This window comes from Vigna unguiculata, chromosome 8, assembly GCF_037176805.1.
Source record: "Vigna unguiculata cultivar grain cowpea cultivar isolate G323 ecotype 2 chromosome 8, ASM3717680v1, whole genome shotgun sequence".
NCBI lineage: Eukaryota > Viridiplantae > Streptophyta > Magnoliopsida > Fabales > Fabaceae > Vigna > Vigna unguiculata.
Genome location: NC_140799.1, coordinates 29,817,427 through 29,889,515, shown reverse-complemented (window position 1 = coordinate 29,889,515; position 72,089 = coordinate 29,817,427). Strand labels below are relative to the sequence as shown.

General features: G+C 32.2%; 4 protein-coding genes across 4 annotated transcripts in view; 2 read left to right on the top strand and 2 right to left on the bottom strand.

Moving 5' to 3' along the window:
• Positions 1–8,000, bottom strand: part of LOC114193065 (O-fucosyltransferase family protein) — a 9,180-nt gene extending 1,180 nt beyond the window's left edge. Inside the window, exons 1-9 of the mRNA XM_028082764.2 lie at positions 7,534–8,000; positions 7,010–7,084; positions 6,369–6,468; positions 1,408–1,475; positions 1,117–1,205; positions 840–1,020; positions 609–737; positions 361–494; positions 56–269 (exon numbers count right to left, since the gene is read on the bottom strand). Of these exons, the coding sequence (XP_027938565.1) occupies positions 56–269; positions 361–494; positions 609–737; positions 840–1,020; positions 1,117–1,205; positions 1,408–1,475; positions 6,369–6,468; positions 7,010–7,084; positions 7,534–7,683 (1,140 nt within the window). The 5' untranslated portion in view covers positions 7,684–8,000. The remainder of the gene's footprint in view (positions 1–55; positions 270–360; positions 495–608; positions 738–839; positions 1,021–1,116; positions 1,206–1,407; positions 1,476–6,368; positions 6,469–7,009; positions 7,085–7,533) is intronic.
• A 16,731-nt stretch (positions 8,001–24,731) lies between these two features.
• TL29 (ascorbate peroxidase 4) lies at positions 24,732–30,579 on the top strand. Its single transcript, XM_028083367.2, has 11 exons — positions 24,732–24,954; positions 25,190–25,294; positions 27,537–27,621; positions 27,706–27,740; positions 27,889–27,954; positions 28,042–28,082; positions 28,549–28,679; positions 28,859–28,965; positions 29,116–29,253; positions 30,067–30,201; positions 30,323–30,579. The coding sequence occupies exons 1-11, from the start codon at positions 24,865–24,867 to the stop codon at positions 30,431–30,433; spliced, it is 1,044 nt and encodes a 347-aa protein (XP_027939168.2). The 5' UTR covers positions 24,732–24,864; the 3' UTR covers positions 30,434–30,579.
• A 3,967-nt stretch (positions 30,580–34,546) lies between these two features.
• Positions 34,547–39,282, bottom strand: LOC114195513 (uncharacterized). The gene is made up of 5 exons (XM_028086012.2): positions 39,097–39,282; positions 37,695–37,967; positions 37,509–37,591; positions 37,327–37,408; positions 34,547–34,816 (listed from the first exon to the last, which is right to left on the bottom strand). The coding sequence occupies exons 1-5, from the start codon at positions 39,136–39,138 to the stop codon at positions 34,763–34,765; spliced, it is 534 nt and encodes a 177-aa protein (XP_027941813.1). The 5' UTR covers positions 39,139–39,282; the 3' UTR covers positions 34,547–34,762.
• Positions 39,283–59,262: 19,980 nt separating this feature from the next.
• Positions 59,263–60,119, top strand: LOC114195251 (VQ motif-containing protein 9-like). The gene has a single exon (XM_028085652.2). The coding sequence runs from the start codon at positions 59,380–59,382 to the stop codon at positions 59,905–59,907; it is 528 nt and encodes a 175-aa protein (XP_027941453.1). The 5' UTR covers positions 59,263–59,379; the 3' UTR covers positions 59,908–60,119.
• The last annotated feature ends 11,970 nt before the right edge of the window (positions 60,120–72,089 follow it).

Genomic DNA, 72,089 nt, shown 5'->3' with positions numbered 1-72,089 from the left:
TGAGAAAAGTAGGTTATATACAAACATATTGAAACACAGTATTGCAATTCCTTACCTTGCTCATCAACAATGGATACCGGGAACGCAATTCAGCCATGTGGGACTCGCCCCCATATATCTCTCCAGCAGCAATATATATAGGAGTTGTTGATGGGTATCCAAGAGCAGTAAGAAAAATCCCAACTTCCTTTGGAGTTAAGGGGCAAAACCCTTTGGACCTCTGTTCTATTGGATCAATCTCCTTTATTTTCCAATAGGAAATGTTCTCCCTACATGTTGGCACGTGATAATTTCCAACCACTATATATGAGAGAAGACATGAGATTCAATTAAGCGAGTTGAAGTGTCATAGTTCCGTACCTGATCATTCGTAGTTCTTCAGCTTCAACAAGAGATAAATCATGGGTGCAGCCACTAAATGCAAGCATATCCTTCTCGTAACGCAAGTGCAGCGCAATGTAAGGACCAAATGACCTCATCCTCTCCACCAACAACTACAAGGATATAGAAAACATTAAAGAATGATAAGAAAAAAATATTAGAGTACAAGCTCAATGAGGAGACTAAAAAACAAAGAAACCAACAAGAGTTCAGATCTCTTTATATACTTTTCCCAGTTGTTCAATGCGAGGAGAGAAGCGAAGTGCTTCGTAACAAGCCCGGCATCGAAGCTTCTGAATGTCGGGAGGTAGATTGTTGTTTGCTAATCGTGAATCAGATTTGGAAGCTCGAATAACCTTAAGGTGTTGCAAATAATTAGATGATTCCACAATATTAGAAAGAAGGAAAATAAACAGAATACAAAACTGTATAAAACAATAGACTTCCAACATACATACTTGGTATTCTTCCCACAAGCTAGCAATCTCATTCTCGTAGTAATCCATGCCAGACCAGCTTATGAATTGTTTGACCACTTTGGTTTCGTTAACCAGATCGTTGGGGAGTTTTTTAATGATTTTTACATCATTAGCTAGAGAATTCATAAAATGCTCTTCATCAAAAACATCAGAGAAATTGCTGAAAGAAAATTATAAAATTCAATTAAGTGAAAATCCAATACAGAGAGAGAAGGCACAAAAGAAAAATAATTGTAAATCGCAGAATTGAAAATACCTAGTATCTTGCCAAAATGATCTTTTATCAAGTTCTGGAATTACAAGAGTGGCATTTATTATACGAGCCACTGCTACCATATCACATATCTGCAGCAAAGGAACAAATCTTCAGGTACAAAATACAACGGAAAAGGGCATTCAAAATTAACAATTTTGACATTCCATGGTCCTCATTGATTGCCATCCATCATAGCAATCAATTATGCAAGTCAAAATTTCAACAAATAACTTTGCAATAATACTATTAGTATGAACATGGGAGAAACTTAGTGAGAGACAGAGGTCTGACCCCAGAACGCATTTGGTTGAGCCCACCATTTGTGTGTACTAAAAGATATCCTCGCGACTCTGCAGGAGCTGAATAAACATTTATTACTTTTAGTACTGTAGTGAAAGTTAGGATTCTGACCTACTCAAAATAAGGCTTATCACATAAGACTAAATTAGGAATATAATAACACGAATATTAAAAAATAAATGAGAATATATCTTTGTTATATGAATATAGAAAGATTTTATCACAATTAAACAGGACTAAATACCTAATCTGGAACAAATCTGTCAAACAATATAACAAATTCTAATACAAGTAGGACCAAATAATTGACAAAACAAGGAAATAAAGGATAAGTGCAAGGCAAAAAATTAGGGAGATGGATCTCAATTTTAGCATAAAAATTACAAGCCCCAAAGGATATTCAAATGTGAAAAGAGCTAATAATGACCTAGAAAAGACAACACACACCGAGTGCTCTAGCAAAGGGGATCATCATCTCTCTTGGCTAGAACATTTTTGCATCCACTATGGGGTAGGTAAAATTATTCCTGAACCACAAGATAGTAAGATGAGGGGAACAAGGAGTGTGGTGGCATCGGAGGGAGAGCCAGAAAGCCAAGCAATACAAAATGTCATGATTGTTGAGATTTTTCCAAGAAGGTTCATTAGAGAGAGATTATATATATCTGACATCAGTCCAACCCACATAAATGATTGACACCACTTTTAACCCAAAACCTCGAGGCATTGGGTTTTTGGGTTTTTTTTTCTTATATGGTGTTTAACTTTGTTATTTCTACCCAATGTGGAACTTAGACTCACACTTGGATTATTCCCAAAATTATGGTAGAGGAATTATAGAGACAGGGGTTGGAAGCTAGGCAGCAAGCGATGGAAGCCTAACGAGCCCTGGAGGAATTTTCAAAGGATGGGGGAGGAGTATCGACGTTTAGTAGAGGCATCCTTAAAAGAGCAAGAGGAGTTGAGGAGGAGAAATGACGAGATTAATTTGAAAACAGGAAGGAGGACAACAAGAGTTGGATGAAACAGAGGATTTTAAGCTTTTTTCGATGGACATACTAGGAGAGCCCATACCTCCACATTATGTCACACCAAAGGTGAACACCTTCCCATGAACATGAAATTGTAGCTCATGTGAAGGTGTTCAGAGCACAAATGCTGATTAGTGGAGGACACAAATGGGGTAAGGTGTAAGATGTTCGTAAGAATACTCATTAGTAATTTGGCAAAGGATTCTCTTAGTAGAACACAAGATCTTATCAAAGATTGAAATCTTTGTTGCGAATCTTCATTGACTCATCAATTTGTTAGATTGTGGCGTCTCCATTCTTGTCTTTCTTTCTACGTTCTTCTTTGATTATTTTTGTTTATGCTACGAAGGATCATATAATCTGGATTGGAGTTTTAGGGTTTTCTCTCTCCATGGCTTCTTCCGCTGCCTCTTTTGATAGCATATCCCAATCTATTCTTTTCAATTAATTTCTCAAATGGCATGAGGATTGTCAGAACTCTAATTCCACGGCTTATGTTGCACACACATGTATATCTTTTGTTGGCCTAACTCGATCTTCTTCTCTTGGACCTTGGGTTTTTGTGGTGCCACATATCACATTACTGGTAACAAATCTTTGTTTTCTTCTTTATCCTCTCTGGATAATTTACCTACAATTACAATGGCTGATGGGTCTAGGGTCTTATCTCATGATGTTGGTACTATTAATCTTTTTCCATTTTTAACCATTGATAATGATCTTTATGTCCCTGGGTCCCCCTTTAACTTATTATCCATTAGTTGTCTAACCCCATTCTCTTGATTGTGTTATTTCTTTCACCAAAGATTCTGTTTGTTTACCGGACTGGAGTTCGGACAAATAATTGACACTGGATGTGAGTCTCATGGCTTTTATCATCTCTACCCTTCTACACATGTTGGCACAGTTATGGAGTCTCCATCTCTTCTTCTTGCTCAGTTAGGTCATCCCAGTCTTGCCAAATTGCAACAGTTTGTTCCCAGTTTGTCCAATTTATCTAATTTGTTGTGAATCATGTCAATTAGGAAACATAGTCGTAGTTCTTTTCCTCTAGGTCTCACAACGTGCTTTGTTCTCTTTATCTTAGTTCATTTTAACATTTGGAGACCTAGTCGTGTTAAGTTTAATTTAGGTTTTTCAGTATTTTGTTACTTTTATTGATGATTGTTCCAGATGCACTTGGTTTTTTTAGTGAAAAATCGTTTTGAGTTATTTTCTATATTTCAATCCTTTTATAATGAAATTAAAACTCAGTTTGGGAATAGACATCCTCGCACACTTTTAATTATGAAGAGGTTCCTCAAGATTTTTGGGGTGATGTTATTCTTACTACATGTTATCTTATTAACCGCATGTCATCTTTGGTTTTAAATAACAAAATTTCTCATTCTATTTTATTTCCTCATGCACCTCTACACCCCTTACCTAGTAGAGTTTTTGGATCTACATGTTTTGTGCATAATTTTAGTCCTAGTCTTGATAAGTTATCTCCTAGATCACACAAATGTGTTTTTCTAGGATTTACTCGATCACAAAAAGTATGTAAGTGTTTCTCTCCTTCTCTTAACTGTTATTTTACTTCCGCAGAAGTCACCTTAAATGAGTCTTCTTTTTACTTTAAGGGTTCTTCTTTTGATGTATCTCTGTCTACAACAGTTAATATTGTCTATGATCCTCCAATTATGCCTAGTCCACCTTCAAATTCTCCTCCTCCACCACCACTTCAGGTTTCTAGTAGAAGACATCATTCCCAACAACCAACAAGTAACTCATTTCAAGTTCCAACTATTTTGTCTCCTTTGGCTCCAACAACTAAGTCTGACCTTCCAATTGTTCTTCATAAAGGTATATGTTCTACTTGTAATCCCTCTCCACATTATATTACTTTAAATTACCATAGATTATTTTCACCATTTTATACTTGTCTTTAGTTTATTTCTTTTGTGTTCATTCCTAAATTTGTTAGTGATACCTTAGCCCATCCTAGTTAGGTGAGGCATGCTAGATGAACTAAGTGCTCTTCAAAATATGAAACTTGGGAGCTCGTCCCATTACCATCAGGGAAATCTGTTTGCAGGTAAGCTTTTGCTATCAAAGTTGGATTTGATATATGTCACTCAAATGACACTTATATGTGACAATCAGGCTTCTTTTCATATCAGTTTTAATTTTGTCTTTCAAGAGAGGACCAAACACATTGAGATTGTCTGACATTTCATTCGAGAGAAGATTGTATCTAGAGACACCAACACTGAGTTTGTAATTCAAATGATCAGTTAGCATATATTTTCACTAAGTCTTTACGGGGACCAAGAATTGATTATATTTGTAACAAGCTTAGTAGGAATGATTTATATGGACCAGCTTGAGAGGAAGTGTTAGATATATTGTGTTTCATGTTATTAGGGAAACATAGTCCCTATGTTAATTATGTTATTTTTTACATATTCATTTGTATTTGGGCTTAGCCCACATTCTCATTATTGTAAATACATTACCCTATGTGTATTTTCTAAACAAGGGAGATTAATCCTTGAAGTCCAATACAATGGAAAACCATCTAACAAATCAGTATTATTGTTTGGGGCACGAATCTTCAAAAATTTGCCTTTGAAGGATTTATGTGGACTGGAATAGGGTTAGAAGACCTTTACCACTAACACCATTCACAAAGGCCAACAAAGTTCTAACAAACAATTTAAACCCAAAAAGAAAATAAAAGAAAGTGTTCGCCATTGGGACAAAGCTTAAGTGTGGGCATAGAAAATGAAAGGCTCGTTAAAAGGACCAACTGTTGGAATGCAGAGCAACATTCATCTCATTCAAGGGGAACAATGAAGAACCTCTACATCCTTCTCATCACCAAAATGACTTAGTGCTTGGACATGGCAAAAAGAGTGAACATTTTTGGTTGCTGTGTATGAAGTAGTTTCCTTAAGAATATCAAGCTTGGCCCATGGATACATTGCATAATAATCCATGGAGAAGAAAAATGGAATAAGCCATTGAGACTTTGAATGAGCAAGGGAAAAAAAAGAAAGAAAAGAGAAGCGTAGCATACCTGGGAAGACGAAAAGTGAAGAATTGAGGGAATGTTAAGGAAGGAAAACATAAGAAAAGTGTAACAACAAAATTTGAAGCATTTCAAATGTCCACCAATCAAGAAAAACACGTGGAAAGTACCCGGAAAGTGAAAAGACAAATGGCATGTAGGTGTAGGTCCTATCTCTTAAAGGCATAAGTCTTATAACTTAGACTTGGGGTTGTGGAGTGATAGGTAGGATTCCAATCTACCTTAAAATAAGTCTTAATGCTGAAAGATTTGGTGAGACTGTGTAGTGATAGGTAGGATTCCGACCTACCTAAAAATAAGTCTATTCACTCAGACTTGGGGTTGGGGTTGTGTAGTGATAGGTAGGATTCCGACCAACCTAAAAATAAGTCTTATTGCTCAAACTTTGGGGTTGTGTAGTGATTGGTAGGATTTCAACCTACTCATAATAAGGCTTATCAAATAAGACTAAATTAGGAATATAATAACATAAATATTAACAAATAAATAAGAATATATTTGTTATATGAATATAGAAATATTTTATCACAATTAAACAGGAATAAATACGTAATTTGAAACAAAATTGTCAAAGAATATCGCAAATTCTAATAATTATGATCAAATAATCACCAAAATAAGAAAATAAACAATAAATGCAAGGCATAAAATTAGGGATATGGATCTTAATTTTAGCACAAAAATTACAAATCCCGAAGGCTATTTAGATGTAAAGAGAGTTGATAATGACCCAGAAAACACAACACACACTGAGTTCTTTGGTAAAGGGGATCATCATTTCTCTTGGCTAGAACAAGTACCAATACAATACATAATTACAACCTGATAGGAAAATTTAAGTTCCTTACTAGTGTAATTAGGAGTGGGCTTTGTACAGGGCAAAAACCCACGATTTGATGGAGGCTTCCACAACTTCTGGTAATCTAAGTACCCTCTTGTACCATTCAACTGTCAAATTAAGAGGAGTGAAAACATGAATGCACATAAGTGCTTTTATAATTTAAATATATCTTCCTATGAACATGATAGACACCAACATCTCTAGGCATGTGCTAAAACTAAATCAAACAAGTTTAAAGTCACATAATTACACATCAGATGAGATGCATAAACATTAACAATGAGAAGAACCAACAGAAACAAAAATGATAATGGCACACAAAATGTTCCCCACCTGGTTAGCGGGTATCAGAGAGCAAATAAATAAAGGGAAAAAAAGAACATACACCTAAATTCTCTTCTATTTCTTTTTCCACCTTATTTTCTTCCTGTCTCTATCTATATTTTCCTTCACATCAAATCTTCAATCCTTTCTATCCACACCATTTGAGGATGCAGTTTTCATCATATCTCATAATAAATGAATAAAAATGTATGCTTGATATGAAGCTATTGTACATGATTTTGTTTCTCTATCACATTTTCTGAGCTTTCAAACACAAGAGACCACCAAATAAGTCACTTGACAGTGTTCACATGAAGCTCAAACCTTGGGAGTAGAAACCGGAGCTTTGGACAAATGTGGCGGTGCGAGCTCTCGCGTCCAGCTGTGCAGATCCTGAGCCTGTCAAAATTTGAAAAACAACATCAGATTAGCCAAGAAATCACTAACATTATTAAGGTATCAATCGACACCACCAAAAACAAAATTCCCGAAATAAAATCCAATTCACTATAAAAAGTACAGAAAGCATAACCAAAGAGCTATTTTCAGATTGGTTACTCTTAATGCAAGTCTTCAAGTCAACAAAGTACTGAAAAAAATAAAAAAAAAAACAAAAACAAAACAAAACAGTGACAACAGGAAAACCCTAAAACAATCCTAAATTATATCCACAAAATTAACAATTGTTTACTCTGCATCATTGAAAAGGGTCAAGGAACTCGCTAAACAAAATCAAAGTACCTCGTATAGCCGTACAGCAATACGCCCTAAACATTTATTTTAATTTAACAATGGAATTGAATAACAACATAGTAACCAAAACAAACAAAGAAAAAGACGAAACAAACCGTGGAGATCTTGTCGTTGAACCTGTGATCCTTAGAGGAAGGAACAATGTGTATGCGCACAGAGAAGAGAGCCACAAACGCTATGCAGCATATGGCTGAAATGAGCAACTTTCTCAGCAGCGCCAACGGAATCCACTTGCGCTTCTGCATTCCACTCCTCTCTCCCTATTGGGTCACCGATTTAACCCAAAGATAAAGCCTTTGTCGATTAAAAATAATAACGAAGTAGAAGAGTGTCGGCACTCAGTTGGGGAAAGAAGAGAAGAAAACATGAAATTGAGACTGAGAAGAAGTATTGTTTGTGTGAATCTATGTAGTGAAACTTGTTGTGGGTGTGAGAGACAGTGAAGAGAGTGTGATGGTGAATTGAAATGGAAGAGTGTGACAACAAAAGTGAACGGTGTATTTGGTTTGGTTTCTGGTTTTTGGCCTTTCTTAAGGTTGTACAGTGACTGTCTTTTTCCTTAGGATTATGAGATTCGGAGTGTTCTTTGTTAATATTAAGCACAGAATTTAGCCACCGTAATATGCGTCACTTTGTTATTTTTAAATTAAATGTTTACTTACTTCGCATTAGATTAACTAATTATTTAGTGATGTAAGAGATTAAAATAACATCATAAAGACTAACAGAATGCTTTAAGTTCAAGAATTAAAAAATGTTGCAGTTACAAAAATAAATTCGAAATTAAACAAATTAAAATAAAAGCTTTATAGCAGTAAATCTCACAATTTATAGTTAACAATAAATAAATAGTATTGAAAAGCCAACTTCAATTAATGATGTGAAATATATAATAGTATTAAAACATTAAAACAACTGAATAAATAAGTAATTAAATCAAAATTAAAATTACACATTTATTACAGTAACGGTCGTAAATAATAGTTAATCCATACTATTAGAAGTCAACTTAAATGAAATTTTAAAACAATTATAAAATAATATTTAAAGTTTAATTGATCTTCAAAGTATTACTCACTCTGTCCTACTTAATCTCTAAATATAAAATAACAATACTTTTTTATATTAATTTCAAACCCTTAAATATTATGTTCACATCTATACTATTCTATTAATTATATAAGATGAGAAAAACAAAATTATTAATTATATAACATGAGAAAAACAAAATGTACCAAAAGTGTATCACAAATCTATTAATTATACAAGACGAGAAAAACAAAATGTATCACAAATAAAAGCATCCATACATGTCACTTGAGCATATTATTTTGTTGGTTTCATTACTTAAATGATATCCACTTTGGTAGGAGTGTGTCAATTTGGTACATGCAGATAAAAGAGTATCAATTGTGTTCCCACTTTTGAAAAAATTGCCTCAATTAGGTTCCTTTCAGAAAAAAAAAATAATTAACAGCGTTAACGGCATGCCACATGTCACTCTTCGGTTTTTTTAATTATTTTTAATCTTTTTTTTTATTTTTAAATTTTTTTGCAAAATTTTTTTGTTGCCACGTGTCAATTCTATGTTGTGTCACATGGTAATGTTAGTGCCATGTGGCAAGATAATGTCACGTGTAACAAATGTCATTGTACTGATTTGAATTTAGTATTCATATATACCTCATTATTTCAATTTAGTCCACACTTTTGTGTCTTTTGGTTCAATTTTGTCCCAATTTTTTTTAATAATTTAAGTATATTTTTTAATTCACTTTTTTTATAAGATTAAAAGTAATTAAGTATAAATATTTTTACAAAATTAAGTACTAATATTTACATTAAAATTTAGTGGTAAAAAAAATGTTATATTAATAGAACAATATAGTCACCCACTTTTGTTTTCAAAATAGAGGAATATTGTCTCTCTTCAATTCAAGACCAAATCTATTATTTATATAAATGTTATACTAATATTTTTTATTAAAAATGACTTTTTAGCATATTACATTATTTTATATTATTAACTCATATTTTGTCAATGTATTCTTTGACCACTAAATTTTAATATAAATATAAGTACCTAATTTTGTAAAAATATTTATACTTAATTAGTTTTAATCTTATAAAAACATAAATTAAAAAATATTTCAATTATTAAAAAAAATTGGGATAAAATTAAATCAAAGACACAAAATTGTGAACTAAATTGAAACAATGAGATATATATGGGTATTAAATTGAAATCAGTACAATGACATTTGTCACACGTGACATTGTCTTGCCATGTGCCATGCGCCATTTGTAAGTCTTAGGGAAAAGCAAGGGAAAGGCCTTTTCCAAGAGGCGTTATTATGCAAGAAAGGTAGAGTGGTTGGTTATGAGAGAATGGCATACCGTTGGATATTATTTGGTGGTAATATGTTGTTGATTGCATGTTTTGGGTTTTGGGAACATGTTTCTGGTTGTTATCTTTGATGAGTGATGCATATGTTGGAATCAGGCGAGGTGAGTTTTATGTGTGGGTAATATAATGTTGCATGATATCACAATATGGTTATTTTTCTATATGAGATTATTTGTCTTAAAGGTATGTAAAAATTTCATGTTATTTGGTGGTTGTTTTGTTTTGATAAAGTTAAATAACGATATGGATTCTGCATAATTTTTTTTTATTACGAATTATAATTTTATTTAAAAATATTGTGAAAATGCATAAGGTATAAAGGTATGTGTGGAAAGAAAAGAAAGGTTGTATGTTAGGTTATTTTTTTTAATAATATTTTACTTATGTTAATTCATGGAGGATTTTGTTTCTTGGGGTAAGAATATTTTTTAAGAACTATGAGATTTTATTTTATATTTGTAGTGAATGTCTTATGTGTACAAATTGATTTGGTATGACTTTTATTTCATCATGCAAGTGCGCAAAATTTTAGGTATTTATGATGTTTTATTTTTTTAAGTAGACAATTTTCGAGGACGTAAATTTTTTAAGTTGGGGAGAATGTAAGACCCAGGAAAAAATTAGACTAAAGGGAAACTCATGAAAAAAAATTAATGACTTGATTAATATTGTTGATTTATTTAATTTAATTAGGTTATTAAATTATGAAATATGAAATAATTATTATTTGAGTGATTTAAGTTATTGTTGTATTTATAATAATTATTTAAGTGATGTAAGTTATTGTTTTATTTATTTTAAATTTTAATATTATATTTAATGTTGCGGATATGTGTATATAATTAAGTGATGTGTATTGTACTATGAGAAAGTAATTGGCTTGTTGGTTGGAGAGTGAATTTGTGTGTGCAGGTACGTGGGTTTGAATTAGGCTACCCTCATGTAGTGGTTTTAATTATTTTATTTTTATTATTCAATTAAAGCATGTGCAACTTATTTGTAACATCCCTAGAGAATATTACTTAAAAATAAATAATAAAAGAAAATAATTATATTAATAGTCGTCTCGATAAAAATCCAAACGCAGGAATATTTAATTTCATGAAAACACGTGCCAAAACTTATATCATATCCTCACATGTCAACACCATCCATGAACCTACCCGCTCATGGCACAGCATCTCCCGATCCAAGCAAGGCATCATTGTCAGTTAAAACAACACACACAATTCGTGACCTGGTGCACGACCGCCTGGCGAAACAGGCCCAGACCGCCTGGCGGTTCATGCCCGCCACCAGGCGCCAGTGCTCTTCCAGCGCCACTGTTTTTCCAACACCGCCTAGCGGAGCACATCCTTGCCGCCAGGCGCCATACGGTGCAGGGACATCTGACGCTAGTCCAATCGCCTGGCGCACTCGCTCGTGTCGCTAGGCGCTACACCAGTGGTCTGCATATTGTCAATTTTCTCACGCGGTTTGAGTACATGGACTTATACCATTAATAATACCAAGAAACTCATGATCTCTTATTCCTCACCCTCAACTTGGTGTAATCTTGTCACACTACACATGATCCATGATCTTTAATTCACTTCCTAAGTGGCCCTAGTCATAACTTGGCCTTTAGCATCCATAATGTCACCCTCTCTAAAGATTTGTTTAGCTTAACATCACCATTGCTCCAACCAGCATCTTCACTACACCATAAATTTGGTATTTCTATACAATGTTACATAATCCAACATCATCCATCACCCACTTAAGTCACGCATGATACCTAACCAATAAGTCCTAATCACAATTATCCAACCATATATGCAAAAATATACTCCCAGAATCCAAATTGTTAAATACCATTACTCTTCCCTCTTCTTTCCATAAACATTCCTACCAACATACCATATCATATTCCCTTTGCGTAAATTTTACCCTTCTCCCAAAAGTACCCTTAGCTCATCAATCTTTCTCTCTTCACTCACCAACAGTTATGTATAATTCAAATACCACAACTCCCTCACGACCAACCACACACTGCACTTAAACTGGAACTGCTCAAGTCCTCGCATGGCGGCTAGCAAGGAGCCGCCAGGCGCTACACCAGAACCAGACCACGTTGTACGCGTTCTTGCATCTCCCGTGAACCCCACTCACTCTACTTCTTCTCAGTGATTAGCACACACTATAAATTCAGTAATAACATGATTCCTTGATACTAATCCATTCTAAAACAATATACTGATTTAATTAAGGCATCCCTAACCTCCAAATTCCAAGGGTTTGAATCACACCCTTGCGTAATTGAACTCTTAAGGGTTATAATCACAATCTAATTTATAACATCACAACGAAATCATTCAAGTACAATTATACATTCAAATAGGATAAATGTCCCAATGGAACCTCAACACAAGGTAAAAGTCACGAAATCACGACAACCAGAACGCACCGCCTGGCGGAATTCAACCCACCGCCAAGCAACTCATAACAAAACCCAGAAATAGGGTTACACTGATGTGCCACCTGGCAGCACATACATGCCCGCCAGGCGGTTTCTGGGCGAGGACCCAGAATTTTCGTGGAACAGCGTCAGATTGAAAGGGAAACTCATGCTTTCAAACAAACATCACATAACCAATCGAACACAAAGTAAAAACATAATAAGCAGCTCCCCTAACTTGGAATTTCTTGCTAGACCACGAATTCTTGATGTATCTCAAATCCAAAAAGCTTCCTTAACCTTCTCTTGCGCGTCTCCAATGTTTTCCAGCCACTCCACCCTCTTACAATCAGTTTCTCTCTTCTGAAAACCTAGTATTCGACCCTTACACCCACTGTGGTACTCTTTGCCTCTCCCACTAGCTCGTTCTCTCTCTCTTATTACCCAAATTAAAGGTGCTAAATGCTAAAACGAAAATACCTTAAGTATCCTTGCTAATGACTACTCATGAACCATTATTGAACGGTTTCTTACCCATTGGACTGCCTTCGCTAGGGTCTCTACGTCCCTTCAATACCATGCAACCCAAAATTGCCAAAATGAAAATTAGTTTTGTTCTTAGCAAGGATTGAACCCACAACCAATCAATTTATAATTTAAGTATATAACCACTCAACCAATTCATATTTCATGATAAGTCCTACAATTTTAAGAGTTTATCACTACACTACGCATTCAATATATCAACACACAAAAACACATAATTTAAATAACATCCAAGTGACACACATAGGACTCGAACCCAAGTCCTCACACACCATAAAGTACTCTCAACCACCTGAGCTAATACTTTTCCACGTCATAGCTCCTCACATTTATTGCTTTAAAATGTTCTCATTACCCGTCCTAATTAATTTATTAATTAAATAACTATTTAATTTTCCCGGGTCTTACATTATTCGTTTATAAATTATTGGTGCGTAATCTGGTAGTGGTTGATGTAAATATATGGTGTAACATGGTGCATGAGTTCGAATCCTGTTTAAAATTGGGTTTGTTTTTACTTTCTCTGTTCTCCTTTATTCTCTTTTGGACTGGGGCCCATATATAACTTATATTTCTGTCTCTTTTTTCATATGCAATTCTAATGTTCTTTGCTTTCATTTAAGATTTTGGTTTGTTTTTATTTTTAGTTTTTTAAAATCTTAATTGAAAAGATTTAATTTTAGAATATTAATATAAAAGATTAAAGATGATAATTATAGACTAAAAAAGATAAGATTTTAGGAGAGAAGATAAAACACTTTAGGGTTTCTAAATTGTACAAAAAGAGGTGAGGAGAGAAGATGACTGGAGTTTTTTAACAATGGAAAGAACTTGTGAAGAATGAAGGAGGCTGTGAGAGAAACTGTATTGGAAAAAGTAATCTAGGTAGGGGAAGCCAATCTTGTTTTCTTCTTTTCTTGTTGCTTGATGAATGAAGTTGATCCTGAATTCTGTTTTAGTTCTTTATACTTGTTTTCATTCATAAAACCCTATTGCACGCATTCTATTATGAAACCCATGGTCTGCAATTAGATTTCTAGATTTGACCTTGTTTCATTCTCGTTTTTTTTATAGACCCGTGTTTTTGTTCCTATTCATTTTAACAACATACAGGCATAGCTATTGTTGTGTTTCTTTTTCGCATGCAACTTAAAGGGGTTGTAGTCTTGTAATAGGTGATGGAGTGATGGTTCCAGGGGTTCTATGGTGTGCGTTTTGATTGGATTGATTTATTTCCTTTTTATTCATGGTGCAGTGCATGTTTTTATATTTTAATGTGATCAAGGATGGATGGGACACATGTTTGTACGTGAGCTATTTATGTTGGTGCAGCCACCTTGCTTTTGCTTTATCTCGTTGTGAACAAACATCTAATGACTTAGTTCTTTGTATATTAACGTAAGTGACTTTCAGATGGGATTGAGACGTGCACTATAAGGGCAACGTGGGTTTTGTTAAAACAATGAAATAAGAATTAGTGTAGTTCCATGTGTAGAGGTAAGCTTGATGCAAGTTTGGAAGTAGAGAGTGGTGTGTTAAAACTAAAGACTTGATTGTGATCGTAATGCTTAAGTGTTACTCGAATGAGATGTTGAGTATTATTTGTCATGTTTATTTACGAAATTATTTTATATATCATTGTTTATGGTTAGCTTACCCCTATTTGTTTGTTTGTGTGTTTATTGTATGTGCGATGATTATATAACGTGTGTTATACGGGAGCAGATGATAATACAAATGTTTTTGACATGGAGTAGATTGACGAGAGGCTAGGGTAAACTCGGGAGTTCTTATATTTATTTAGTTGTTTTAAATCAAATACTAAAGACTATGTAATTTCCTTTTGTTCGCAATTGTTATTGGAATTTTTTTGACAAATTGAAGTTTTGAACTATGTAATTTAAATCAAATTAAAAGTTTTTTTATTAGTACATTTTCAATGATAATCCTTTTCCGCTAAACGCGATAGTTTTTTAACTTTCCACGACATCCCAAAATTGGGGTGTTACAGTTAGAATTTCATGTAAAGAATAGAGTTCTCCAAAACACTACAGATGGTCACAGTGGGTGCTTAATGCCCCTGATCCCCCAACTACGTGGCACAAGCTTAGGGGTTCTGTGAGCACCACAATCTCACAATACAAAGAAATATCAAGAATGAATGTTAAAATCACAGTACATAAGAGAAACTAAATGCATGATGAAACTAAATTAAGACAAGAATAAATGCAATGCATAGGACCTAGTGGGAGGGAGGATGAGTTGAATCTAGATTGGAATGATGAACCAAACTTAAAATGGAATGAAACATATCAAAATGCAATATGAATACAAATGTAGACCATATGCAACTCTAGATGTTATGCACACTTGAGGAATTATTAGAGACCGTGAACAATGCTAACACTGAATGCAAAATGAGCTTAAAAGTAGAACTTGCATGAAACCTAAATGGTGCTAGTAAAACCAATCTGTGACAATAGAAAAATAGTGCAATTCAGTAGCATCAAACAAAATTCAATTCATATTAGAATTCAAAACTTGTACCAATATAAATTGTGAATGCAATTTCAAAGCTTATGCACCACTATATGTGACTAAAATGTAGTTAGGAAAAATGAATGTTGTTGCCAATTGATGAAAGTAACCCTGAAACAAAATGGCAACATTTCAATTCAACTTAGTGAAATAATCTAGAAAATATGCAACCTAGAAAATAAGCATATTACTCTATAACACCATAGGAAAACTTCATGATTTAGGAAGGAGATTGTACAAACAAGAGGAAATGTCTACTATCCTCAAAAGCATTAAATGAACAATAGTGAACTAAAAACTTGGTTAACAAAAATATTAAATGAAAGAAATTATCAAATAAAGAATATCCACTTCATTGTGGGAAGACAATAGTACAACCATGCATATTGAATTGCAAAGAACATGACTTAAGCTCAAACCTTGATATTATATGAAATAAGCCAAACAAAGTTTGCAACAACTTTAACTTGCAGGTTGTCTAAGTTTTATCCTATACAAATAGAGAAGGTAAAAATCACTATAATGTTGTGTAATATATGAAGATTTAAATTAACATAAAGAAAAGGACAAAGATGTGAATGATATTTGTATCATGGCTTTCATATCACTTTTTTAGTAATCGTTGGTGCATGAATAGTGTTTATTTTTTTTTCAAAATAATCTTTGTTATTTTTCGTAAATCACTAAATAGAAATACATATAATATATGTCTTTCTATTATCAACCTTAAATGACAAAATTGATCTTAATAATATGGGATAAAACATAATGAATGAAAATAAGAAAAAGTATATTAGAGTTGGAAGAACCACATGTATTCAAACTTTAATATAGTTAAAATCCAAGAGGTGAACCTGCTATGAAATTCAAAACCAAGTAACACTTTTATCAAAAAAGTTCAATTCAAAGTGTCATAAGCTTTTGAAATATTTATTTTAAAAGCAACATTACCCCCTCTTGATTTTTTGGAAAGAAATTAATAGCGTTGAATTAACACAAATACAATCCTTGATTTGCCTACCTTGAATGAAGCCATCTTGATTGACAGACATGACTTGACTAGAATCTGACATAACAAATCTTGAAAATGATTTTGAAACAAAAACTAGCCACATCAATTGGTTGAGAATATTTAATTTGATATGCATATGTTACATTTGAAATGAGAGAAATCTGATGAGAAAAGAGAGGTGCAACAATTGAAACAATTCATTTAACCCGTGCTAATATACACACGGGTGTGCTAAGTTATCAAGTAGGACCAAAGTATACACACAACAATTAATGAACAAATTTAATCTCATGTTTGTCAGATAGCATATCACAACCGGTGACTGTTGTGAGCCTTGTAGTAATAGCCATTCATAATTTAATGGTTCTCTATATTCTCATCCGAGGAAATGAAAATCATGCCAGCACAACTTTAAAGTAATTTAATTTGCACTAAAAATCATGCTTGTAATCATAACTTCACCTTTAAAAAAATCCTAAAATCCTAATTTAAAGCACAACTTCTACATTCAAAAAATGTTAAAATTAAGTTTCCCCGCATGATTTATATATTAAAAAACAAAACTAAAATCTTGTTTCAAAGAACAAATTTATTACTAAAATAAAAAAAAACAAAAAACGAAAGGATTAAAGTTCTACTTAAAAGCACAACTAACCATTTACCTTTTTTTTTTTACAAAAGGTTACCAGATAAGTTGATTCCAAATAAAGTTGCACCATTTTAGTGCTTTGGCTGTATTTTAACACTAATTTCCATCCCTGATATACATAAACCAAAAAGTGTACTAACTTCCAATTTGACATATTAATCAACAAAGATAAATTATGCCTCGCATTAAACGTAATTATTAAATGAAAATTGTTTCTCACAACAAAACATTACAACAAGGACTTTCAACAAGAAAAGAATTTAAAAATTGTATAGCATGGCATAAAAGTTAATTAAGAATTTTTCCTATTTAGAAGTGTAACTAATTAACTATCATCATGTAATCTCTTGTTTTTCTATATGGAAACATCAATTTTAAGAAACAAAAAAACAAATGTTAAACGATAATATATGAAATTGGAGTTCATCCCATGTAAAATCCGATTAGAGAGAAAAAACTATTGTAGAACCTTACAAGCATCATCACCAATAATGTCCCAACAAGCATGATAGAATTATATCTATATCCATCAAGACTTGTTGCTTTATCACCATTTAGAGCAAAAGAAACATGCCTAATTTCCTCATGATCAAGACACTTAATTAGACTATTATTTTCATCATCAGAAAGGAGAGTATGAATGCATTTAGCAATCAAATAATGCATTTATTGACTTAAATTTGATCCGCCTTTAGAATACAAGTTCTTATAGAAATGTATAATATGATCCTCAATCTGTTTAGAATCCTCCAAAATTTCACCATCTGTAATTAATTTAGTAATACCCAGCAACATGATTTCTCTTCTTAACAAAAGAGTGAAAAAAATGTGTTTCTATCACCAGTTTTAAACCAAATGATCGTGGGAGGAATCTTAATTTAAGATTTGTAATCAATGTATAAAATCTTAAATAAGAGAATGAGAAAAATATTACCTTATGGAAGCTCTGTCAAACTCCAAGGCACTTTTCTTAGCAATTGAAACAACTAGTTTGGAGTATGCTAACTTCTTGTGAGATAACTCGAACAAACATAGAGAGGAATTAATAAGATTAAAACCTAACTAATGAGCATAGTTCTCAGAATATGCCCCCAATAACCCATGATCAAAGTTATCGAAGAAATCAAAGAGAAAACCCTAATCGTACAGTTGGTCACTCAAACCAAAAAGAGGCAAGAGTAAATTCAGAAAGGCAAGAATAATTTGATGGATGTCATACCAAAAACAGAGAATGAACGGTTACAGGACCCAATCGAACCTTTCTCCTTTCGAACGATGGATCTGGTCCTCCTCAATTTAATCTTAATAGTCAAAACTATCATCACATTGGTAGTTTATTGCCAGAAAAAAGGTTGCAGTTCAAAGTTTACACAACTTTATACTTATGACACGGAAAATGAGGCAGCAAATAGAGTTAGTCTCACTTTCGATATGTATTAGTCAAACAAAATAAGTCATTCCTTTTTTCTTAGATACAAAACTTGTTTTTTGAATAAATTATGTAATGCTTATTGCAGGTCAAACTTAAATGACTCAACATTTGATCGATCATTGATAAGATATTTAACTAAAATGGTTGATAAACATAATGTTCTAACTCAATCATTTAGAAAAGTAAGAGAATTTATAATCAAAGATGCAAAATCTGATTTTGGGTGCGCATTATTTTTAGACATCAATTCAAAGATCCTAGAGTATACAATACTTCATCATCGGATGAAATTGCAACATTAATAGTTGGTGATTTCAATAACATGGTTGTAGGAAGAGACATGATTGTTAAGAATGTTTGCGGTTAGTTAACAAGAATACATGAGACACATATGTAAGACCCATAGAATTTAATTAATTAAATAATTAATTAATTAATAAATGCAGGTAGGAAAAGCCTTTATGACATTAAATTCTAATTTGTATGATGTGGAAAAGTACTAGCTTAAGTGATTGGGAGTACTTAATCGTGTGAGAGGACTTGGGTTCGAGTCCTATATATGCCAATTGTGTGTTATTAATTTGTTATTAGTTTTAAATATATGATGATCATGTGGTGGAATGATATAATCCTTGAATTATATTAGTTACCAAGAAACATGAATTGGCATGGTGGTTTAGCATTGATTTGGCAATGGCATGGTGGTGGGTTCAAACCTTGTAGAACCTGAATTATACTTTATTGTTGTGTAATTTAGTTTTGGCTTGAATATGAAAAGTTGAGGGAAACCCTAGTTGAATGGCAGCCTAGAGGTGGCTGAAAAACAGTCTATAATACAACCATGAATGGTAATAAACACCCACATTAAACCATTTTCGTTTTTATGCCATTAACCCATATTAAGGCACCATTAAAAGGTAAAATTTAGGTTAGGAGAAAGGTTTTGCAAGGCTGCCATTGAGGTGAGAGAACAGAGCATGAAAATTAGAGAGTAGTGAGGATTAAGGAAAGCTTTAGGGGCTGAATTGAGAAGAACCAAGGAGGGTCTTTGGTGATCAAGGGAGAACTTTTCAAGTGTCAAGGTTTAGCAAAGGAAACCAGGTTAGGGGAGTTGAACATCGTTCTATCTGTAATTTTACGCGTAATTGTATGATAATAGCATGTATATGTTGGTTTTTTTTTCTGTTTGCATTGAAATATGCGTTTCTAGAAATTTTCCAGAAACCGCCTGGCGGGCTATTCATAGCCGCCAGGTGACACATTGAAATTGGCTTGTTTTTGGGTTCCTGATGAGCATGTGGCCGCCAGGTGATGCATGGCAGTGTACCCAGATTTGGGTTTTTGGATGAAGGGCTTGGCAGGATTGGTTGAACCGCTAGGCGACGTGGGTCTGTGGCTCGATTTTTGCTAATCTGTGTGTTTTGACATGATTTTGTTCGGAGGGAAAGTAAGGGTTGGGTCTTAAGAGATGATCTGACGTTGTATTTCTTTGATTGTTAGTGTAATTGATGGTGGAATTTGATGGAACATTGTACATGAGCTTTAGGGTTTGGAATGGTTGAGGTCTGATTTTACGGGACCAATTGGGGTTGGAATTCTAACCTGATTTGGGAAGGGTTGTGTGCGGGAAATACACTAGTTGAGGGTAGGTGAAACCGCATTAAGACTGAAAGAATTGAGCAGGAGGAAGATTAACTAGATGGTCTGTTGGAGATCACGCAAGGAGGGGAAAATTTTGGATTTTTCCAGAATTTCTTATGCATCGCCTGGCGGCACGAGGCCTGCCACCAGGCGCCGTCTCAAAGACAACCACTTTTGGAAAGACTGCAAATTTTTTGATGGGTCTGCGATTTTGGGATGGTCAGGTTCTTGTTGAGTGTGGAGTTACAAATGGTATTTGGACACAACCCCTGGTGATGGTGGTGCAAATAAGAAGTAGGAAATTACTCCATTACGTTTGATGCGATAAAGTGGTAGATGCTGGAAAACATGGGAAGGTAATTAGTATAATAAGTATGAAAATTATAAGTAACTAGTTGGACAACACAAGGAATGCACTGTGTTAGTATATGAGAAGTAGGAATTCTTATGAGTAATTCTAAGTGATTGGAGGGAATCCACTTAAAATTGTAAGTATTGTAATGGAACAATATCGTGAAGTAAATCTGACCATGGGGATTGGGGGGTGATATCAGTAGTGGTTCACTTTATTGGTAAGTGGTGTTCATATCAGTTTTAGAGTATATGTGGTTGGGTTGAGAATGGGTGATACCAAGAATGACTAATAATGTCCTGAACTTAGAAACTAATGATGTGGGAATTGTGTTAGTGATTGTAAGTTGTAAGCACTCTAGGAGTCCAAAGGATATGGCCATGAACTGGTTGGGTGAACCTGTGAGTGAGGACATGAGAAAGGAAAACTGAACTTAAACCAGAACTATCGTTGCGCGAATACTGTCATGGCACCTAGCGGCAATAGGTGAGCCGCCAGGCGGTAGAGGTCATTCAAAGGGGACTTGCACGTATGGCGCCTGACGGTAGTGAGCGTTCCGCCAGGCAAAGTCTACAAGGTCAAAGGGCTCTGGAACGAGTGCGCCTAGCGGTGAGGTTGGATTCGCCAGCGGTGTTTGCAACGTTGGGAGATTCTGAGGCGCTTGGCGCCTGGCAGTACGCGTCCCCCGTCAGGCCGTCTGGAAGCTGGCAGCGCCTAGCAGTACATGTCCCCCGCCAAGCGATTTTGGTGCTGCAGCCTTGAGTTGTTGGATCCTACATGCATGATCTACAAGGCTTTTGATGATGATGCAAAGGTGGGATTGCTGGTGTTCCTTGAGTTGAGCTCGGAACGTATCCCTCGAGTTGAGCTCGGGATAGCGGATGAACACGAGAAACTCTTGAGTTAAGCTCGGGTTGGCGAGTGTTGTCTGTGTGAGTTTGCTAGTTGTGGCCAGTACAGATAGGTCCAGATAGATTGCCCTCCTCGGTAAATAGCTAACGAGTTTGGTAGTCTTGGGACGTTACGAACTATGTACGCATTTGGGAACTCTACCTGGCGTTACGGTGTATGATCCGTAGCAATGGTCCCCGCACGTGCTCTATCGGTTGTGGCCAATAGGTATGGCAGTAAGTCACCTCGGGGTAATCACTAAAAAAGGTAGAACACTATTGACCTGGTTGTGGCCAGGTGATAGAGAACTAAAGGAGGGATTTTAATTGGGGTGTTTGCATGAAATATATAAGTGACTTATATATATATATATATATATATATATATATATATATATATATATATATATATATATATATATATATATATATTATGTATATGAATATAATTGTATGTTGATTTTGTTAAGCTCACCATATTTGCTTGTGTTTGGCGATGATCGTGTGTGCGGTACATGTGAGCAGATGATGTTGATGTAGGTGGTGCTGGTGAGGCTTAGCCACGGAGCGGGGAAAAGCTTGGGAGTTTATATATTTTCATGTTTTATGATTTTGGCATAAGTCGTAAACTTTTATGAGATATTTTTGGATTATCCCACTTTTATAATTATGGATTTTGGTTTTATCATTGGAATTTATAAAAGTTTAAATTTCCCATGTTTGGGAAATGAGGTATTATTAAATGAAAACTGTTTATTTTATTTTAATTATTATTAAAATCCGTAATATCCTGACGGGATGTTACAACATACATGTTTCATTCCATTGCAATATCCTTTAATGTTTTCATATTGAGAGGATGATTATAAAGAAGATATTCCTTTTAGAGAGTTGCATAAATTCAATGAAAGTTGTAAAAGAATCCACATTTCTTTAAGAGGGTTCATTGCTTTTAGAATTCAAGAAAGAGAAATTGAGTTTGGTAACATACCGAATTCATGTAGGTTATTCTAGCAATTTCTAGTTGATTCTTACAATATGATTAAGGCTTAGGCTATTCCAACAATTTCTAGTTGATTTTTACAATATGATTAAGGCTTAGAGACGGTATTTCATAAGATCTAATCAAAATCTTATTAGTTCGGATATTTTGAATGACTTACAAAATGCAATGGATAGAGGAGGAAAATGGGCTTTAAGGTTTACGGCCACATCACATGCCAACTTAAGGAGTAAAATTGTAGTCAAATTTTAGGAGTCAGATAAATCATTATCCATAGTGGTTATGGTTTTAGTAGGGAAAAAAGGAAAATCAATAGAGTAAGAAGTTACATACCTTGAAATCAAACTATGATCGGAAAACACTCCTCCCACCGTTTAGTAGAAAGACCACATTTCTTTAAGAAGAAGAAGATCAAAAGAGAGTTAAAAATTATATCGATAATTGTGTGAAATTTAAAAACAAAAAGTGTACCTCAAATTTGTAAGAAAATAGAATGAAGAAAATGACAACAAACTTGAAATTTAGAAACTAGCGAGAAAAAACAGTAGAAGAAAGGGAGAAAGAAGCATTAAAAAATCACATACCACGAAATCGCTGTGTAGTAGGGAGTAAACAATCAATTTCATATTTGTTTGATTATTTGAAATCACAAACAAATTTGAAAGTCACCGTGTGCAGCATGGAGTAATAAGAAATTGACAAAAAGTGATGAAAATAAGGGTTATAAGAAGTTGAAAATTAAAAAAAAAAAAAAACAAATTTGAAATGACTTAAGAGAAAATAAAAGAGAAAACGAGGAGAACAAAGGCTTATGAGAACTAACTTACAGATGGCTTACACATGAGAATGCCTTCCACCAAGAGGTGCTTGCGAAAACAAAAGATGACTTTTAAGGATAAGCAAAGATGACGAAGATGATTTTTGCAAGTGCAAAATTTTTTACAAAGAAGTGCGAAATTGACATGCTGGTCTAACTTACAATTAACAATAAAAATAACAACATTCAAGTTTAAAATAGATATACCGTCAACTGACTACAAATATTACATTTATTTTTTTAATTCAAATGTATAGTTATCTTGGGTTGGGACAACCGTCTCTATATATCTATAACAATATATAAAGAGAATTTTCTCTTTTGTGTTCACATTTCAAAATACCAATTTTATCTTTTAAAATATAATTATTTATTAAATTTTTAAAAATCGACCATTATTTTTATAAAATTTTTTATTTATTTATCAACAATTATTCTCTCATCTTTTCTTATATATTTCACTTTAATAAATATAATTTTATTTTATATATTAACTTAATAATATTATATTATCATCATCTATTAATATAATATCATGCATATTTAAAAAATTCGTACCGTCGCGACACATGAAAACCTAAACTTTCTAATGAACAATGGACTTAATTTTTTGATCAGAGTACACAAAAGTAAACAACAAAATAACTTTATACTAATTTACTTAAAAGGTTTCATTAATAAAAAATATTTACAGATGAATATAATAACAAATATCATATCACAATTGGTTGTGGTTTGTTAAAATTGTAAAATAGAACATTTTATTAATTTAGAGTTGTTCAGGGCTTCATATCATTCGATCTTTTATCAAAAGGTTATTTAAACTAAAGAAAAAAAAACAAATTGATTTAATATAAATTTAAACTAAATAACTAACATTTTATCATTTGATTTCGATTGATTTTTTTTCTTTTTATAAATGATTTTTGCAATTTTTTTATAAATTATTAAACATTTTCTAATAAAAAATTATGAAACACACACACACATATATATATATATATATATATTATTTTTTTAATAATATCTTTATATATTCAAATAATTCGATAATCACATATTTATAAATAAATTACATAATGTTACTATTAAAAATTATAATATAAATTCGATATCATATGTTAATAAATTTAAATGTATTGTAAATATGCATAATTAATTTATTTATAATCAATCAATAGTTCTAAATATATAATATAATGATTAAATAGGAAAAATGACACAGTTCATTTAATAATTTTCAATCCAAAATCTAAATTAAACTTTCAGTTGAGTAAATAAATAGACTTAAAAAAAAATATAAAAAAAATGATTACAATCAGCTCATGAATTTTTTCGGATCGATTATCCTCTACTCTTTTATTGACTATATTTTAAGTTAATCTCAATTATTTTTTCCTAGAAATAAAAATTTAAAATGTAAAATACAAGTGTGAATGTAATGTACTCTCCATATGATTTTACTACATTGTTGGTTTGGTTTGGAGAGGTCAAAGATTTGAGGATTGGGTCACATACCAGATGGTCCAATGAGTGCAGATTTCTCTGGATAACGCGTATCGTGTCACCTTCTTCACTCCACATAACTTCAAAGCTTCCATTTTTCTGGTTTTGCATAACTTTCCAAAGCTTTCATTTTTCTGGTTTTGCATCTCTCTCTCTTTCTCTAGAGACACCAAAGAAGATAGTTGTGGTGGCAGCAATGGGTGTCTCCTTCCTCTCAACTTGCCCTTCTCTGCTTTCACTCGTTGCTAATGATACACCACCCTCCACCAGATACCACCCTCGTTCAGTAAGTTTTCTCTTTGCTCTACCAGTGTCTTTCAACACACAATGCAGTTGCAGTTATTGGTTTCCCAAGTTCATGGATGCTGTTAAGCGGCATTGTTCATGAATTATGAGAAATGGTTTGAAATTTTGCATTGAGATGACAAAGAAAACCTCAATTATTTTTAACTTCAACTCATTCCTACTTATTGTATGTCAGTTATAACCGTTGTTTGCTTATGTTTTTAATGTGGTCTCAGGTTTCCGTTTGTTGTAATAAAACCATAAGCAATGTTGCTGGTGAAGAGCCGTTCCATTGGAGAAGGAGAGAAGTTCTTAAATGTGTTGGAGCAACCGTTGGCTTGGTAAGAATCATTTTACTGCAAGCTTTTTATAAATTCAGTTGTTCCCTGTTTCTTTTTTCAGTTTTATTTATTTTCTCTTAAGAGATCTAGAATTTTTAATGTGATGAATATGCTTTACTCATAGAAATTGAATCATTATTTGACAATGACGCAAGTAGGAAACTATTCAGTGCACGTTCTTAAAAAATGTAATATATCAATGCACGAGGATGTTTGTTTTGAACAAACAATAATTGGATTCATTTGAAATTTCGTTATGCTTGCATGTGTGAACTCTGTGGTATAAGCTATGATATCTGCATTTTATTCTCTGTTTTTTTTTTTTTTCTTTTTCCATATTTGAAGGTCTGTCAAGTTTTCTTTGGTTGATGATGATGGGCTTTAAGGTTTACGGCAACAACATTACCTAAAATGACTTAGGGTTGGACAAACTTTCTTTATTTAATTTGCCCCAACATCTATTATTTCTAATGGCTTAAAGATAAATAAACATTTTATCCATTTGAAAAATTCATACCCATTGTATTGATGGAAGACCTGAGAAGAAAGGGATAACAAAAAATTAACTATAAGGGTAATACTGTTAACTATAAGATAGCTTTAGCTTATATGGAGAACTAGTCACTTAATAACAAATTAATAAAATTCAGATGTCATTTCCATTTCTCTCTCATTTTTGGTTTGATTGGTTGTTTTTGGTTGTTGTTTGTCAAAATTTTCATTCTTGTTTTCTGACAGCAGGTATCTCATTGCAAAGATGAGCTACTTGCAATACATCGGTCTTAATCATTGGTGTTTTTCTCTCTGTTACCTCTGGTCCCCATGTGAGGCTTTTCCACTATCTAACAATAACTTAGTTGTCTTTGAATCATCTAGACTTAGCAATCATTTTGTCCATAACACTCTAACTTGAGCCTTGAGGTCACTCACAAATCAATTTCCCTAGCCCCAACTGATATGTAATAGAATGGAAAAAAAAAAAAAAATCCAAGAGTGCTTAGCAGGTTATTCTCTTCAGAAAGCTGAGTGCTGCTCTAGTGCTTCTGCAACACAATTTGAGATACTCTCTAAATAAAGGAAACAATTTCATTTAACAATTCCAAGAGTGTTCAATGTTTATGATACATAGACCAACAAATCAAATATTATCCGAAAAAATAAAATCTAAAGGAGGACGAAATCCCTACATCTAAAAAAATCCTAATAAAAAATCCTTACATAATTGTTAACTAGCTAATAACCCAACCTACATCACACATGACTACACAAGAGATTAAGAAAGATCTAGTCTGGCTAGTTTTTATCCTGCTCAAAATCTGAACAAAGACATTCTTTTTTGCGGCTGTACAAAAACAACTTGACAAATGAAAGCCTGTTCTTTAATGAGATCTTCCAAAAGATGTCTTGTTGATCTGGCTGCCTCAATTTTTGCACTCTATTTGAACATTACAAGGTCTTTTGGAAGTGTTTGAGACATTTCACAAGGCTCTATAGACACATTTGGATTAACAAAAAAGGCTTACCAGATAGGGCGTTTTCAAGTGTCATATCTAAAGTGGTTTTGAAAAATTCAGCAACTTATCAGCACAAAATCATTAACTCTTGAGTAGATTTACATCTTAGCCATTCTCCTTTGCATTTTTTTTTTTTTTTGAAATGCAATCTTCTATAGATAAGTCCAGCAACTGCCTTTGAAAAGATCCTTGTTTCATTACATTTATTATGAAACAAAAACTTATATAGCTTGAATTCTCTTTAAGGATTTGTAGCTCAGGATTGCAGTAGCTCATATTGAACAAATGAACATCTCTTCTTCCCATAGTTTCCTCCAGCATTTCATCTTCTATTATTTAGAGATAATTTTCCATGATCTTAGACAACTAAGTCTCAGGACAAAAACTAGTTGATATTATCTAAAGCCATCAACTGCTATGTGTGTTTTTGGGTTCCGAGTTTTATGCTTGTCATCTTCATAAATAGTTCAAGTAGGAAGGCTGACATGCTGCACCATTAGATTTGCCTCCTGATTAACCCAAATTTTCTATGGTCAACACAACGGTGCTTCATATTTATTGCCTCATTTTGGCTTTGTTTTCATAAGCATCATTCTTTTGAGTACCCAATGCAAACACAACACCAGTTATTTACAGATATAGATGTTTACTGGAATAGACTTAATATATGTTCTTAGTGTATAAGATTGATGTGATGATGAGTTTCGGTCAGTTGTATCTGTTTTTAGGAAATAATTGGAAGCTCCGGATCACTAGTTGGAATGGCTAATGCAGCTGACTTGATAGAACGAAGACAGCGTTCTGAATTTCAGTGTAAGATCCTTGGACATTCATATGAATATTCTACATGTCAAATTCAACTGATCTCTCTTATCTGAGTTCTTCCTATTTTTACAGCTCAAGTTAAGGGCACACTTTTTAATGCCATAAAGGTATAGTATGCTGACTTACATTTAATTGTAAAAATTTGCCTGTTTGTAGACTGTACATTTATCAAACTCCTATTTCTTTTTGTCCAGAAAATAGAACTCCTTATATGGATATAGGTGTAATCTAATTTGACCTTGGACTGCTTTTCAGGGAAATCCTGATATTATTCCATCCTTACTTACACTGGCTCTAAATGATGCTTTGACTTATGATAAGGTGAGAAAAACACACAAGTCTATATGTATGCATGTTGCTTTCTTTCATTTAAAATGAGTATTGATTGGCGTATGCTTAAGTTTGTAGGCAACAAAATCGGGTGGTCCAAATGGCTCTATACGGTTCAGGTACTTCTTTTTGGGTTTAACATTTATGAAACTGTGCACTGTAACTAATAGAACCTAAAGATCTGTCTGGTTTGAGAAAATATTATATGTTCTCATTATAGGCTTTTACTTTGATTCCTGTTTTCTGGGATTTCAATGTGAAAAAGGGAAAACAGAAAAATGAAAATAAAAGCAATAAAGAAAAGTTATTTTCACTGTTTTCTATACAATTTTCTGAAAGTGAAAATAGAAATTTCTCAAACCAAACTACCCCTGAATTGTTAACAAATAACCGTAGGTGGATTCTTTAATTCTTTTTGTAGAATGGTTTCTCTACCAAGTAAGGTGCACTGAGCTTGTTGTTATTGTCTTAGTACTGCATCTATTACTCCTACTTTTTTTGTATGCATCAGAAATTTTCACTTAATTCTAGTTACTAATAATAATAATTTTTTTCTCCTCTTTATTTTTCTAATTCTGCCTGAAGCTCAGAAATAAGTAGACCAGAAAATACAGGGCTTTCTCCTGCCTTAAATTTGTTAGAGGAAGTAAAAAAGGAAATAGACTCGTATTCCAAAGGTGGACCCATTTCCTATGCAGATCTGATCAACTATGCAGGTAATACTTTTTATCACACCTAGTTGATTCGTAATAGTCATTAACAATACTTGGTTTACATGTATATTCTGTGTCTGTTAAATTTGACCATTTGATTTAAAGTTATCTGTGATTCTGGTGGAAGAAGTTGTGGAGGATATTTCTAGTTCCCCTGACTTTACTGACCTAATTATTTACAGCACAAAGTGCTGTCAAGGCCACATTTTTAGCTTCTGCCATTCGCAAATGTGGTGGAAATGAGGAGAAAGGAAATATCCTGTACAATGCATACGGATCAAGTGGGCAGGTTGGCATATTCTTTACTTACAAACAAATTATAATGTGCTTAACATCATCTTTAAGGTGGCAATCCACAAGTGAAGATTTGTTCAATGATATGCTTAATAATAATGTCATTACTTATTCACAAATGTGTGCAATTTTTATTGTGGAACAGTGGGGTTTGTTTGATAGGCAATTTGGTAGGGCTGATGCTCAAGACCCGGATCCAGAGGGTAGAGTTCCAATATGGGAGAAAGCAAGTGTGCAAGAAATGAAAGACAAGTTTTCTGCTGTCGGATTTGGTCCTCGCCAGGTAATCCACATCTTTCATTGTTCTTTTTGCTAACTGAAATGTAGAAAGACATACAATCAAAGATGCATGTGCACAGAGGAGAGATTATGATCTTTGTTTCTGTGCTGCTGCTAACCAACAGATTTTCCAGTTTCCTCTAGACATTGTGAAATGCCTTCTGCTTGCACTAGCTTTAGTCCTTTTCAAATTTTGTCTAGTTATCCTTGCAAGTTAGAACTTCTTGCTTGTTCCCACCTTTCATTGAACACTTTATACATTCATTATAATGTTAAATATGTTTTTAGTTCCTTAGTTTTGACTTAAAATTGGAATCCGTTCCTATCCGAAACTTTGATACATTTTAGCCCTAAAATTTTAAAGTTGAATGAAAATAGTTCTTTTAATTCAATTACGTCAAATTCTTTTGACGTCTCAAACGTGTATCATGCTAACACTTGAGCTGTTTACACTGTTTGATGCGTTCTCACTTCAATGTCAGCTGGAAAACATAGTTTTATTGTAATCGGACTGAAAGAATTATATCCATTCATTTTTAAAGTTTGAAGAATGTATCAATGTTTCAGACAAAGACAACTTCTAATTTTGCATTAAAGTTCAAGAACTAAAAATATATTTAACCCTCGTTATGTTTCTACTTCTTTATTATGTTTTTTCATACAACATAGCAACACACTTTGGAATGTCAAAATGTAGACCAGAGGGTAAAAGTAAATTGAGAAAAATAATCATGAAAAGGCATAAATCCTATAATGTTCCTCGTACGATAAAGTTGAAGTTGATAGTACTAATTAACTTCCTTCTGTGTTTGACCAGCTGGCTGTTTTGTCTGCATTCTTGGGTCCTGATCAGAATGCTACTGAAACTTTACTGGCGAGTGATCCTGATGTTGCTCCATGGGTTCAGAAATACCAGAGGAGCCGTGAAACGGTCTCTCAGACAGATTATGAGGTGAGTTCATCTATGAATAGCTCTATCCATGGACAGCAATGAAGTTTCTGAAGCTCTTTTGTTTAGTTTGAAGAACACTTGTTGTTTTCTTTGGTTTCTTTACTTTTTCTTTTGTTTTCAGGTTGATTTGATAACTACTTTCACAAAACTTAGTACCTTGGGCCAACAAATCAACTATGAGGCATATACATATCCTCGCCAAAAGATCGACATTACCAAACTCAAATTGTAAAACGTATAATTTTACCATGTAATCTTTTTCCCCAGGACAAACCTTGAACTTCAAGTTTTGACTTGCTTCTATTCTCTTGTTACTGGAAACTTTGGCTTCCATCTAAATTATTCATGCACATGAAGTGAGAGAAGTGTTCAAGAATCGATCAAATCGTCCCAAATCGCTAAATTGATTAGAAAAACCAAAAGGAGGGGAAAAAAACTAGGAACGAAAATGGTATTGAAAAAATTGATTTGGTATGTTTTTGGGTTTTCTTGTTAAAACTTTATTTAAACTGCAAATATAAATGTTAACCTTATCATTAACATAAATTTTTACTTTTCTCTTTTTACCTTTTCTCCGATCTCTTGGGAAAATCTTAGGATATACATTATTTTCTCGTATTTTCTTAAAAGTCTAATCTCAAATGAAACTGTGAATACTGTATTACATTTGTTTTGTTTTTATTTATAATTAGGAAGTACATCGTTATTTTTTTATGTTTTAAAGTTCTGTAGAGAAACTCATAAAAATATACCACAAATACAGAATGATTATCTTTATGGGAAAAAAATACCCTTTAAGGAGCCTTACGAGTATTTTTCATAAATTTATGCTATGCATCACGGTCATAATATGAATATTTTATTAAAAGTATATTGCATAGACAAAAATTACCTATGATGAAAAAAATTAAGAAATATACATAGATAGAAAGAAGTAAACCAATGCAACACTGGTATAAAGTTAAAGCTTAATAATCAAATTTTTCAATATATTAAATTTGCTTACAACCTACAAAAGGCCTTTAAAACTTATTAGAGCTATTTAAAAATCCTTGTTTTGGAAGATTTAACATTAACTTTCTTCGGCATATCTCAACCAAGTTTCCTAGTAGTTTGAATTGTCTCATTATTCTCTTCAGAATTAGAGTATTTCCTCTCATCAAGCATGTTAACTCATTAAGAAGCTACTTTCAATTTCTCAAGAAAAAGAGTTTCCTTAGAAGTCAAAAAATGAAGAACTTCCTTAGAATAAGAATGAGGTGATTCTAAATATTGTAAACTATGCAAATATCGACACTGAGAATAACATCATCCAAACAATACATATCAGCCAAAGAATCAGAATCCATTAGCACACCACAACCATTAGAAACAATTCAAAACATCTATATCTATATTCTTAACAATATAAGATGAATGCACAACACAAATACTATCATAATTTGGCTCAGGCCGAGCAACAATATTCAGCATAGACTCCCCAATAGAATCCACTACACCATAGGCTCAACCATAAGTTCACCATAGACTCCACAATAGGCTCCAAAAAAGACTCCACAACAATCAATAAATTTTAAAACTGAATCTAGAAAACTCTTATTTCCATCTTGGACCAACCATTTAGGATGATAAAATTGTTGTATTTGACAAATATTTCAATGACTCTGAAATTGGTTTTAATCACGTCGATTAATAATCTCAATAATTAAAAATGTACTAAAAAATTTTAAAAAAGTATTATAATTTTATAACACTTAAAAATATTATTTTATAGTCATCATAGTGAATGAATATTTCGTAACAACTTCCAAAAGTTAAATTTAAATTGAATATTATATTGTCGGCTAATACTTTAGGTTAAAATACCTTTTTGTCCCAATTTTCGTCAAGTTTTTTCAAATAAATCCTAATTTTGGTTGTGTTCAAATAGGTCCAAATTTTCGTCAATTTTGTTCAATTGGGTCCTTTTTTGCTAATACCGTTTAAATCATTAACGACCATGAACAGTGACTGACTGTCACATGTCACTTCGTGGTTTTTTTTATTTTTTTATATATTTTTTTAATTTTTTTAAAAAAATTTTAAATGTACACGTGTCAACCTAGGAGTATGTCACGTGTCACTTCGTGGTTTTTTTGAATTTTTTTAAATTTTTTTAAAATGTTCACGTGTCAACCCAGTAGCGTGCCACGTGTCAAAGTCAATGTTCTAAATTCAATTTGGTCCCTATATTTGTTATTTTTGTTCAATTAGGTCCCAATTTTTATTAACATTAACCAATTTGGTCCCTCTCCAAATTAAAACCAAATTTAATTTTTATATTAAAATTCTCATTTTTTATTAAATATTTTTATATAATATATTAAAATTCACATCATTATAACTTTGATACAAAAATTAAATTTGGTCACATCTTCAACACGGACCAAATTGATTAATGTTAACAAAAATTGAAACCTAATTGAACAAAAATAACAAATATAGGGACCAAATTGAATATAGAATATTGACTTTGACACGTGACATACTGGATTGACACGTGGACATTTTAAAAGAATTCAAAAAAAATTCAAAAAACCACAAAGTGACACGTGGCACACTCCTGGTTTGACACGTGTACATTTAAAAAAAATTAAAAATTTTAAAAAAATTCAAAAAAAAAATTCAAAAAAACCACGAAATGACACGTGGCAGTCACTGTTCATGACCGTTAATGATTTAAACGGTGTTAGCAAAAAAGGACCCAATTGAACAAAATTGACGAAAATTGAGACCTATTTGAACACAACAAAAATTATGACTTATTTGAAAAAATTTAACGAAAATTGGAACAAAAAAATATTTTAACCAAAGATTTAAGAATAAATACTTGATTAAGTATAATAAATATTGATATATTTTGTTTTTATAATGATAAGAAAAATAAATAAAAAAGAAAATCATGTAATTATGGGTGATTTTATTTGAATTGTTAATGAGTGAAGTAATTGGATATATTTTTTCTATGTAGTAATTGTCATCTTGAGTGTTTATATATATATATATATATATATATATATATATATATATATATATATATATATATATATATATATATATATATATATATATATATATATATATATATATATATATATATATATCACATCTCATTCCTTATATATCAAAATAGATTTAATTTTGAGAGCAAGACTCAGAATGAGGTTCGGTTGAAGAAAAAATTAATTTTTTCAAATATAAGTTATTCCAGCTAGTTGATCGTAATCCACCAAAAACTCTTTATCAGGATTTTTTATTATAATAATTTATTACTTTTAATTATATAAATTAATAATTTTCTCTTAAAAAATAAAATTTTATTCAATAATACCTAAATAGTTTAAATGTTTTATTTATTTGATTGTCTATATGTGAAAATTGACACTCTAATTCTCAATGACTATCTTTAAAATAACATTACACTACTAATAAAAATAAAAATAAAATTCTTGCATTTTAGTTATACTCTAATAAATTTATAAAATAAATTAAAAAATAAATTCTTGAACCAACACACGTAATGCCCCAACGTATAATAAATCAAATCAAATTACATAATAAATCAAGGGTTAAATATGTTTTTGGTCCTTCAAATTTCAGTAAATTTTGGAATTAGTCCCTCATCAAAACTTTATACCAATTTAGTCCTTCATCTTTCAAAATGCGTGAATTTAGTCCTTTAAACCAAATTTTGTTAATTTTATCTATTGTTTCAAGCACATTTCATGATAGTATTTAAGTTAACATTTAAGCAAAAATGTATCAAATAGTGTAAATAATTTAAATACTATCATAAAATGCGCTTGAAACATCAAATAAACTTAACAAAATTTGGTTTAAATGACTAAATTCACACATTTTGAAGAAATGAAGAACTAAATTGGTCAAAAGTTTTGATGAGGGACTAATTTCAAATTTCGCTGAAACTTGAGAGACCAAAAACATATTTAACCCATAAATCAAATCAAATTACATCTGACTAACCGCTAACAAAAAGTGAGCTGGATTAGACGACCTTATTTTTAACTCCACTGGTGATGAACTCATCCATGTCCGCTATATTGGTCAGCAGGGAAAGAGTAAAGAGAAATGAACAATTAAAATGCGAAAGCAATTCCCCCTCTAACGTTGCAAAACCTGATATTTCTTGTTCTATTGGGCAAACTATTCATCACTCCCTTTCCCTACCTTTTCTCTCAAATATATTTTTCTCATGATTGTTACAACTGAGAAAAATGTCAAAATAAACGTTTTTTTTTTTCATAGAAGGGGATGAAATTGTTTACTTCAATAGAAGGGGATGAAATTGATCGAAGACTACAGTACTGATAATCCAATTAAAATTGTAAAATTTATCTCTGGACATTTCTCCAGGAGCTCTTCCTGAAAATAGTATAACTCGAGCTTAGTTCAAACATGCATACAAAATTTCTTATTAATTCCCCAAATGTATGGGAGTTTATGTCTAACAATTTCAAATATACTGCACAACGAATTGAGCAGCCATTTCAATATGCACCCCCTACAGCGGGCCTGGGAATGTTCCATTCTCCCTTTGTTCATTCCATCTGTCAACCTGATGCATAGACAAAGTTATGAACACAGGTTGTTAGCACACATCCACAATTTCAAGATTAGCAGTAGCAGGAAAAAATAAACTACTAAACAGTTTTTGTTAAATGTCTAAGCAAACCATTAGTAAAAAAGAAAAGAAATGAAAAAGAAATCAAACTTTTATGTGTATTTGACCGGGGGGCAACTGCTATTGAAAATAAAAATACTAAATATTACCCATGATAACTTTGAACTGAGACCAAGTAACTCTTAGGTTATAAATGTGAAACTTGGAGTATGTGATAAAATATATATTCATCAGAATGTGACATTTCCATGTTTATTAAAATCATTTAAAAAGTATTCCTGCGTATTGTGATCCATAGGGAAGTTGTAACTTCCACTTTTATCATTTTCTTTTACATTTCAATTCCCATGAGCAGATTGGGAAATAATGTCTGGGAATATCAGAAGTTGTCTTCTACACATGTAGCTTCCATTTTTACTTAAATTATTTTAGATTTTGACTACAGGATAGTCAAACTCGACAGCATATAAGAGGATCAGAAAAGGGATGCCAAATCGTAATCATAACTCAGACGCATAAGAATTACGATTACACAAAATTAAAATCATAAACATGTGCACGCCTTAAAAATAATATAGATGATAAAAGTAACTCAAGTCTTATGTAGTAAGATCTAAATCACAATTAAAATTTGGTCATATGATCTTTATCGAATTGAAGGAAAGACACGGTGAGCAAAACGGCAGAAGAACAAAAGAGAGCAGAAGCAAAGCGAGAGCATAATAGTAGAGTTATTGGAACATAGAGCAAGGCACTGTAAAGGCAGCCTCAGCGATGAGGATCGTGAGTGTTGCAATGCCAACAACGATGAAGCTAGCGGCAAAGGGGAGTTGCGTGGGTGCTTTTATGGTTGTCCACAATTGCAGTGATGGTTGTTCTATACCAGCGATAACATCAAGGTCAACATCAACAAGTGCTCGCGTCGTCATGTAAGTCTCCTTTGTTTTTGATTTCCAAACATATGGGAACCCTAGCGGAACAAAAGGGTCATGCAACACAAGTGTTGGGCTTTATTTTTGAGTTGGATTGGGTCATGTTTTATCTAACAAATGGGTCATCAAACCCTAGCTGGGAATAATCAACGTGGCACACAATCCCTTGATTCAAGGAGCAACAAGATGTCACTATAATTTGCACCTTCTTGCCCAAACCGGCATCCGTGTTAGCTCACAGCCTCCTTTGTACTTGTGGGATAGTGCAAGTTTACAAGTTTATTCGCAATCTCAATAACATTGAATATAATACAATTTATTTAAACAAACACTCCATCGAGGTTGGCCCTAGTCAATTTTGCTTATATGGGATGGTTAAAGATCCGATTATGTGGTACGGGCCAACAAAACTATCTTGTGATTCTTTCGTGGCTCGGTTCACCCTGGGCCGTTTTCTGCAAACCAAATGCGAGACTGGCCATCTCATATTGCCATCCCTACTACAAAGTGAGGTCAACTATATGGACAAAATGATGACATGATGTTTTTCCCACCATCTTTAGCTATAGGGTTATCTAGCATGTGATTAGTCCCCTTATTAGAGCCAGAATAGGTCTTCGCAAATGCCGGAACCACCTAAGTAAAGATTTTAATGTATTTCGTACACTACACTTTTCAACACATTCATTCTCTCTCCTATCTTGTCAAGGATTTCCACTCATCCGAAGCACACTCATCTACACTACATTTTATTCTCTTGTCATTGCTTTACATCAAGTGTGACTTTTCTATTCAAGGAGACGCTAATCATGGTAAACAACAAAATTGATTCTAATCATTTTCAAAAAATGAAGATCTTCATATGAAGAACATTAGCAGGTAACTAAAGCATGGTTTATTGAGAAGGAATACTGTACATCTCCAAGTTCTCAGAATGAACTCAAAAGGTTAAGAAGCCAGAAGAATTAAAGGGATGAAGGAATAATAACGTATTAAAGATTGCAGAGAGATGAGATGAGCAGACAGAAATCAATTTAACATCTAGAAATTAAAACTGAGGGGCAAAGAATCATGCATCTATCAATACACAGGAACATTAACCACATCTTAAGAACTCCCTCTAATCTCTCTATACAAAGAAACAAGGAAGTCTTCCACTCTATAAAGCATCCTTACATATTTAATAACTAAGTTATTATTTTAGTCATTTTTCATAGATATCAACTTCATCTTTCAATACTTTTTTCAATTTAGCATTCAGTAAAAAACTTGAGAATTGCACGGAAAACAAAAGTGATGCTAAATTGTAGAATACAAGACGAAATTCTTTATAAAAAATTATATTACTAGTAAAATTGTAACCACATTTCCATGCAAAAACAATATTATAAGACCATAAACAGATAGAAATTTTATGTTAATGAAAGGATATGTCAGGAAATAAATCTCGTTGGACCAAAAAACCCTAGCACTTTGCAGATAATAAACAATGTTCAATGGTAAAATACATACCCATTCACCAGGGCAAAGAGATCGATAATACTTAGCAAACTTGTCACATTCTGATGCACCTTCACCCTTTGCAGCTACACATCTGCACAAGAATTTGGTATATTAAAATAAAGTAACAGCAGTGTTTGTGAAACGTGAACAATGAGCTCAGTAGAAATAAAAGCCAACCATATATAACTCACCGATGATATTCAATGTATCGGGTAAAGCAATGCCTGGTTTGATTTGTAGTTGGGAAACGGAAATCTGCTGGAGCAGTTTCAAGCTGGAAAATAATAGCACAAATATTAAAACATTGAAGGAGTGCCAACCTTGCTTATCACGAACTTGTGTACCAGTTCTATAAAAGTGATTCAAGTAAATGTCACCTTGATTTCAGGGGTCTCTTCAGCAGCCTCTTCATTGCCCGAGTTATCCTCAACATTTCCACTACTTTGCCCTTCAGTGCTTTCTTCAGCAGGAGGAGGGCTTACTTCACTGCTCTCCTGAGCCACTGCAGGGGCAACAGGAGTTGTTTCTTCCACAATTTTCTCAACAACAGCTTCCACAGAAGCAGCCTCCTGTGGGCTTTCAACTTCTTTCACTTCAACAGGTTTTTCAACTACAGCTGTTTTCTCCTGCTTGTCACTCACGTGATATTCCTGCAAGTCAATAAAACATGTCACTTCCTTATCTAACACTATGAAAACAAAAAACCAACCATCAGAGTGTAAAAGAATGCAGATTGGACGCATAAAAAATGTAAATTGAGGGAAAAGATCATCACTACCAAACGGGAAAGTTAGAAGCTGGCAAAACATCTTACCTCGGCAATTCTACGGAGGTTTTAATGTTCATGACATGGAATTCACATACCCGATTTATACAACAACAATTAATGCTAGTAATTTCATTGTTTAGTCATATGCTAAAGGAGTAAGCATACATACATACATACATACGTATAACTTGCGAAAGCCCCAATGTCTTAATGTCGCTTGTGTCAATTACTTTTGTCATTATAATTATACAAGCCATACAAAATAAGAAAAATTGAAGTCAAACGGAATGCAAGATTAATGCCAACTTGGTTGATTCAAATCCCAATTGCTGCATATAAAACTCATTCCAACTGTACTTCTGTTTGGGCTTCTTTTTTATTCAAAATCATTCTGCGTAGAATTAATTTTGATAGAATTGAAATCTGCTCTTTCTCCGTTGAGAAGACTGATTCAGTATGTAGACACCCACTGAGCATATCTATAATAACAGTCCAAAAGTGATTTTACATTATCATCCAAAAAAAAACGAGTCCTTCTAAACTCATTTTAAAAATTCCCAAACATAAATGAATATTTTAAACATCAATTGTCCCAATATAACACCAATTCTACCAAAACCAAAAACAGTAGACCCAGGAATAACGTTATTCCGCCAACATAGAGACTTAACTCGGTGCCCATGATATAGATCAGGCTTACAATTATGAGTAGATATAACAGTTAGAAAATGTAAGGGATTGTGTCAAGCTCAATTTTTTTTATTTTTAATAACATACACTAGAAAGCACTTTAAAAAACACTACCACCAAAGAGAAAAAAAAAAAAAAAAACGCAGCTGAAACCTAATCTAGATTTAGCTCAAGGAACTCCAGATTGTGAGATAACGAAATCAAGGTCTGATTTTTAAATTCAATGGTTAATAAGATTAGATGAGCTCCAGCGAAAAGGAAGATTCTGGAAGCGGAAGTGAAAAGGGGAGAGAGATTAAAGAGAGATGAAGGAAGGATACCTCGGCGAGAGATTGAGATTTGTCGGCAGCAGTTTCCGCCATTGATGGTCACGAGGCGGCTACAACACAAGAGAGAATTCGAGTGTTGTAGGTCAAAACTCGGAAAGCTTAAACAGATTGAGATCTTCTTCGTGTTCGTGTCTCTATTGCGTTATTTGTTGAAAGTTTTATGGTTAAAATAATCGGAAGAGTCAGGAAAAAGGAAATATTAATTAAAAAACAATTATGATAAACAGTTATACTGTAATATAAAGATAAAAAAGTAAAATTGTATGAATTATTACATGTTTATTATATTTTGAAATTGTAAACAGTTATGCTAAATATACATGGACTTTTTTTTAATTTCTTATATTTCATGTTATTTATTTGTTTAAATTATTATAAGTAAAAAATATATTAATAAGTGTGATAGGAGAAAGTAAGAAAAGAAAAACAAAAAATGGTCAAAAGAGATTTCTCTTGTGAGCATCAAAAGATATCAAATAAGAAATGAAAAAGTCATATGTGGAATAAAAATGTTCCAATAATAACACATAGCAAATTAATAGCAAAACTAACATAAGTTGTAATTGAGATGATGTAGGCAAAATTTAAGCGGATCAATATTAACTTTTCCTTAACAATGTAATTCATCTCAATGTATTTAGTTATTTCATGAAAGATCTAATTAAAAACAATTTATCCTGGATATTGATCTTCACAATATAATAAAGTTGGACGAATAAATGAAACATGAAAATCTTTAAGTAGAAATGTTGGTCATTGAACCTCACTTGCATTGAAGCTCACTTGCAGCAATTCGTTGGGTATGATACTCTACCTTTTAATGATCTAATTCACATCTATTTTGAATCTAAATAATTGGATTAGATTTTTATACAAATTCATTTTTTCAAAAAAAGTAGATTGAATTTTTTTAAAATTCAGATCCAAATATTTGGATAAGTTTAAATCCAAATTCAAATATTTGGATCAAGTTCAAAATCCAAAATTCATTTTTCATAAAATAAATTTAAATTAAATTTTCCAAAACTTGTGTCCATAAGGTCGACACCATAAAATTTTGCAGATTTTTTGTCGGGGCCAACGAGGCCAATATTCAACATGGGACGGATTCGGCTGACTTTCGATCGGGGCTGACAGAATTTTGGTCGAGCTTGACTTGGTCGAATTCGGCCAAATTTTGGCTGGGGTCGACTCGACCAAATTTGAATGAATTTTGGTCAGGGATGACGTGACCAAATTTGGGCCAGGACCGATTTTGCCTCATACGACCAAATTTTGGTCAGAGCCAACTTGGCCAAATATCCACATTTGGGCTAGGGCCTGATTAGTCAAATTTCGGTTAGAGTTGACTCCACTAAATTCGTCGGTTGGGACCGACTCGGCTGAGTATGACCAATTTTCGATCACAACTGAATACAGTCAAATTTTGTTCGGGACTTACTCGACCGAATACGGCTAAATTTGGGCTAGGGCCAACTCGACCAAATTTTGGTCATGGCTAACTCGACTGAATTCAGCCAAATTTAGGTTGGGTCTGACTCGCCTGAATACAACCAAATTTGGGTCGTGATTGACTTTGCCGAATACAGCCAAATTCGGGCTAGGACCAACTCGGTCAAATTTCGGTTGAGGCCAACACGACTAAATTTTTGTCGTGGTCGTCTCGGCCGAATACGGTCAAATTTTGTCTAGGTCGACTCAGCCCAATGCAATCAAATTTAGGTCGGGGTCAATTCAACCGAATACTTCCAAATTTTGTCTAGGACCGGTTGGCCCAAATTTTGACTGGGACCAACTTGAATGAATTCAGCTGAATTTGGCCAAATTTCGTATAGGATCACGCCAACTCAGTCAAATACGAATAAATTTGGGCTAGTCTATCTCGACCTTTAGCCTACCTTAACTAAAAATATAAATTGAAAATTTGGATTGAATATTTTGGATTATCCATTTTGAAAATCTAGATTTAGATAATGGATATCCAATCCATAAAATATATAAAATGTAGATCAGATTGAAATCCAGATCCAATAAAATGGATTGAATTTTTAATAAAATGGATATTAGATGGATTGGATTAGAGAAAAAATGTATTGGATCATGAAAATTGGATTTTTTGTCCACCCCTACCTCCGAGGAACTCCTTGAAACAATGAATTGTTTCATACAAAATATGAAACAAAAGAAGAATTGAGATAAATAGAAATGTGTAGTAAAAATATGATGAGAAGATGAATAGGTAAACTTTTGAGGCGTGTTGAAAACATTGTCTTTAAGTATTTATATGTTGTATATGCTCAAATCTCTTAGGGCACAATAAGAATATCTCGGATATTCTGAGGTTCTCAGAATCTAGAAAGATAAACTCTATAAAGCCCAGGATCTTAAAGAAAGAGAACATAAAATCATAAAATAAAAAAAGAGAGAGAACGAAAGAAAAGAGGAGAAAAAAAAAGTCTGAAGGTGTGTCTTAGAAGGAAGAATAAGACATTTATTTATAGGTGGAAGAGAGGGGTTGAGAAGACAACAAATCAAAATATTGATGTTGATATCAATACCAAATCAAAACAGCTGCAACAATAATGGTCAAAAATTGAAAAAGAAATTAGCAATGCAACGGTCATATATTTTGTAATATATTAAACCACTATTTTTACAACAATTCCCCACATATTGCAAAATATGAGAAATAGAAGAAAATAAGAAAATCTAGGGTCTCATATAAGATGTAATGCATTAGAGCTGGTATAGCAAGCTATATGAATCAATCTTAGATTAAAAAACTTAACATAGTGTAATTGGTATAACAAGCTATATGAACAAAAAACACTTGATGTGTGTTAGCGGTTTATCAATCACAAAACATCCCACAATCCTTGTTGTTATCACTGTGTTGCGCCTATTATGCCATGCGCATGCCTAGTATTTATGAGTGCTTTAGAGATCATGCCAAGATCTCATGCAAAAGGCCCTACTCGACACTCATATAGGTGATTTCATCAAGTATATGCTGCAAATCATACACCACCCATAAGGGATATGAAAACCATTAAAAAATTTGTTTCACCTAAAATTCTTACATCACATGAAATTTTAATTTACAAAGTTTAACCTTTCAATAATGCAGTCTCTAGCCCTTTCACACACATCATAGGAATGAACATAATCGATTTAAAATCAATTTAGTGCTATTAGAACCAACAAGTGACTTATTCTTACCTATATGAACCTTATTCATGGGATCTCCAATCACAAAGGTTGGGTTACCATCACTTGTTTGTTTTAAGTGGCTTAAGTCTCATTCCCCTCGATGTTTCTAATATCATGTTTCTTATTAGGGTTTTGTTAAAGGATTCGCAAAATTCATTTTGACTTCACACAAACAATGGAAATTGTTCCATTATCTAGCTAGCTATTGTTGATTGGCAATCACAATATATAAACACATTTTATTCCTAGAGAAATTTTAGCTAAGAAGTTTGTCAACTACTCAATTTCACTACCATAGAGGTTAATATAGAGTATTAATATAGTCAACCAAAAGAATTAATACAGCTCTTCTACTGACCACAGGTGTCATCCTCACCTGCAACTTCCTTTGTTCACACCATTAAATGATCATCGCAAAGAATAAACCAAAACAAAGCAAAAACAAACAACACAAACTAAGTTAATTATATAATTAAGGAAAAGTTCAATTAGATCAAAATCACATTGCAAATTTCTTATCACAAGCTAATACAAAAAACAATCTAACACATATCAACAATTGACTCTAGACTCAATTATCTGGATATATGCAAGTGACATTGGACCTCTTGGTGGATTGCACCGGTGTGTGATTCTTAAACTTTGCAAAGTTTATGTTCTTTCATACAATACATTACGAACACATAAAATTTCTCCATGAAACGTTTTCATTAACCACACAAATCATGCTCATAGCCATTGATTTCATGCATGTCATAGTAATAAAAATTATAGAATCCAATTAGTAATATTCAATGCATTCACACAGATTCCAGCGCTCTACGCCATTTGCCTCACATTTTCACTACTTAGCGCAAATTCCACTGCTCAACGTCCATACCTAAAATCACTTCAAAACCTACAGAGGTCCCAACGCTTAAGCACTGCTCAGCCAGCGCTCAACGTCAATCGTCTCCCATTTTTCAGTGCTCAATGCCAGATTCTGGCGCTTAGTGCCACATCAAAAGGCAGCATATGTTTGGTTTTTCATGAGAAATCTGCTACCTTTTTTCTTGACTCTAAATGGCACTTCCATTATAGATTTTTGGTCCAAAATATTATAAACCGAGGAAGGTAATACCATTTTGAGTTATGACCCAAGAGTCCATCTTTCTCAATTTAACCCAAATTCAAACAATGCATTCACATGTCAATTCATTCAAAACTACAATCAATTCACCAAATCACAACAGTCAGGTTATCAATTCTAATTATACCACAATTATACAAAATAAAATCACCAAATCAATCAATTATTAGCTTCTCTTACCTGGTTGATCAAGTCTCAACCTGCTAGAACGGAAAAACCTTTTTTCCCGCTTAAGAACGTGTCACTCAACCTACAAATCAAATTGACATGATCAATGAACATCATTAGAACCACATATCAATAGAGAATCCTAAAGGATGCTAATAACCACATGCATCCCTTAATTGACCATATGCAAACCTGAAAACATTTGACGGAGAAGAATAACAGAAAATGAACTTACTCTGTGGAGGAAATTGATCGGGTAGAATGAGAGAGCAATCTGTAGGGATCGTCTTAGTAGTCTTTGATCGTTAAACAGATGAGTGTATAGTAAGTTAATGTAGAAAGAAGGGAGAGAGAATTTCTAAAACCGTTTTCTAGAAAGATAAAGAGTTTTTAGATAATGAGATCCTTTTATAAAATTTTTATTTATATTTAAGCTTTTATTATTAAAATATTACTGAGGCTTCACTGTTTAAAACATTGACTCTCTTTTAAAACAAGATTTCCTAGGCTCTCACATAATTTATAATTTATAATGTATTCTTTATTTTATATTTTAGAATATATAATTTGAAGTACAGATGTTTTTAAAATACAATTTAAAATATTAAAATTATATTTTAAATTATATAATCTAAAATATATTTATATTGTAGATTTTACTATTCAAAACAAAATTTTTATTTTATATTTTGAAATTGCTATACAAAATACAAAAAAAATTGTATTTCTAATGCAAAAATTTACAAAAGTACAGCTTAAAATTATGGAGATGTAGGAAGAAATGACCGTCTAATGATAGTATACAATGTTCTTTATCTTCACTCATATTAGCGTAAAGATACTGAGTTTAAAAGACTATATGGGCTATCCATGTTCCACACACTACTGAGTTTGGATACTTTTTTTTGTACCCTCATTTTCTTTTTGCAGCTTCACATATACAAAATATTTCCACTTTATTATTAAAAAATGATTTTTAAATTGTGTATTTTGAAAAATTAATTATTTTCCTTTCAAATTGTATTATTTAGAAATTTTATTGAATTTTGTATTGCGCAATTTCAAAGTTTTTTAAATTGATGAATTAGATAATTTGGAAGTCACATTATATAATTCAGAAACTTTTTTTACTTTCAAATTATACAATGAGAAAATGATTTTTAAATTGTATAATCTTAAACACTTTTTACATTGCAATGAAGTAAGGGTGACAAAAGCTGGGAGAGTAGTTTAATCTTTTAACCAACCCCATGAGGTGTACATTGAAAGTGTAGGGTGCAGAAAGAAATGAGTGTTTTCTGTTTTGTTGGATCGTTCGCTTTCAATGTAACAAAAATGTGTCCCCACTGTTGTCAGTAGAGAGTTTTTTGGTTTTCTATCTACTATTAACATTTAAATACGATGATTTATCTACGTTCTATTTGAATTTAATATAAAATCTAAATGAAACTAAATTACGGTTTTACTATTTGGTTTAGTTTAACTTTTTCCATTTTTATCATATAAAATTGTTAAATATTTTATAATAAAAAATTATCAAATAAGAATATATAATGTAAACATTATTGTTATATTTATAATTTCAACTTTTTCCTATATATTTGTGAGACCCTTTCTTTTCTTCTTCCTTTTCTCTCTGATTGAGAGCAAAAGTCAGTTCCACCACTAAATCACTGTCACTTTCCACTCCTCCCTCTCTACTTTCTCATTTCTTCCCCAACAGATGAAACCCCTGTCCACCATCTGAAATACCTTTCTTTCTTTGTTGTAGCAGACAAAATTTGGGCCAGTGTAGACTTTTCCATTCAAATTGAGCATTCCTTCCCTTCACATAAGTTGAATTTCAGTTTCCAATTCCCCTTAATTCCCAGTTCATGGAATTGAACCCTATTCTGGGTTGAATTTGAAGTCTCATTCTTTCCTTGTGTTTCTGTGTTTTAGTCCCTTAGGTTTTGTGCAGTTGTGGTACTCTTCCTGTGGAAGTTTCTTCTTTGCAAGCTGGTGACTATGTAGAGGTAAGGTGATGACTATGTAGAGGTAAGGTGAGCTAACTGATTTTCTTGAATTTCGTATAGAAATCTGATGACTTTATTTGATGCTTGGATCATCTGTTTGTGTTGAATTAGAATTTTTTGTGTGAATTTTTGGGCTCTGCATGTGAAAATAGATTGGAAATCTGATGTTTTCGCCCAAGCAAGCAGCTCTCATCTGAGCGAAAATACCAGAAACTCATCCATGTCACTACACGAATTGTCGCCTAGGCAGCGAGTTTCACTTAAGTGAGAGGCAATCTTGTCTAAGCGAGAAAGCTTAACCTAAGCAAGAATTCGCCCAGTTTGTGGGTTGCTCTCTGTTTTGAGTCTCGCTCAGGCGAGAATGATCCGCTTAAGGGAAAGAACCCTTTCGCTTGGGCGAGACCTTCTAGCTTAAGCGAGAACTATTGTAGCTGAGTGTTTGTTTCTCTGCTTGTGATGGGTGAAATTATACCTAAAATGTTAAAATGTGAAATTAGATAATGACAAGCTTGAGTTGGTGTGGTTGACAACATGTGTGCTACAAATGCATGAATTTTGATTATGAGAAGATGCGGTTGAACTAGAATTTCATGAGAAATTCTAAGGGGTATGTTTTTAGTGTATGTAAGGACATAATGACTCACTATTGGAGGTATTCTGAAACTTCAATAATCATTCACACTCAGATAAAGCAAAATGGATTATGTCGTGAGGAGTAGCAGGAGGTCCTAGTCTTTGAACTTGATCAAGTCTTAGACGAGAAGGGGACTTACCTTGTGAGTGGTTGGGTGATAACCCCTTGAGGCCAAACTTTGTTGAGTTTGGGAACCATCACATGTGCATGCCACCAAGAGGTCTAATGTCGCTTACATAATCCGAATAATTGGGTCTATAGTCATCTATCTTTCATGTGTTATGGTGATTTAAGTGATTCTATTGGAAATGTGAAAATTGATATGGTGTTTATAATTGGATTGTATGTTTCTTTAATTAGATTAGCTTACCGTTCTTGCTTGTGTTTGTTTCTTTTTGTGTGGTTTTTCCTTTGCAATGATCATCTATCAATTGGTGTGAGCAGAGAAAGATACATGTGAAGATACCCCCATCTTGGATAGGAGTTGAGTCAATAGCATAGGATATCCAATCGTAGACTCTGCTCCATGTTTTTGTTTAAGAGTTGAAACTTTTTGTTAACCCTTTTTTAAATATAGTTGATACTTCTATAATTATTTGGATGTTTGTATTAATATTCTATATTGACCTATTTTTAATATTTGCTTTATTTTATCATGATATAATATTTTATTTAATAATTTAAAAATTATTAAATGGGCTGTAAATGAAATATCTAATACTTAAAATTACAATATAAACTTATTATCTTGATTTAATAAATAAAAAAATATAATAAGTGAAATACACAATTTTCGAAAACATATTTATGTGTCAGGTAACAATATCTATAAATATACAAAAGTAATTTAGTTTGACTTTCTATTCTCATTCTCAAATCCAAATTAGGAAAAAATAAATTCAAAAGGAAAAAAAAAAACTCAGTTATCTTTTTCGATTTCTTTTCAGGAATTTTAGATTATGTTTTTAAATTGATTTGATTTTAAAGAGGCTGTTTAGGTGTCTGTGTCCGTCTATATCATTGACCATATGGGCTTTGAAGGTTGAATTGAATTAAAATGTTGTTATTGATGATGTGGGGTGGCCACTTCATGAGGTTCATAACAAATCAACCCAACTAACTTTGACTAACCACACCCACTGTCGGTCACTCAAATTCACACTCCCTCCTTCTATGCTAAATCTTTTAAACACTTACCAAGGCAATTATGTTATATATTTTATAAAAAATCTGCATATTTATTTATTTTCAATTCTCATTGTTATTTATGTTCTTACCTGAGAATGATTTTTCGACACGGAATAAATAGTAATTTGAGAATTGAATTAGTAATTCTAAAATTTGATCACTAAGTTGCTCATAAAGATCGAGATACATCTATTTACAAAATATTTTTGACATAAGACAAGAAAAGATTCTGAGAATATTGTAATGAACAAGATAATTATAGGATGAATACTCCGGGTGCTTAGTTAATATGTATTTATAGGTTTTTGGGACTTTTAAATAAAAGTTGAAAAATAAAATTGATTACTAAATCATTGGCCTAATGGGTTTCGTAGGTATAATTTCTATCTCAAGTCCATTGATATAAGTTCAAAATCATTGGCCTAATGACTTTTAAGATATTTTTTATTTTAAAATTCAAAATTTTATCATGATTTCGCATTGGCTTAGAACGTTAAAAAAATATTTGAATTATTTTTAACAACGACTTTCAAATTATGCAAGATTATTAAACATATTAAAACATGTATTATTATAGATATAATTTTTATTTTTGTTGTTCATTTTATCTTATAACTATATTTTTATTTATTTTGTTTTAAAAGAGTGAAACGAGAGAAAAAAAAAATCAAGAAGAATGAACCAATTAGACACCTGAAAAATACACAAAGAAAAGGACAGGCACTCACGAAGAAAAAGTTTGACTAATATATTCCTGGCCTGCACGTTATAATTGAAACCTAATGGTTAACCATTAGGACAATGATAGTTATAACACGAAAGTGTTAACTTTTTTAATACAATTCAAGTGAAAAAAAGTAACAATTAAATTAAAATTTTCTAAGAATTAGAATGAAAAAAATATATATTAAATTTTGATTTAATTATATATGTTTATAGTTTTTATAATTTGACTTTTATTTTTTTTATTCTTTAATATAGTGTCTGATATATAAAGAATCGAATTCATGAATAAAAATAGATAACAAATTAAAAATGATCATTTTTTTTATAAAGACTAAATGGGAAAATAAAAACTTTTGGAGGACTAATATATAACTTAATCCAGAAAAAATGTAAAAAATATTAAAACAAAAATTAAATTAATTCTTTTAAAAATATAAATAAATAGGTATAATTACTGATTTGGTATTCCAATTTTTTTGGTTAAGTTCAATTTGGTTCCCATATTTTTTGTTTGTTCAATTTGGTATAATTACTTATTTGGTACCTAATTTTTTGGTTAAGTTCAATTTGATCCCTATACTTTTGGTTTGTTCAATTTAGTACCCCAATTATCTAAAAGGATTCAATTTGGTCATCTCCGTTAAGTTACAGTTAACACTGTGTCCGTACAGGACACGTGTCAAGCCGTGAAATTTTTAATTTTTTTAATTTTTTAATTTATTTTTTAATTTTTTTTGTAAAAATTTATAAACTGCCACGTATCAGTTTACCGTCATGCCACGTGACAACTTACAATCATGACACATGACAGTGATAATAGTTGTTTTCAATTTAATCCTCTATTCAAATTTTTTATTCAATTTAGTACCCCAATTCTTTAAAATGATCTAATTTTGTCCTCTCCAATTTGATACCAAATTAGTAACTAAGTTTAATTATAATTTATATATACATGTTAAAATAATTGTTTTGAATTTATACACCAAATCACTACACCTAAATATTCAAATTATTTTATTTTTTACAAGTGTACAAAATTTCAGGTGTAAAAAATTACAAAGGTAAAAAAATGTAAAAAATAAAATAATTTTATTTAGGTGAAATAATTTGATGTATATATTAAAAAAAGTTATTGTAACATGTATATATAAGTTGTACTTAAACTTATTTACTAATTTGGTCTCAAATTGGAGAGGACAAAATTTGATCGTTTTAAAGAATTAGGGTACTAAATTGAACCAAAAATTTAAATAGAGGACTAAATTGAAAATAATTATTACCATTGCCACGTGTCATGATTGTAAGCTGCCACATGGCACGACGGTAAACTGACACGTGGCAGTTTATAAATTTTTACAAAAAAAATTAAAAAATAAATTAAAAAATTAAAAAAATTAAAAATTTCACGGCTTGACACGTGTCCTGTACGGACACAGTGTTAACTGTAACTTAACGGAGATGACCAAATTGAATCCTTTTAGATAATTGGGGTACTAAATTGAACAAACCAAAAGTATAGGGATCAAATTGAACTTAACCAAAAAATTAGGTACCAAATAAGTAATTATACCAAATAAATAATAGTCTTTTCTTTATCTCTCTTCTTGTCTTGTTGTAACATCCCAATTTTAGCAGCTTAAAATTAATAAAATAGGATATTCCACCTTAGTGTTCAAAATAGATAAACAAATGTATAAAGTATATTAATACAGTCTTACAAATAATCGGACTATATAAATATATCAATTATATATACCAAACATTTCTAACTCTAAACACAATTTAACCACATACAACAGCTTCCCACTAAGACCTCCTTCTGACCTAAAAGATGGCTCCTCAACCTCTAGAGGTACCTCTAAAACTGCAACCACCACTGCTCCCACCGAATAGGTGATCATCGCAAAAGGAAAACATACAACACAAGACAAAAACACAAAAGAAGGGTAAGCTAATGACTTTTAAAGAATTTTCTTAAACCATATAATATTGATATATATATATATATATATATATATATATATATATATATATATATATATATATATATATATATATATATATATATATATATATATATATATAACAACTACAGACATGCAGATATTCACATATATATATTTATAAACTACGACTCAACTAATCCAAATACATGCATTGAGGTCGGATCCAGTCAGTTATGCACTTGTAGTGGCATCTCATGCTCTACACAACGACAGATTAAGAGTCAAAACTCTACCATATATAAGGTCAGTCCGTTAACACCTATGGTCAAGGAAAAATCCCTAGGCTAGGACCTCCTGCTCCTCTCACCATATACCTAATTCCTCTCTACTGGAGAATTTGAATGGTTATTAGAGCGTCAGGATAACTGCCAAGATGGTCCCTACCTCAATGCATACACTACCACAATCACTGTTAATCCTCCTTGGGTTAGCATCAACCAATCCCAACTCAGTCTTATATAAATAATCTCATATCATATACTCATCATTCATAATAATTACAAAGCTTCTATGATAACTAAAATACCACCCAATTTATCTCAAAAATACAAGTTTCAGGTTCTGACTTACTCGCCCAACCACTGTCCCATTCTCACCCAGCTAGTACCACTCGCCCTGCCACTGGTCTAGGTTTAGAAGTTCCTGACTTAGAAATTCATCTAGTGAGTAGCGCTCGCCCAACCACTGGCCCATGCTCGCCCAACGAGTAACACTCGCCCAACGAGTATGCGAATCTACATAATTCTACAGATCAGTGTTTTGCATAATTCTACAAATAAACTCATTCGCCCAACGAGTAAGCAAATCTGCATAATTCTACAGAAACTAATTTAAACAAAATTATACCTATTCAACCAATCCATACAACTCCAAAACCCCCACCAAAGACCATTTGAGTATCAAACATTAATTCTATCAAAATATTCACACCAATTGCATCCATATGCACCATAACATACGATTATTCTCAAACAACAAATAAAACCTAAGTATTTATCGTTTTCAAACATCACAACCCAATTCACATATCGAACACATTAGTCAATTACATAATAATCATATAATAACATTCCTAACAAGTTTGTGAGACATAATAGACATTAACTTCCCTTATTTGGTATCCTACTTAAACAACTCTATAAACGTCAGACGTCTCTAACTCCACAGGATGCTCTATCTACACATAAAAACATCATAAGAACGATCAGAACATACCATTATGATCACTGATCAGCAGAGACTCATACTGATAAATAAAATGACACATACAAGTGGAAGAGGGCTTACATGCAACAAAAAAACAGAAAAAAACCAAAAAGACAACAGAAACTTAACTTACGTGAACAGAGAAACTGATTGGTCCAAATTGAAGAGCTCACTAAGAGAATCAATCCTACGGTCTCAGTTCTTCAATCAGACGACCAGAAAGACAAAACTTTTAGAGAGAAGTTAAAGAGTTGTAGAAAAGTGGTTTCTAGAGAGATGGTATGTTTTAAAATAATGAAACTCATTTATAACAATTCTATTTATACTAAAACTTTTTAATATTAAAATAATCGAGTCTAACTATTTTTAAACCACCATCACTTCTAAAATACCATTTTCGAGGATTTTACACTTGTCTTTAACAATCACTATTTTAGGCGGGACTTTCTACATCAGGTGTTTGCAATTTTCTATGACAATCATTTTGATATCATAGTTATGAATGATATAAAAAATGCACATTTTTTATTATGCCGCGAAAGACTTGACATAATAAGTTGAATTTACTATGTTAGGTGTACAAATATTTATCATTATAAGCTCAACTTACCATGACATGAGTTAATAAGCTAGACATAATAAGTTGACTTATTATAACAAATATTAAGATATTTGACATAATAAGTCCAACGTACTATAAAAGATGTCAATAGACTTAACATATTAAGTTAACTTACTATGACAAGTATTCACAAATAGTAAGTTGATTTTATTATGTCAGGTCTACCAATACTTATCATAATTACTATGACAAGCGTACATAGACTTGACATTGCAAGTCTAATTTAATATATCATGCATGTATAAAATTGGAGTTACTATGATAGTTAAAGCAATAATTATCATAGTAAATGAGATTTTTTTTCTAAATAAATCATTAATAGATCCACGTTAGTTAATAGTACAAGTTCACTTTTGTTGGTATTGAATTAATATCATTTAACTAACTTTTTTTCTTAGTAAACATAAGCTATTTGTTTATGAAATAGATTAGTAATATTTTTGAAAATGTGAGAGTTCTAAGTTCTAAAGCATGAAAGAATAAATAGTTTATCTTCTATTTAGTCCATGTTCCATTCTTCTTCTAATTCTTCTTTCATTTTTGGTACATTGAGAGAAGAAACTACATTTAAAAATAGGAAAATTGCAATATCCTAAAACAAAACGTAAAAGGTATAAACATGTACATAATATGATGTATTTTAAAATAAAACCTAAACATACGTAAAACATGTACATATTTTTACAAAGAAATAAAAAAGAAAATATTAATGTCTTTTAGATAATGATCCTACACATGTCTTCACATATGTTCATGTTAGAGCTGTCAAAATGGGTAACCCGGTCCGAACCGGCTCAACCCACCACGGGTTGATGATTTAGTGAGTCAACCCAACCTGGCTTACTTTTTAGCGAGCCAAAAAAATTCGAACCGGGCCCGGCCCGGCCCACCACGGGTTGACGGGTTAAACGGGTTGGCTCACGGGTTCACTTAATTAAAAAAAATAATTTTTTTTTTATTTTTCCAATCAAAACTAAATTATAATTCTAATTAAAATTTAAATAAACTTTAATACAATCCAAATACAAACGAAAATAAAAAAAATACAAATTATTTATGTGTTGGCTAAAAAAAACCTAACATGATCCAAATATAAAGCCCAACTTAATAAAAAATACTTGTGTGACCCTTTTATCTGCGGGTTAGTGAGCCAACCCGACTCACCACAGGTTCAACCTGGATGAGTCGAGTTCTAGATGAGTCGGGTCAAAAATCAACCCGTATTGAAATTTGTAGAAAAATTTCAACCCAATCCGGCCCAAACCCGTGGTGAGCCGGGTTGGCTCGCGGGTTCCAACCCATTTTGAGAGCTCTAGTTCATGTACATAATACCATCGCAGTTGGCCATCATACAAGCAACAAATAGAAGGATAACCTAATGAAAATAAATTTTTAGCATAAGGTAATTATATAGAAGGCACACTATTATTAGAAATCCATAAACAATTCAATTTCAACCATTAACCAACATTCAACAATCATATAAACCTCACATGGATCTACACATCAAAGGATATTCTACCTATGGAATATCAACTTACGTCTTTTGCAAGACATGTATTACTAGTATGTCCTACTAGAACATCTAATCTAATGCCCAAGACATAAATTTAAAAGCAAATCTAAGAGAAAGGATCAAGATAAGTTCATTCATTACAATCCAAGCTGCACATATACACATGTCATGGTGTGTAAGAACTCTCACCTCAACTTCTCACTTCTTGATATCTTAGTCTATGTGACATAGATCATCAATGAAGCATGGAATCTTTGTTATAACATAGGTATCAATACTTAATACACAAAACACACAATATATAATTCACATATAATTCCATAGATTTGATTACAATTCCATATAATTCTTATCAATCTCGACAAACATATCCATATAACATGCAAATTTTATCAATCTCAATAAACATTGTTATACAATATAACTCATTTAAATAAAATCATAAATCAATCATCTATACAAATTAATATTCAATTTTCATTTTTAAAAACATTCACAATCAATGAGTTGAAGAGACCAACATTTTTTAGCTTGAGTGAAAGCACCATTGCTTGAGCCAAAATTTCTTTTTTTAAGTGGATTTTGGGGCAAGACAAGGATTGAATTGCAATGTTATTTTTTCTTGATAAAAAACCCCTTGCTTAAGAAAAAATAGGACTGAGAATAAGTTGATTTTGAACTCCATTTTCGCTTGAGCGAGAAATCTTTTGTTTGAGTGAAAAATGGCAGAGAGTAAGGTTTGATTCTCTATTCTATTTGTACTTGAGTGAAAATCTTTCATTTGAGCGAAAATATTAGAAAATATTAATCACAACCGCTAAATTAAACTAATTTTCAAAGATAATTTGAATAACATTTCAATAATATTACTTCTAAACAATTCAATTAACTAATTTTAATTACGGTTTGTTTAAACATCATTATTTACTAACTTCAAATCAATCTTGATCCCTTAATTCAAATATACATGTTTATCACATTAAATTCATAAGGAAAGATATATAAAGTTACTCTATTTATCTAAACCATATTCAAAAATTCAATTCAAGAAAACTATATGCTTAATATGCATGATTAAGTGACCAGATCAACATAGCAATTAGATTATCCAATACAAAAAAAAAAATGTTAAACAAGCATTTATGAAACTAAACTCAACAATATTCAAGTCAAGCATTCAAACAATTTCTCAATCAACTAAAATCCCTGCATAGAAAATAAAATTTAGTGACCAAGTCACTTTCACATGCAGATCATCTATTCAAAGAAAGGATGGCAATAGGTCGGGTCAGGTATGGGTACTGTCTACATGTAACCCAACCCGTAAGAAAAAAATTGACCCACAACCTGCTGGATACCCGCATAAAAAAATTCTGGATTTTTTTTAAATCTACGAGTACTCGTGGATACCTGTAGATATTTAAAAATATATTTTATTAGTTTTTAAACAAGATCTAAATAAAATTGCAAAAGCAATTAAAAAGAAAATAGTACTTAACACATACATTCAAATATAAGCTAATGGACAACTAAATAAAAATTAAAACATAATGCCTATAATATTTAGGTTGATTTGGTTTGGTTCCTGAAATCCCATTTTTAGGACCTTCCAACAACTACATCATGCTCTAAGGCGTATCCTGAGACAAGAATTAAGCACAAACCAAACCAACGGAAAGCATAAACATATATAGACAAACTGCATAAAAGAAAGCATAAGAAAGAAACAAACAACAAAGTCTAAAAGAGTCACAAATGCTCAAATTGCCTTGTGTTGGAAGACAAGTCCCCGGCAACGGTGCCAAAAACTTGTTATGTGAAAAACGGCAAGTGCACCGGTCGCACGTAGCAAGTAATAAATATCGTTTTCTCCATAGGGACTTGTTCAACACATTACAACTCTCACAATTCACAACTCAAATAGGCAATAAAGCTCACAAATAATGAAGGAGATATGAAATATCTTTATATCACTGAAATTGAGTTAAATAAAAAATGTGTATTAGAGAATTGAGCTGAATAAAAAATGTATATTGGAGAAATTACCAGTCTTCCCTTATGAATTATACTACACATCTATTAGAACAATTGAAACACATGTCATTATAAGCCAAAAGGTTATGAATAAAAATGAATTTCTTGTTTGACATGATCAGTTGGGTCAGATTTATTATGATGCGAAAAATAGTTGAAAAACTCATATGGACACTCACTTAAGAGTAATAAACTTCTTCAGTCCAATGACTTCTCATGTACTACACGTTCACAAAGGAAAGTTGATAATAAGACTATCACTAGAAAAATTAGAAATGAGTCAATCTTAGTTTTAGAACTAATACATGGTGATATTTTTGGTCCAATACACCTATCATGTGCATCAAACCAACAAGTTATCATAAATACTCTATTATGTAGTTGGTTTATGGTCATTAACCTAATATTTTTCATTTAAAATTTTTTGGGTGTGGTATATGTTCCAATTTTCCCGCCAAAAGGGATTGTGATGGGTTCTCAAAGATAATTGAGAATATATGTTGGATGACTTTCCATTAATAATAAAATATCTTGAACTATCAGCATAAAACTTATTTATAGTTCGATTTGTCGACTGTCATTTTTATGAATACATTTCTCCAACATTAGGGGGAGAAGGAAAGCAATTTGTAAAAGACATTGGTTGGAATGAATTATCATTATCTTGTCTTGATCCTCGTACAAAAGAATGTGAACTGAAAGTTCAAAGGATAATTCATTTACAAAATTAGTCAATCAATTACTAGATGTTTTTACTGACATAAAAAGGGTAACTAAATCATATATATATATATATATATATATATATATATATATATATATATATATATATATATATATATATATATATATATATATATATCAATTGCTAATGCTCAAAATAGAATTGATATTAATTTATTACATGCTTGAAGTCTTATGTCTGTTGGTTGTAAAAACATGCTTGAAGTATGGTAGGCCTATTTATTCCATAGATAAAAACTCTCAAATGAAAAAAATGAGCTAAAATGCAAGATGATCTAATTGAAAAGGTGGAAATCCCAAAAGATTTATTTGACATAATTAATGTTTCTATTCTAGAAAAACCTCAGGTACTTGAAATTGTTGAAAATGATAAGATCTCAATAAATTATGTCATGAATAAGATAATATGGAATCAAAATGAAGTCAACATTGACGAGACTTTTGCATATAATATAGCAATGAATGTTATGAGTGACGATGAGGATTAAGAACCAATGATCATTGAATATTATCGATAAAGAAATGATTGCCCAAAATGAAAAGATGCAATAGAAGCATAATTAGATTTGCTTACTAAACAAAATGTTTTTGGATATATAGTTTGCATACCTAAGGGTGTAAACCCTTTGGGTAAAGATGGATTTTTTGGCAAAAACAAAATAAGAATGGTAAAAGTGTTAGATACAAAGCATGGTTAGTTGCTCAAGGTTTTTCACAAAAACCTAGTATATTGATATGTTATAAAACATAACTAGTATTGGATGCAACAACATTTCGATATTTGATTATACTAGTTGAACAAGAAGGTTTGCATTTACATATAATAGATGATGTTACAACCTATTTGTATAATTATCTTGATAATGATATTTATATGAAAATCCTTGAAGGATTTAATTTGCCCAATAAAAAAAATTCTAAAGAGAATTATTCAATGAAATTAACAAGTCTCTTTATTGATTAAAGCAGTCAGGACATATGTGGTATAACCGTCTTAGTGAGTACTTGTTAATATAAATGATGTTATTTGTCCTTGTATTTATATGAAAATATTAGAAAATGAATTTGCCATAATTGTTGGAACTCCTGATGAGCTCACAAAGGCAATTGATTGCTTAAAGAAAGAATTTGAGATGAAGGATCTTGAAAGAGAAAAATTTTGTTTGAGATTAGAAATTGGTTATTTAAATAAAGGTATTTTTGTACATCAAAAGGCTAACATAATAAGGTTCTTAAAAGGTTCTAAATGGACAAGGTACATCCATTATGCACTCTAATAGTTGTGAGGTCGTTACATGTTGATAAAGACTCTTTTAAAGCTCAAGAAAATGATGAAGAACTTCTTTATCTAGAAGTATCATATCTTAGTGTTATATGAGCACTAATGTATGTTGCTAATTATATTTGATCTGATATTGCATTTGTTGTAAATTCGTTAAGCAACATATAGTTCTTCGCCTACGAGAAGACCATGGATTGAAGTAGAACATATACTTCGTTACCTTAAGGTGCTACGAATATGAACTTATTTTATCCAAATGATTCAAAATCATATCTAATGGGTTATGCAGATGCATGTTATTTATTAGATTCTTACAATGTAATAATGGTTGATCACGAACAAGATATTTGTTCACATGTGGTAGCACAAAATGATTTCATGGTGGTTTACGAAACAAACCATAACAACAACATCGTCAAATCATGTAGAATTTTAGCATTCCATGAGGTAAGTCGTGAATGTGTTTGATTAAGGTCTATAATTCAACATGTGTGACGAAGTTGTGATCTATTCTTGGAAATACTGGAATCAACAACCATATATGAAGACGATAGTGCATTGTTCAATTGAAATTATGATATAAAGATCCAAAATATTCGTTCATGTGAAAATTTGACATATCTATTTACAAAGTCTTTACCAAGGAGAACTTTTAAACAATTGATTCACAAGATTGGACTTCGTCATCTTAATGATGTGAGTTTACATGATGCGAGAAATAGAATATGTGATGAACAATATTGTATTAAAAAATACATAACGTTGTACTTTTTTCCTTCACCAAGTTTTTAATCTAAAAGGATTTTTCTTAATAAAGTTTTAATGAGATACATTCTTTTATCAATTGACACACTCAAAAAAGAGGGGTCATGTTATGTGTTATGAATTAATAATCGTCCATTAATTTAATACAGTTACTCATATGATTTGTTACAATTATTCATACGATTAATTACTTATTTGTATTAACTATTTGATTTGTATATTTTATGAATGAATTATATTTTTATATTTATAAATAAGACTCGGAGAAAGATACACAAAAAGTTGTTCTCCATCCTATATTCATTTTTCTCTTCTTTTCTATATTATTAATTTTATTTTATAACAGTTTAGAATTTACAGACACATCTACTCTTGAAACCGGTGTTGGAAAATAACATCGATAGAGAATAACATTTTAAAAGTATTTCAAATAACATCTGAAACAAATTTAGAAGAGTAAAAAGACGTTACAAAAGCTAAATTAAACATAAATTTAAGGACCAAGCATATAATTAACATTTAAAATATTAAAAAAAAGTACAGAAGTTGTATAAAATAGTCTTTTGTATTAAAAATCGTGGTCAACAAGTTAACGTACAGTCAAACTTGTAGTGATAAACCGAACCTCTTATGAGGTAGACCACTCATCTACATTATACATCAATTAACACACAACACAGACACCCATCACCCTTTTTCTTTTCTCACCATCTTATTAATAACTTCATCACTCTCTCTTTACTCATTAATTATTATACTCACAACCAACAAACACTTTCCTCAATAATTTCCCACCAAACTCACCTCTATCTCTATTTTCTTTTATTATAATTATTACCAAAAATATCAACTAATTACAAATTCTCTTCAAAAATACTATTAAACTTTTTATGATTCATTTTCACAATAATTAAGTTGATTTTAATCATGTATCATATGTTGCTCTCTCTGTCTCACTCTGTATCTATATTTATACCTCAGTTTTGGTTTAAGAATAGAAAGTGTTTGTAGTGAGCAAGGAAAAGAAAAATGGATCACAAAATCTATGAATCATCATCATCAATTTCTATGAGAGATCAGTATCTGAAACAACTCAACAAGCTTTCACATAACATTTCCAAACCCAACGTTAAGAAACCAACCTTCGATTCTCTCCCCGATTCTCAGCCACAGGTGTATAACATCAGCAAGAACGATTTCAGGGACATGGTTCAGAAGCTCACCGGTTCACCCGGTAACAGCCACCAACCCAAACCGGTGGCAAACTCTCGCCTCCACCGCCTCCGTCCGCCGCCGCTTCCGCAGGTTCTCAGCCACCGTCCTCCGCCGCCTCACTCCGTCGCCGCCGCGCCTCTCTCGCCTCTACCGCCGTTTCCCAGCGTCCACGCGGAGTCTCCTGTCTCGGCGTACATGCGGTTTCTGCGGAACTCCATGCCGTCGTCTTCTTCGCAGTCGGAGTTTCAGATACCGGCTTCGCCGGTCAGTTTCGGATGCTTGAATTCGGTTTCCTTTGTTCCCCTGTCACCGACTATGCCGGTTTCGAGCAGAGATCCTTGAGACTTGTGTTTGTTGTGGTGAGTTACTGTAGTTTAATAAAATTTGTAATTTCATTAGACTTCTGAGAAGGGACTTAAAAGTAGTAATTTCTTGGAGAAAGAGTTAAATTGATATTAAAGCATGATTAACCTTAGATTAATGAACTACTCTTGCTTAGAAAGTTATGAAGATGACAATTAATAAATAAAATTTAGTGTTTTTAACTATCAAAATTAGTATCACATGATATGATCCTTGTATTACTTTATTAGGAAACACAAGACATCATTATTTTTTTTCAAGTGATATTAATTAAAGATAATTGTTTGTATTAAGACATTAAGGTATTTACAATTTTTAGATTTTTTTTTATTTGAAATTTAGCTACACTTGCGTTTTCTTATGATGTTAAAGCTCATGTTATCTTTTGAGTTCCTTCCTTTTTCAAAGGATTTTGCTTTTTAGTTTAGGAATCTTCGGTTGGGGGGAATTCTGAAGAATGAAGGAATATCTATGTTAATTTAAAATTATTGTACAATCATTTTAATTTGTTTATAAATACTAGATTTTAGCCTCACAAATTAGGACAAGATTTCAAATATAGAACAATGCAGGAGTCCTAATTATGTGAAAGAAAGTTTGTTTGTGGTTTGAAAAGTAAGCTACAATTACTTTAATATAATGTCATATTTATTGTTGTTTCATCGAAAAAGTTTCCATCATACACATGTGGTTAACGCCTATTAAAGAAACAATTTCTCTTACTAGTTTGAAAGGTATTTAACGTAAGCGAAACGGACACATTGGGAATGACCACAATTTATGGGAAGTTTATTCCCATAGTCATCTTTGAATCTGACGTCAACTTAATTTTTTTTTCTTTAATTTTTCTTCTCAATTTCTCATATATATATATATATATATATATATATATATATATATATATATATTAATTTCTCAAATTAAACAATTTTCCTTAATAAATATTTTCATTATATTTTAACTTTATTAAATTATGTTTATTTAATAGCATCTCACTTAATCTTTATTTAAGATTTATTTAAGAGTTCATATATTACATATATATTACACATGATTAAATATGTTTTTGTTGTTCAAATTATTTTAAAAGATCTTGTTTCATCTCCCAATTAAATATATATTTATTTTGTCTATATGTTTTGTGAAAGTTCTATAAAACATTCCTTTTGATAAACGATAGATGTTATATTATAATCTATCATCAAATTTATACATGTTGTTTATTGGTAACAATATTTTAGACAACTTTTATATTGCAGGAATGAAATATGTGTACATTTAGTTTATGAATAAAACATTTTTTCTTTTGAAAATAATTTGAAGTTAAAAATTATATTTAACCATTATATAATATAGTACATGTGTATTCATATAGTACCGATAAAATATAAATTAAGTTTTAAACATTTATGTGTTTTACATTCTATTAAATTTTTTTAGGTGTAAATACTGATTTGGTACCCAAACTTTTTCGGAATGTTCAATTTGGTACCCGAACTTTAGGAATGTTCAATTTAGTACCCAAACTTTTTAAATGGGTTCATTTTAGTATCTTTCGTTAAATACTCTTTAACGCCGTTTGGGTCCTGTTGAGCTGGCATTGTGGAACAGATACGTGGCAGAATTAGTGGGTGTGCACGTGGATTAAGATGTAAAAAAATGGAATTAAGTAATAATTGTGTAAGTAAAAATTTTGGGGTCGTGATTACTGAGTGAATTGGGGAAAAAATTAGGTCGAGAGGGAATTAGGGCACAACACATGAAATCTGGTGGAGAAGAAAAAATCAGGGCAGAAAGCGGAAAGCGAAAATTGGGATTTAGGGTTCTAAGTGGATAGGCGTTCGACGATCGGCAAAGAAGCAGGAAGATGTAAAAATTTAGGGTTCTAAGCAGGAAGATTGTGGAACAGATACGTGGCAGAATTAGTGGGTGTGCACGTGGATTAAGATGTAAAAAAATGGAATTAAGTAATAATTGTGTAAGTAAAAATTTTGGGGTCGTGATTACTGAGTGAATTGGGGAAAAAATTAGGTCGAGAGGGAATTAGGGCACAACACATGAAATCTGGTGGAGAAGAAAAAATCAGGGCAGAAAGCGGAAAGCGAAAATTGGGATTTAGGGTTCTAAGTGGATAGGCGTTCGACGATCGGCAAAGAAGCAGGAAGATTGTGGTTCCGTTCGTTGGAGTTAAAGAAGAAAGATAAAAATGTTATATTTGTGAATAGATCAGGTGTAAGAAAAAAATGTGGCATATGTATGCAAATTGGCCACTTCAGAAAAACTTGCCCCCTACGGCCTAAAGAATATGGACCTGAACCTGCACCAGATTCTGCACCAAAATCTACTACTGCACCTACACCAGATTCTGCACCAGAATCTACTATTGCACCTACACCAGCTGTCAATGTACCAGACTCTGCACCTACAACTGCACCAAAATTTGTAACACACCCTGCATCTGCATCTGCATCTGAATTACCTGCACCTGTATCTGCAACACAGCCTGCACCTGCAACCGCATAACAGTCTGCAACATAGAATGGACCTCCACCACCTTCTACACCACATGAACAAGCAACACAGATAACTCATGGAACAAAATCATCCCAACCAGTCCACCAAAATCTCATTCCTTAACCAACACGTGGTAGACCTTTTTCAAGGCAAAAACTCCAGCATATGAGAGGAGTTGTATGGAAACCATGACTTTAGGATTATTTTTAAGAATTCAGGCCGCACTTTTTGTAATAACTTTAAGTCTACAACTTCACTTTAAGTATTTCATATGTATTATGTTATTTTGGATTGGTATTGTGTTGCCAATACTTTTGTCTGTGGTCGGATGTTTGTTATCCATACCTATGAACAATGTCCTTTTGTTATATCATATTTGATATTCAATGAATTTGTGGCAACTTATCCTGCTTTTGTTCAAATTAAAATTCCTTTCTTGTTATTTCAGCCTATGTAACATTTCAAATACCAGAAAAATAAATGCAGGACTTTAACAGATGGTTCACATTTTTCATAACTCTGAACTTTAATTCATTTCATTAAATTTCATATTACAAAACAACCTTCCATACACCTAAAGTCAAACAACTTTAAACAACTAATCTTTCACTACACAACTTTAAACAACTAATCTTTCACTACAATATCAATCTACATCAACATCATGGATACTAAAATCAGATTAACTACAACCAATAGACACACCAATCCAATTAATAAGTTGACCTACTTTCTCCATCCCTTAACTTCTTTCTCTAGAATATAAATCTTTCGCCTTTGCCTCAGAATAATTGCATCCTTTTCGTCATCACCATCTTCAATGCACCATTTAAAGAAATTGCACGCATAACAACCTTCACTTCCACCCTGTTATTAAAAAAACAACTTAACAAAGAATTACTTTACTATGCAACTACATCCAAACACAAACATAAACTTACCCAAACAAATAACACCATATGACTAACCTTGAAATTAGGGCATCCCCAAAACTGTCTCCCACCATTCTTGATTATTCTAGTTGTTCTCAGCACAACTGCCACTCCGCAATTGCATGTGGGTGCTTCACCCAAGCCTCTACAACCACCACTACTACAGCACGAGCTTTGATTTCGCATCACCCGTGAATTGTGAGAGCAAGAAGAAGATGATTGAACCCTTGACATTTCTTCACCGTTTCAGAAAAACCAAAAGAAGAGAAAACTAAAATTAGGTCAATCTCCACAATAAAATAGGCACTTTAATTTGATCACAAATAAATACAATCTAAGTCATTTTATGTGAACCCTTAATTCTGCCACGTATCTGTTGCACAGTGCCAGTTCAACAGGTCCCAAACGGCGTTAAATAGTATTTAACGGAAGGTACTAAAATAATCCCGTTTAAAAAGTTTGGGTACTAAATTGAACATTCTAAAGTTCGGGTACGAAATTAAACAATCCAAAAAAGTTTGGGTACCAAATCAGTATTTATACCTTTTTTTATTTATTGAGTATTTAAAATTTTATATTTTTTAATTAAGTCTCAATCATTTAATTTTTCTGTTAGTTAATTGGTCATATTGTGTATTTCTCTCGCGATGTTATCAAAAGGTAAGGTTTTATCATCAATGTAAAATAATAAATGACCGTTATTACTTTAATTAAAAATATGTTTGATAACAAGATTATTATACTTGTAAGACCCACTTTTATTGAGTGCCCTAATGTTAAGGGCTGCCACACTATTGGGCCTAAAGGGCTGGCCCATAGGGTGCCAAGGCCCCTAAAGCAGCCAAGGTCCCTCAATTGCAAGTCATTCTGAAAAATCAGTGCCCTAACTCACCCATTTTCTCTCCACATAACCTCTGCTAGGGTTTGGAGATCTATCCAAGTTCAAGTGAGCTCAACCTCCGTCTCCCGTTCACGTAAGTTAGTTCTCGAACCTAGCCTTTCTAAGTTGTTTTCGTGGTTTATGTCGGGACTCACTATGTGAATCCAATCTCCTTTGTCGTGCCACTATTTCAGTTCATAGATTTATCCTTGGCGCTACTGGTTTCGCTGGCTTAAGAGTCGAAGTCCAATATTAACCCTTTTCCAGGTAAGGGAAGCTAGAGTTTCACGTTATTTCTATTTTATGTGATTAATGTTTTGTGAAATATGAGAAAAGATTGGGGGATTTTGGTATATTTTTGAGTTAGGGGTTCAAATATTCATGAAACTGTGATGTTTGACGTCATTTCTCGTATTCTAATGCGTCGCACAGTCGCTGGGCGAGTTCCTTGGCTCGCTGGGCGACTGTGTGTTTTTCTGATATGCATAATTTTAGTAAAATTGACTTTCCCGACTCATTAACCGTTGGATTGAGCTCAAATTTTGACATGTGGTTCATAACATGCTATTTTATGGTTTGACCGGTTGGATCGTCGATTATATTGTGTAGCTCAAGAAATGTGTCACGCATTACTGCAATAATTTTGGTTTTGTGATAATAAATTTACTTAGGAATTTTGGTGTAAGAATTATGGTTGTGTGTTATGCTTGATTGTATGGAATTGCAAGTACTTAAATGTTGGCACTCATTTATTTGGGATGAATACTATTTTGTGATATATGTATGTCTTGGTATGCATTTATAAAGTATGAGATGAATGAATCTGCATGAGTGATGTGATTCATGGATTGTGAATGATGAACTTGGATAAATCTTGGCATGCGATTTCATTGAAATGGTTGGTTATATATATGTGGTCATGAATTCGGTGCGAACAATAATGTTACATTGATGGCATGGTATTGGTATGAGGTGAAGTTCTATACCCCCGAATTGGGAAGAATGGGATGGTATGAAATCAACATGGAATATGAATGAGGATGGGTTGCAAAGGATGGCGTGAGGTGTTAAATGCATGATCAATATTATTTGTTTGTTTGGAATGTGATTGGTATGTTTTCAGTACGTAAATCCACGAGTCTCTAGGTGAGACTTCCTGGTCGTGCATCAGTGGTCGGGACGTAATTCCATGGCCCTTGTTAATGGGTGTCCATGGTGGTGCCCCATCTATATAACTTGGTAAGGATTCAAGGTAAGGATTGCATCCTGACACTCTAAGGAGTCAGTTAGTCTCACTTAGAGCGGACTGACTCCTGTGGTGAGAGTAGCAGGAGGCCTAAAACTCATCAAGGGCTAACCTTGTGTGTGAGGGAATTGATTCATTGTAACACTTGTAACACATAGCTCGGGGGTGAGCAGAGGTATCCACCATAAGTGCAAGCATCCGCTGAATTCGACCAGGTTATATGTATCCGAATGAGTCGAGTTTTAGTGTATTATTTGGAGGGTCTTAACATGCTTGTGTGGTGTAAGTGAAATGGACTGTGAATATGTATCTGATTTCTTTGATGAACTGGTTTTGGCTCTAGCTTACCCTTTGCTTGTTTATTTGCTATGTATGTTGTTCTTCTACTCTTGCGATGATCATCAATTTATTGATGGGAGCAGATGCGAGAGGCATTCGTGGTCAGCAGAGGAGAGATGACCCCGCTGCATAGTCTTTAGGCTGGACTTCATGTTTTTTTTGGGTTTTGTTAGGGCTAAGGCCCATGTATTGCTTGACTCCTTAATACTCGATTTCCTCCTGTTAAACTTTTATCCAGTTTTCTTTGGCATCGTGGTGTGCCTAAAATTGCAAGGGTTGTGTCTGAAACCGCAGAACTGCGCTATTGTACTATTTGTGTGTGACGTTTCTTTTAATTTTGCGTAATAATTAAATGGGACGTTATAATACTTTTCAATAATTTTCTTGTTATCATCTACAATGACTAAGGAAATGTCGCTACCATTGATATAACTTAATTGTTACCATTTACAAATATCATATAAGATGTTAAGTTTAGAGACATGTGTGCAAGAGTAAAATAATTTAAGTAATTATAATATTAAAGAATATATAAATGCTATCAACACATAACACCTCAAAAATTATAATTAAACAATTTTAACTAAGATATATTAATTCTTAGCAACATTTGAAACAATATAATTTGTCACATTGAATGTCTTCTAAAATAATAATTAAACATGTTGAACCAAAGACTAATGTCTAATCCATTAGAAACCTATTGAAAATCCATTCTCATGTTTCTATGTCATTGTAGTTCATGCACCTATATTATGATGGATAAATTTGTTTAACTTCTCACCATTCGATGTTTTAATTTACTTATTAGACCATTAATGAAACATGTGATCTTTCATTTCCTTAATCAATTTTGTGCTTAAAACTACAACCTTTAGAGCCACAATAACATCTAAGTACCCTTCCCACAATTGAGGAATATTTTCTTGCTTAAGCAATCTTACAATGCTTGAATAAAACAACTTCAAAGGGTATAACACTACAAAAATTTGTATTTATTAATGAAATTTTACCAATCAATTTTAGAATTTTATTAGTGAAAAATATTTTAGTTGGTAATGAAATTGTCAATAAAATCCATTATTAATTTAGAACTTTTATTGTTGACATATATTCTTGTCCGTAAAATTCATTGATAATTAGATGTTTTAGTAATCGATTAATGAATTTTGTTAATAAAATAAATATCAAATTTTTCACCATTTATTTTGAGCTTTGATCATTTTATGATAAAATCTATCAATAAAATTAATTATTAAAATGACAAATTTTGTGTCAAATCTAATCATATATGTTATTAAATTCATCAATAAAATCCATTATTAATTTAGAACTTTTATTATTGACATATATTCTCGTCCTTAAAATCCATTGATAATTAGATGTTTTAGTAATCGATTAATGAATTTTGTTAATAAAATAAATATCAAAATTTTCACCATTTATTTTGAGCTTTGATCATTTTATGATAAAATCTATCAATAAAATTAATTATTAAAATGACAAATTTTGTGTCAAATCTGATCATATATGTTATTAAATTCATCGGAGACATGTGAGAAGAATATAAAAAAAGAGAAGGAGACAAAGTCAAACAAGGAGAAGGAAAAAATTTAAATATAGGAACAAAATTGGTTCAGAGAGGAAATACAATTTTAATCAATAGTTGAAAACGAAAAACATATTTAATTCTTTAAAATTTAAATTGTGATTATTATACATACTCTTCATATAATACTTCATATAATAGGAAATTAAATGATAAATCCAAATAAATATTTATAATAACATAAGAGTTTAAAATTAATTGAAGAATAAAAATACAATTAAAATAATATTTTTATTTAAAATTTAAATGTCTTTTGCTAAACTTTTTGAGACATTAATGTGAATACAATCATAATAATCATATAAAGGTTTAATTACTATTTTGATCTCTATATTTTGGGATTTGATTTGTTTTGATCCTAATATTTGATTTTGGTTCAATCTTTATTATGTCTTAAATCGATTCAATGTGGTCCCTTTTGTTAAATTGATGTTAATTAACATTGTTTAGAAAGTAAATACATGTTTGTCTAATAAAACGTTAGTTACTGATTTGGTCCCCAAATTCTTTTTTAGACATAACTGAGACCCTATATTGTTTAAATAGAGATAATGTGATCCCCTTTGTGAAATCAGCATTAACATCGTTAGGAGCTAACCATGTGTGACTCCAAACCCTCTCCTCCTTCTCTAACCCTTTTTTCTTTGGCAGCACAATTTCACTAAAATTGCCTCATTCAGATTTAAGATCAACTCCTTTAGATCCAAGATGACAAATCTATTTTTTTTTGTCTACTGCATCGTTGAAGATGGATATATGAACCCAGTTGTGGCTTTTGGACTCACTCCCAAGATCCATGGAGGATGACACTAACGAAAAAGGGACCACATTGCCTTCATGTAAAAATGCAGGAATTTAATTGAGTTATAAGAAAAATATAGGGATCAAATTACTAATTAAACCACCATTTATTCGACTAACACGTGGTAACCTTCCAAATGGAGTTAACGCCACTTTAACGAAAGAGACCATATGGAATCAATTTAACCAAAAATGGGACTTCATTGAAGGAAAAACAAAATATTGGAACCAAAATGAATTAAAGCCCGTCTTGTCAAATGGGTGGTCACCAAAGTCCCACATTGAGTAATATGAAGAAAGCAGCAGAAGAAAGCTATTATAAAAATGGATAGTTGATTTGAAAGTGGTCAACAACTCAGTAGGTCTCCAAGTTCTAGGGGACTTGGGTAGTTGTGTGTCATTGGAAGGTTTGCAATTTTCACCACAAATTATAAAATGATTTGTAGTTTTGTAAGATGTTTTCAAATTTTTCCAAAAAAATTGTATGAGAAGCTTTGCAAATTTTGTTAGAAAAATAGTATGAGAAGGTTTGCAATTTTTGTTAGAAAAATTGTACGAAGGTTTGTAGTTCTTTCTAGAAAAATGCATGTTGATTAGAGATATCAAAAATGGGTTATAACTCGTGGGTCAACTGGGCCCACCACGGGTTCGGGCCGAGCTGGGTTGAAAACTTTTTTCAAATTTCAGTACGGGTTAAGTTTTGACCCGGTCCACCAAGAATCCGGCTCACCAACCAACAGACAAAGGGCCACACAACTGTTCTATATTATGTTGGGTTTTGCATTTGAATCGGGTTGGGTTGTTTATAATGTGTTGTTACATAGTAATTTGTATTTTTGGTTTGTATTTACAATTTAACATCATTTTGGATTGTATTGAAGTTTATTCAAATTTTAGTTAGAATTATAATTTTTATTTTTGTGACCGAAGAAAAACATATATTTATTTTTTAATTAAGTGAGTCAATGAGCCAACTATTTTAACTCACCAACCCGTGGTGGGCCAGGTTGGGTTCAAAATTTTTTGACTTGCTAATAAGTGAGTCAGGATGGATTAGCTCACTAAACAGCCAACCCGTGGTGAGCCGGACTGGGTGGCCCATTTTTTACAAGTGTAATATTGAGTAATGGTAAGTGTCTAGTTTACTTATAATTGTTTATCATTTAGACATTTATCTTGTATGAAATTAATGTAAATCTTAGTAAAACAAACTCGTTTGCCTTAAATTATAGAATGAAGAATAAAGAAGTTAGGAAACATGAAATTTGATGTCTTTGTGATGTTTTTGCGGGAAAATTGAAGGAAATCAAGAATATGGCATTGAGCCTCAAAGTTGGCACTAAGTATCTAAGGCAGTTTGCTGAAGATTCAAATACAAGTCTTGTGACTAAGCAATAATATTGGCACTGAGCCACACATGAAGAAACCTTCAGTACAAAGCTAAACCTCGGAGAAAACCCACCTGGAGAGCAAAGCTCCATTGCTGACCACCAAGCCAAAAGCTCAAGCATGGAGGAAACTCACCTAGGGAGCAAAGATCATGATTGACCAACATCTTGGGAGATAAAGTAGCACACTATTTTTTTATAAAAATAGAGTCTTGCTATGTTAGTTGTATGCTGAGTTGAAACTAATTTTATAATTCATTCCTAAAATTTTTAGAATATATTGTATTAAACTTAGAGAGAACCATGGGATGAGGACAATAACTCCTTGCGTTTTTATTATAACTCATTATGAGAAATTAAACTCTTTCTTGTTAGGATTAAATGTAACTTCTCTAACTCTCTATAATGCTTTTGATTCAACATATGTTATGTTCTTGCTCGTCACTATCTATAATATATTTATTCATAATTCTAACTATTTTAAAAAATATTAAATATAATTTTTAATTGATTGATATATAGTTTTTTAGACTAATAATACAACACAATTCTTTCTCCCTTCTGAGTTGAACTTTAGCTTGAGTTATTTTTCTTGACATCATTTTCGTTGGACAAATCCTTAAGATGTGTATTGTAAGCCATGAAAAAACAACAAAGTCTAAGGAGCATAACGTTGAATAAGTATGGAATTTGTATGAATAATTTCAAATGAAAAGTATATGATGAGCGATAGATTCAAGAATTTAGTAATGATTCTGATTTAAATTTCAAAAGAAAAAGACAGTGTAAAAATACATAGAATTAAATATGCTTTTTTTAATTATTTTAAAAAATGTTTAATTTATAAATTAAATATATAATTTTTTTTTTCTACATTTTATAAAAATTATGTAATGTTTCTACATTTTTTAGATAATTTATGTAATTAACGATACAAGTTTAACTAGTGATAAAAAAATTCATGAATTATAATATAACTTTCAACATATCATTGGTAAGAAAATATAAGAAAAACAAATACGCATATATTTAATTTAAATTAAAACACAATTGGTTTAAAAATAAAAGATATATTTAACCGAGATAAAAATTAGGCAATTGAAAATAAAGTAGAATTATTACACCCTAGAAGAGAATGCTATATATGACACATCGACCTTTTTGCATTCAAACCTGACATGAACCTCACACATGTACTTTTCATGCTTAATAAGCACATATTCTAATCATATATCTTGTTAAAGATGTTAATTGGGCCAATGGTCCATGGACCAATCCTAACCCATCCTTCATTAAGCTCTATTTTTGGAGCTCTAAATGAGGGAGCCAAAAAAAAATTCCAGCCCCCAAAGTTCACTCTCAAGTGGGTTAAGACTAAGATGGGTTTGGCTCCACTAAAATACTTTAATTAACTCCTAAAAAGAATACTTTGAATCTGAGTAAAAAATCAAGTCAAGTCGATTCGGACCGATCCAAAACGAAGGTCGAGACTAACCGACTAGACTGACCCGGGCCATTGGATATAATTATTGGGATTATATTGATGCTTGAACCAAAATGTTCTATTATCAAAATAAGACATATCGCCTATGATAGCTAATTTATTTCAAAAGAAATAACAAATATAAATTTCCAATTTTTTTTCCTCCAATGGTGGGACTTTTGTGGACCAATTGAAGAAATTCTTCCCTCCCCAACAAATGACAAATATAAATACTTCAAAACCAAATATGACCTAATTGAATGATTTCGACAAACTTAACATTCTTTTTTGAGTTTTCATTACCATAAGTATTCTCATGGAAATAAAAATTCGGTAAGAATAAACATCCAAACAAACTACCAATATTACAAAGGAATTTCTATGTTAAGTGGTGAACTCAATTTGGCGCTTCTAAAGGAAATCTAGAAGAAATTTGCAAATGGTTTATAACAAATTTATAATTTTACAAAATGGCAAATCTAGAATCTTCTCCGTTCCTCAACTAGAAACACAAATTATTGTAGCATTAGCAACTTCAAAATCCAAAGAAAGTTTTGCAAAAAATTTGCAAAACATTCTCAAGCTATTACAAAATGTTAAAGGATCTTCAAAAAAAAAATCACTACCAAGTAGACCTGTCATTTTAACCCACAACCCATGGGTCAGCCCCAAACCCCTTTAAAACTAAACCCTATTTTAATGACCCACTTAATGGGGGGCTTTTTAAAAACCTTCAACCCTAAAAGCTTTGAGTGATGTGGGTTGGGACAGGGTTAGGATGGGTTTAACCCCTTTTTGATAAAATCTATTTTTCTCTCTGTCAATTGAAAGCCTTGTTCTCTTAGCAGCTTTTCAAGTCTCTTTGGTTTGAACCATAACCAGTTAAGAATCTTCCATGCCCGTATTAGAACAAGTATCACTATGAGACTTATAGTTATGGCCCATGCTGCTTCCATTTCTTCCTTACTT

Bases quoted from the DNA above. Each gene is read 5' to 3' on its own strand.
- TL29 (XM_028083367.2), top strand. From the start codon at position 24,865: ATGGGTGTCTCCTTCCTCTCAACTTGCCCTTCTCTGCTTTCACTCGTT. The intron at 29,254-30,066 runs GTAATCCACATC...GTGTTTGACCAG, and splicing joins TCGGATTTGGTCCTCGCCAG to CTGGCTGTTTTGTCTGCATT. The intron at 30,202-30,322 runs GTGAGTTCATCT...TTTTGTTTTCAG, and splicing joins TCTCTCAGACAGATTATGAG to GTTGATTTGATAACTACTTT.
- LOC114195513 (XM_028086012.2), bottom strand. From the start codon at position 39,138: ATGGCGGAAACTGCTGCCGACAAATCTCAATCTCTCGCCGAG. The intron at 37,592-37,694 runs GTGACATTTACT...ATTATTTTCCAG, and splicing joins AAGAGACCCCTGAAATCAAG to CTTGAAACTGCTCCAGCAGA. The intron at 34,817-37,326 runs GTATGTATTTTA...TCTATGCATCAG, and splicing joins CTCTTTGCCCTGGTGAATGG to GTTGACAGATGGAATGAACA.
- LOC114195251 (XM_028085652.2), top strand. From the start codon at position 59,380: ATGGATCACAAAATCTATGAATCATCATCATCAATTTCTATGAGAGAT.